This window comes from Schistocerca piceifrons, chromosome 6, assembly GCF_021461385.2.
Source record: "Schistocerca piceifrons isolate TAMUIC-IGC-003096 chromosome 6, iqSchPice1.1, whole genome shotgun sequence".
Lineage (NCBI taxonomy): Eukaryota > Metazoa > Arthropoda > Insecta > Orthoptera > Acrididae > Schistocerca > Schistocerca piceifrons.
In genome coordinates this window covers 6,432,703-6,504,791 of record NC_060143.1, presented here as the reverse complement: position 1 = coordinate 6,504,791, position 72,089 = coordinate 6,432,703, and positions in this window count along the sequence as shown.

Genomic DNA, 72,089 nt, shown 5'->3' with positions numbered 1-72,089 from the left:
ATCATACGATGTGTATAGTATATTCTTGTTAATGCTTGTTAATTCTGATCCATTTACTCTTCATGACATGGTATTGCATTTTCTTTCGTTCATTCCGAAGGTGAAATTCCCATTTCATAGTAATCCACTCAGGTTTGTTTAAGTTATTTCTTTTACACGTTATTGCTTTCTGAAAATGATGAATAAGGATTAATATGTTGCATTTAAATCATATACTCATTAAATAAAAACTTGTTTCTAGCGATATAATTAAGCATACAGCATAGCATGACAGAAAACGTATTATGTCAAAAACATAGACAGTTTTCAAGTGCAAAAAATCTACACACAGTATCATAATGTAGTAGCAAAAAGTGTAGAATAGTCAAGATATTGAGATATCATAAGAAAAAATGTCAAAGTCAACTGTTGTTTGTTACATCTTAAAGATTTCATAGTGCATACAGACAAAACAGGAAAACAATCATACATACACGAAAAATGGAAAATGTGCACAGTCTGATATATAACGACAAGAAAAGCGACCTGCTAACCTTACCTTGCCGGGCACTTGCCAAGAAAAAATATGATAAACATCAGTAAGTGTTCATATAAATATAATTGCATAAGTGGTCATATAAAAACCAGGAAATGGCATTACAGTGTGATAAATCATAAAGTATGTTCATTCAATAAAGGATTTAATATTGGAGACGTGGTGATTGCCCTTGCTTTTTCTGGTTCTCAAAGTTTCGACGTGTACAACATTGGGGTGAGAAATTCTACGAATTCGATATGGACCTGCGTATAGAAGCTCAAATTTACTGCATCTACTCTTTCCTCTGTTGGATAAGTAGTGTGTACGTACTAATATCTTCTGTCCTATGTGAAAGTCACGGCGTGTACAAACCTGTTTTTGCTCTCTTCTCCGGTGCTCTGCGGCACTTTTGATGTTGTTGAGTGCAATGTCAATTATTTCATGGTGGCGTAGTCGACGCGATGTAGGAAAGGATACTAATTCTTTAATATTGTTAGGTGGTTCAACATTTTTCAATATAATAGTCGGAGATAGCGTAGTAGATTCATTTGGTATCGAGTTAATTACACCCTGTAATGACAGTATGTGTGTATCCCAATCAATATGTTTTTTATGGCAGTATATTCTACATAGTTTACTAATTTCTTTCATTAGACGTTCACAAGGGTTCGAAGAAGCGTGGTACTTGGATATATAAATCGGAGAAATGTTTCTTGTTTGTAACATACATGCCCATATAACAGATCGAAATTGTGGTCCATTGTCGGAAATTACTTTCAATACGCCCTACATGAAATAGAAAATCTTTTGCAAATGCTTTCGAAACAGATTTAGCAGTAGCTTTGCGTAACGGAGTGAAGGTAACAAATTTTGAAGTGAGTTCAACAGCGACAAAGATGTAGCAAAAACCTCTATTAGTTCTGGGAATCGGACCAAAAATGTCTACAGCCGCCATGTGTCTCAATTTAACAGGTACAGTGGGATGTAACGGAGGAATATGTGAAGTCGTGTCTGACTTAGCTTTCGGGCGGATTTTACATGACGCTAAAACTCGTCGAATACGTTTCTCCATGTTGGTAAAATAACAGTTCTGTATCAGTACAAGAAAAAATTTTCTGGCTCCGTAATGTGCGTAACTTAAGTGAGTGTACCAAATTAATTTGTTAACAAGTTCGTCAGGAATGCATAGTAACCAGTTGTTGCTGTCAGGGTGAGAGCGGCGAAACAGAATGTTGTTGCATACAGTGTAATGGTTTCTGATGGTAACATTATTCCTATCTTGCCAAAGGTGTTTAATTTCTTTCCGTACGTTGTCTTTGCTCTACTCCTGTGCTATGTCTCGTAATGATGCCGAAATAAAATTTTCGAATGCAACTTGTTGAATATACGAGGGTTATTCCAAAAGTAAGGTCCGATCGGTCGCGAAATGGAAACGACTATGAAAATCCGATAAAGCGTTGCACAGATGTGTTGGGTAGTGTCTCTAGTATAACCCCAGTTAGCATCACGTCGCTCTTCTCATTTCTGAGCTCGCAGTGAGTGCGTAAAGATGTCTAGAAAATAGTGTCTGCCGCCAAGTACGAGGGCCTGGTGAGAAATTTCGCCTGAAGCTATGCAGCCAACATTACATAACTGTCGTGCTGTTTCGTCTTCACGACAATTCTCAGCCGCATTCTGCAGGGGCAATGAAGATGCTCCTGCATCGTTTTCAAATGGAAATGTTGGATTACCCACAATACAGTCCGCAATTGTCTCCCCCTGAGTTTCATCTCTGGTCACATGAACCGCTGTCTTTGAAGACAACATTTTGACACAGACAACGAGGTGTAGGCCAGCGTGGAGAATTGGCGGAAAGCACTGGCGGCTGCCTTCTATGATGAGGCTATTGAAAAGTTGGTACAACGCTATGACAAAAGTCTAAGTCAGAACGGCGACTACGTAGAGAAGTAGCTGAAAGGTGTAGCTAATTGTTACAAGTAAAACATTTCTGATGTTCACTGTGGTTTCAATTTGGCAATCAATCGGACCTTACTTTTGGAATAACCCTCGTACATGACGCTAGGGTTTGCTTGGCAGAAGTTGGTTGCGATGTCTTGCTGATTGTAGCTGAGAGAACGGGATAGTGCGTCTGCTACAATATTTTGCGTACCGGGAATATGAAAATTAAATTCCTGTAAATAAAGTTTCCATCTGCTTAATCTGTCGTGTGTAAATTTAGCGGAAAGTAAAAACTGGATAGCTCTATGATCTGTGTAAACGGTCGTATGTCTTCCATAAAGAAAATGCCGAAATCTCGTAAATGCCCATACAACACGTAATGTTTCAAGTTCTGTAACAGAATAATTGCGTTCAGCAGGTGACAGAATGCGACTCGCAAACGCGATGTTTTTAATTACTGTAGAACCATCTTCTTCAATTTCCTGAAAAATGTGTACGCCTAAAGCGGTGTTAGAACTGTCGGTGGCAATAGAAAAATTTCTAGTAAGATCTGGGTGTGATAAGAGAGGTGCATTCAACAAAGCTTGTTTCAGATTGACAAATTCAAAATGTGCTTGGCTATCCCAGGACCAAATAGTGTTTTTACCCGTCAATTGACATAATCTAGGGGTGTCTAAAGCAGAGTAATGAATAAATTTACGAAAAAGTTAATTAAACCCAAAAAGCTGCGTAGTTGTTTCTTCGTCGTAGGAACAGTAATGTCACGTAAAGCCTGAAGTTTTTCCGGTTAAGGCGCAATGCGTTCTGCTGAAATTACATGTCCAAGAAATTTTATGGAAGTTTTGCCAAAGTGCGATTTGCTAAGATTAACTGTGAGTCCTTGTGCACGAAAGGTTTGTAACAGTTGTTCAAGAATCAAATTGTGTTCAGACCAGTTAGTTTCTGCAATAAGAATGTCGTCTACATACGTTGTGATTCTGTCTTTAAGTTCTGTCGGAAGTATAGTATTCAAACCACGAATAAACGCTGCTGAAGAAATAGTTAAACCGAACGGTAATTAAAATTTGGATGCTCCAATCTTTACTTCAATGATAGGGTGGGAAATGGTTTTTTGAATAACTGGTTTTTCCTGCAAAAGAGTGTCTCGGATGTCATCAAAAGTAATAACATTTTCGTGAACAAAATTCTCTGTGTCAAAAGTATTGCTTGCGTTGCTGGAAGATGCAACCTGTACTGTATCTAGTCAAATTCTATCCGACGTGCTATTATTTGCGGGAGGATGCTGTGGCATTTCAGCTATTTGTACAGTTCTGTTATTTCTTCCTGACGTATTACGTTCGGGATGATACCGATTGTCTGGTTCATTCATAATAATCTGTTGTTGTGGATAATTTTGCTGCTGGTAAGACCGACTGTTACGCTTAAAACTGTGCTTATTACTTTTACGTCTGTCATGAAAATCATTACTATACGGCGCGTTGCGATAGGAATTGAAATTATGTGTTTTCTGTACATAGTGATTTCCTTGTTGTTGTGCGTTACTATTTGGTGGAGCCGACGCTGTACGTGTAGGCAGCGAAAGATTAAAGCTTGGTTGACCTTGCAGACTATATTGTCGGTTAGGTATGCTAACCAGCTGGTTTTGTTGCTGTTGTGGGGAAAAACCTCTATTGTTACCAAAAACGCGTCTGCGATAGCTGAAAATTTTGTACGTACTGATGATTAAAATTTTGTTTGTTATTAAAATTACGCTGATAGTTCTTGTCATTTCAGGAGTGTCTAATGAAAACTGTCACCTTCGGTAAAACTTGTCATATCAGGTTTTCTTTATTCGTTTCTAATCCTAGATAGATCGATAGTTGAAGAGTTGTTTTGATACATATAAAGGATAGTAAAAGAGAAGGCAGCAGTGCGGAAAACTAAAGATAACATAGTACTGCTACAGCTCGGGGCCCTGTGCACGCTACGGCACATATTCATCGAAGTGTAATGAGTCCCCTGAGGTCCCTTACGCGCTGCAAATAAATTTTAGTTTCTGCATTACAGGCAATGCCGGTGAAAATTCAAAAGCAAATTGTCGTATCCAGCCCAAAGCGTGACTCTGTGTTCTGTCATTATTAAGTATCTTAAATTTTCTCATGGATAGAAAGTGCTTGTAATCAAAATTATCGTCTCTGAATGTCTGAACAAGTTCAGGATTGTATGCTAATCTGTTTGTCTGTGACTGTTCGGAATCTAAGTCACGTACTCTCTGTAAATTACCTAAATTACACTGGCTGTGTGAGTCTGACAAATGTTCGGAGAGTGGCGTATGCTGTGATGTGTTAAAGGCTGAAATATTTTTCATCTCCGTCACTTCTTGCTGTAAAGATGACAATTTTCTACGTAATGTATTATTGGACGAACCTATCTCACTGATCGTCCGCTGTAAATTTTGGAATTCGGGTGTTTGAGTAAACGAAACTGGTGACGTATCATCTGATTTGGTGTCATTATTATTTTCGATAACATCAATACGACTGGCCAATTCATCATATTTTTCAGTCAATGCTTTTACCTGATCATCGTTTTTAGTATCACAAGCATTAATTTGTTTTTGTATTTTACGTGTGGTTTTGTCCAAATTCTTAACGTCTGCTTTAATGGCATCGGGATCCTGCATTAATTCCAACATTTCAAGTCTGTTGGTCATTGTCTGAAAGTCTAATGTGTGTGTGTCTGTTTTTGTTTTAAGATCGGAGATTTCATCATGGAATTCGGTGTTCAACTGTTTTATTTCGTCCAATACTGTAGCAATATTGTTGTCTACGTGTGTTTTTGCTTTCGTAAACAATTTACGCTTATCTTCCTGTCTCTGTGCAATAATTGTTTCCATGACTTGTTGCTTTACTTTATTCTGTTCCTGTATAAATTTACGGTAACGCGTTTCACTGTTTTGTAGGTGGTGATTAAAACGTTCGTCAATTCGGCTGTTCTGTTGGTCAAATTTCGTGTCTACTTTCGCATCCAGTGTACGTGAAAGTTCTACTGACATTAATTTAAACTCGTCGCGTAACTGTGTAGCGTTTTCAAAACATTGTTTAGCGACTACACTAATTTCATCTCTAAGTAATTTAGTTGTGGCTGCATGTGTATTACTTAATTCTTGAGGCACAGATCTAATTTCTTCACTACTGCTCCTAGCACAAACCTTAATTTCCTCACGTAATTGTTCTTTAGTATCATGACATGGCGTGGCAACGGCTGTAATCTGTTCACTAAGTTGTTTGTTCTGTTCATTTAGGTTGTCGTGTTTTTCATTCAACTGTTTAGGATTTTCATTAAGTTGTTTGAAGTTGTTGTCTTGTTTTTCATTCGACTGTTTGAGATTTTCATTAAGTTGTTGTTTGAGATTTTCATTAAGTTGTTTGTTCGATTCCTTGAGTCGTTTGTAATTGTCGTCTTGTTCTTTCTTCGACTGTTTGGAATTGTTGTCTATTTTTTCCTTAGGTTGTAGCAATACTGCCATAACTTGGTCCATGCTAAAAGTAGTGACTCTATTTTCTATGCTGTGTGTTGGTGTATCTGCATTTGACACGTTTTGAATGACCATTTGGTCCTTGTCTGTTTCTTGAAAAGGTTCGCCAATTGGATGTGCGCTGTTAGTCACTACCTCGGAATCAAATAAATCTGACGTATTTTGACTACATTGTTCATCTTCGCTACGTAAATTTTGCAAATTAGGTGTGTCACACTGGGCAGCGTTCATTGTAACGGAACGTGCCGCGTCATCATTTGCCGTTAAATTAAGTGTTGACATAAATGAATTTGTTTGCTCATCATCTGGAATAAAATCATTACTAGTGATCGGCACGCACTGATTATCTGTAATCAGGCGATTATCACTATTACACTTAGTGTCGCAAGTATTATCGGTCAAATTATTCGAGTCGGCTATTTCACTCATTGCACATCGCGATGTACTGTTAAAAGTTTTTCGCGGCATTTTTCACAAAACACAATTAAGCACGAAATGAATCAAAGACGAAGCAAAAATGGAACAAACACAATTACAACAAAGAGCAATAAATTGCCGATGATCTGTGAAAGAAAGAGTGACAAATTAGTAAATGAGTTGCGCCAGATCCAACCTACATTTAAGAAATTCACAAAGAAATACGATCCTGCCCGTTGTCGTGAAGTGTAACCTCCCCACAAAATATCATTCACATTTAATCACCGCACAAAATTCATTCATATTTAGTGTAACCTCAAAACAGAAAAATTGCTAAACCTCTCAATTAAATTATCGCTCACTTATAACTTTTCAATAATTGACTGTGAATTTAACCTGGTAAATTTTTGACGTCAGCAGTGCTGCGTCATGGCCCTGAAAGATCATTCTGAATAAAAAAGAGAAAAATTCTTACCTCAATGAAGTCGCCGGATAACGCATATATATCTTCTCTTACAATAAATTTTTCTGGCACAGCCCTGTGCAATGTTGGCCGATAGATTTGTCATTTATGAAAGGGAAACAACTGATTTTTCTTTTGCAATAATCGGGATGATCATGGATTGGAGAAATTAGTAAATCCTTTAAATTGAAATGAATGGTTGTTAAAAATTACTTTATATGAGAAAGATTATTATTAGGACATTTTTTAAAACATTTACATGGGACTTGAGATAACATTACTACATATGCGCGAGGCTGCTTTTTACCTTATACAATAATGCTCAGGCTCCAGCATGCTGCACCGCGACCGGCCCAGCCAACACGATACACCAGACCAGACCAGAGCAGACTGCAGACCAGCAAGAACTTACTGCTACAGCTACACAGTTCCTACTGCAGTCAACACTGCTCTCTGGTCAGAGACCTTCCATATCGCAGGCAGCGCATGAGCAATACATCGAAATTACATCTGCTAGGACCTCTTACAATGTAGGTTATAGAAATTCATATACAGTGGTTGTTCACGTATGAGGGTAAAGGAGTCATGAATGTTTCTATGAACCTCACCTTTGTAAATGCACACAGATAACGAATGTTAATTGCGTATGAGACCGCGTGTCTATCTGAATCCGCATTCGCTATACACGGAACGTTTTCCTCTAGTTTACTGCTTTGGGTACGTTTTTTTCCTTATGCGGCGATATTTGCCGTTTGTTCTTATGAGATTTTCTGCTGTTAGGTGAACCGAACATGGACATCTGTCCCATAATCTGGTAATAATTGTAACAAAAATATGAACGAATGAGTATAAATAAAATAGATGTCGTCAAATACGGATATGTACTGGTATCTACACAGTTCAGTGATGATCCTATGGTCAGAACAATGTAGAGGAATCTGACGGTCATCTTATATCTTCTTTGATAGTATATGATCTCTGTTATCATGTTATTAGAATATGGAACAATGTTCACATGAACAAAAATTCATTATTTTGGAAAGGGTCAATAGTATAAAAGATTGTCTGTTGTTTAGTTTATGAAACACTAGCAGCAATCAGGACAGTAAAGTGTGTCTCTCAAGAACTATGAAAGTCTAGTGGACGCGTGAAAAACTGTTTTCTTCTAAGAAAAGTGATGAACAGTGAGTATAATTGTGATTACTGAACATAGAACGTTCATATAGTGTTAATGTTAGCAGCAACGACATGGACGATGAAAAACTGTTGTCAGTATTAAAACTGATATAAAGTTGTAGACCTCAAATAAAGGCGCATGCCAAATGTTATGAGACAGAGTGTACAGCCAGTCGCGCGGCAACAATAGAATGCAAAGCTAGCTACGCACTGCCTCGTGGAAATGTTTTCTTACCGCAGGAGATAACAGAGCACACGATGGACACTAGAATGAGAAACGGTGCAGTGCCGTATATGTGTATAGCTAACTAAAGTTGACAATGAATCACTACATTCAAATGAACTGTGTCAAGATGCTGGACATCATCCGAAAACAAACTGTATACATCCTGGGGAATGAAAGTGAATTTGAAACTAACACTTTTCCCACAGGATAAATATAATAATTACCTTGTTACCGATATCCCTTTTCGACATTTCACGTACCCACCTTGTACGAGAGGGACGTGGAAGGAGCGAAGCAGGACCTGCTGCAGTGATACATCCAGACGGCGACAGATGCCGACCAGAGTCAGTCGACGGCAGCCGACGCTCCATCCACGCAGTAGCCTGCGACGTCGTCGGGGAATCGTTATATAAGCTTTATTATTTCGAACTCCATGAACTTTTAATTTTCATGTTAAACTTCCGTTAAAGACTCTCTCTACCTCTGGTGCAACTAAACACAAATAAATACGAATGTTCAAAATATTATCTGTTATAATCATGTCAAGCCTGAACACAAGAGTAGGTAACAGTATTTTCTTGAAGCCCCTTGGACGCATTTGTTCCCGTTTTTCCGAATCCTGTGAACCCAGATGGGAGGTGGTGGGGGGGGAGGGGGGATAAGTTAATCCGGGAAGTCTCCGCCGCATTTTCCAAGATTTTACAGTTACTGAAGTCATTAACACAATCACATCAATACTGATGAATGTGTCATGATTTACTCAATATATACGATGGTCCAGTGATCGTGATCCAGCCAAAAATCTCAGGAAATAAGCTTCAAACGAAAAAACTACAAAGGGCGAAACTTGTCAAGCTTGAAGAGGGAAACCAGATGGCGCTACGGTTGGCCCGCTAGATGGCGCTCCCATAGGCGAAACGGAAATCAACTGCGGTTTTTTTTTAAAAAAAATAGGAACCCCCATTTTTATTACATATTCGTGTAGTACGTAAAGAAATTTGGGTGTTTTAGTTGGACCACTTTTTTCGCTTTGTGATAGATGCCGCTGTAATAGTCACAATTTTAGATGAACAGTTGGTAACAGGTCGGTTTTTCAAATTAAAATACAGAAGTTAGATACGGTTTGTAATGCCGGAAATGCATATCCTCCTATTTCCATCTATTGTATTATTATTTTTTCCTTATTTTGTTACCTGAAGATATGACATTTCTGTGTCTTTATATATTGTAATTGTTTTATTATATATATATATATATATATATATATATATATATATATATATATATATATACGCATTTATGTCGATGTGTAATTGGTTTGTTTTGTAAATATTATTTGTATTTTTACGCTGGCTCTGCCCTAGGGAAAACTATGCTATCGAACGATTACATCGATAGATCGTGTGGGGAACCAAAGTGTTTAGGATCTTTGGTAGTGTTAACTCTGCCGCATGGAGCGCGGGCAGGGAGAGTGTGGCTGGAGTAGGGCGGTGGAGCAAGTGTGTTGTGTGACGCTCCCGCGAGTTGCCGCGCTTTCGGGGTTTGGCAGCATGTAATTGCGCTCGACTTGCTATGATAGTTTGTCCGTGTTCCTGGGTTCGATTCCCGGCGGGGTCAGGGATTTTCTCTGCCTCGTGATGACTGGGTGTTGTGTGATGTCCCTAGGTTAGTTAGGTTTAAGTAGTTCTAAGTTCTAGGGGACTGATGACCATAGATGTTAAGTCCTATAGTGCTCAGAGCCATAATGTTCGCACATGCATTGACAATGCGCTGACGCAGGTTGTCAGGCGTTGTCGGTGGATCACGATAGCAAATATCCATCAACTTTCCCCACAGAAAGAAATTCGGGGACGTCAGATCCGGTGAACGTGCGGGCTACGGTATGGTGCTTCGACGACCAGTCCACCTGTCATGAAATATGCTAATCAGTACCACTTCAACCGCACGAGAGCTATGTGCCGGATATCCATCATGTTGGAAGTACATCGCCATTCTGTCATGCAGTGAAACATCTTGTAGTAACATCGGTAGAACATTACGTAGGAAATCAGCATACACTGCACCATTTAGACTACCATCGATAAAATGGGGGCCAATTATCATAACTCCCATAATGCTGCACCATACGTTAACCCGCCAAGGTCGCTGATGTTCCACCTGTCACAGCCATCGTGTATTTTCCGTTGCCCAATGGTGCATATTATGCCGGTTTACTTTACCGCTGTTGGTGAATGACACTTCGTCGCTAAATAGAGCACGTGCAGAAAATCTGTCATCGTTCGGTAATTTCTCTTGTGCCCAGTGGCAGAACTGTACACGACGTTCAAAGTCGTAGCCATGCAATTCCTGGTACATCGTTTTCGAGATTCCCGATTCTCGCGCAATTTGTCTGCTCCTGATGTGCGGATTAGCCGTGACAGCAGCTAAAACACCTACAAGGGCAGCATCATTTGTTGAACGTCGTGGTTGACGTTTCACATGTGGCTGAACACTTCCTGTTTCCTTAAATAACGCAAATATCCGGCGGACGGTCCGGACACGTGGATGAGCAGCATACATAGCACACGCACGTTGGGCATTATGATCACAATAGCCATACATCAACACGATATCGACCTTTTCCGCAATTGGTAAACGGTCCATTTTAACACGGGTAATGTATCACGAAACAAATACCGTCCGCACTGGCGGAATGCTACGTCATACAATGTACTTATACGTTTGTGACTATTACAGCGCCATCTATCACAAAGCGAAAAATGTGGTCCAACTAAAACATTCATATTTCTTTACGTACTACACGAATATGTAATAAAAATTGGGGTTCTTATTTTAAAAAAACGCAGTTGATATCCGTTTGACCTATGATAGCGCTGTCTAGCGGGCCAACCATAGCGCCATCTGGTTTCCCCCTTCAAGTAGACGAATTTCGTTCTTTGTAGTTTTTTGGTTTGATGCTTATTTCGTGAGATATTTGGTCCGGTCGCTATCGATGGACCACCCTATATATATAGATACAAAATCAAATTTTTTTCTTAGCCCAAGGGCCAATGCTATATCCACGAATATATTATTCAGAAAAATATTTACGAGATCATTGTGTGTGGAACCTGAATGATTATCCGCGGGGCATTAATAAAACTGACTTCATCGTTACTAAAATAATAAATTATTATTGTCTATGACATAATTTAATATTCTGCAAAAACCTGTATCTCATTCAATAACCATGGAAAAAGATAATGAAAATCTCCAAATTTTGCTACCTATGATTCTTCTAGAATAATCCTTCTTCTTGTTCGAACTGTTGTATTGATCGGATGAGATTGATGTCTCGTAGCACAGAGATCGGTAAAAAAAATTGTATTGTGTTGTCAAGAACTATTTGAAAAATAGTGTGTCTGTGTCACTGAAACCAACACTTCTGTCTGAACTTTTGTTTCAATATGATTCTCGTTCTATTTAAATGTTAAGTTTTCTGATCAGTTACAATGGAGCGCAGCCATTAGCGCTATTGATCTACAGCGCGGTTTATTCGAAAACGGTGAATAATAAGTGATAAACATTGAGAAATACTTTTAAATGTTAATGCATATAGTAAAGGTACAGAAAATATTTAAAATATATTATTTGTTAGGAGTAAAACAATGCCTGACTGAGAATCGATAAGTGATTGTCTTATGTTAGCCGCTATCTTATCTGCACTGGTAGATCTAAATTAATTTTTTAAACAGACATAAATCTTGATGGTCAATTATTGCGATAATAATTGTGTATTGGTGGCCCAGAACACATTCAGTGGTAATAAATTCCACTTAGATTCTGAATAATCTTTAAATATAGTGCAGGCAGCATCTTACGTGATAAAAATTGTTCCCTGCTGATGTATGAAGCCTGGTTATTTCGTAACAGCTTTCATGAAATATTTTTGACAGGAAACAATACATTAGTGTTGTGCGCGTGTGGTATTGTGTGTCAAAACCGTTCATTTTGCTTGAAGAAAAGAGTTTACACCTCGAAAAACAGTAGCGGTAAATTTCATAGACGATCTGCAACTAGTAATGAGACTATAATGCGACAGAACTGAAGATTGCTAAAAATCATTATTCATGTGTAGTCGAGATTATTTAACATGCATTTAGCTTGTTTGCTGGTTGTATAAGATCACTTTTGTGCATGAACTTAGTGCCATCTACACTCCTTGAAAGACGACATTGCTACACGTTCCCAGGTAGAGATTTCTTTAACAAAATAACGATCATTAGCCGGGACAAGCAGTGATTAAATAAAGACTCATGTTGCGCTAATAATAAGTAACTGCCGGCCGGAGTGGCCGAGCGGTTCTAGGCGCTACAGCCTGGAACCGCGCAACCGCTACGGTCGCAGGTTCGAATCCTGCCCCGGGCATGAATGTGTGTGATGTCCTTAGGTTAGTTAGGTTTAAGTAGTTCTAAGTTCTAGGGGACTGATGACCTCAGCAGTTAAGTCCCATAGTGCTCAGAGCCATTTGATTGGAATATAACTGGTATTGTTGTCGTCCTGCTCAGAATTGTACAACACCGAGACCACAACCTACCTGCACGCCACAGTGGTCTTTCAGAACAGAACATCAGGCTGTAAGTGTCGTTAGTTACAAGAGAGTGTCGGTATGTTCCACAGAACTTCCATGTGACATGAAGTCTTGTAAACAAAGTGGTATCTACGCACTGGCATAAACCACTTAGTCAAAACGCAGATTCAAATAGCCCTGCACCTGGAAACGAGCATATTAGAAACAGCTAAGCTGGTCCGCTGTTCATGTGTTACTGTCGTGAATAACTATGAGAAGCGGGTGAAGGACGGTGAAACCACGTGTGAAGGACAAGATGTTGCAAGTTCGCGTCGCATCAGGTAATACGGAAGTCGAAGGTGTGCGTGCTCTGCGTCGTAGGATAGGCGGCGATATGTGTCAAATCTGACTGCAGAGTCAACGAATTGAAGACGTGTGAAATGCTGTGGCTACTGAGGAGCAGGCAGAGGTAAGGTTTCAGGTTCCAGAAAATAATTTTGGTAAACATTTTTGGAATACAGTGATCAATTGTTATATTTAGATTAAAGTTCAGTCTTGATCACGTTATATCTGTTTTAATGAGTAACCGGTTTCGGTTTTTTTTCTTTTTTCTATAAAACCATCATCAGACCTGTGAATAAATTTAAGAAATACCGGTTACTCATTAAAACAGATATAACGTGATCAAGACTGAACTTTAATCTAAATAATCCAGAAAATAACATTTGAACCTGAGAAGTCAATTTATTTATAAAATAAGGTACTGCAAGTCTTTACGTGTTTCTTAGGACATCTCAAGTGAATCTAAGATACAGCAATAACTGCCAACGAATTCTATTCAGAATTAGAAACTGAACAATTTAACCTGCGAGAGCCAACTGTTGAGCTTAACGTCTTTAGTTGTCTGTTTCAACATAGAATAAAAGATCACGTATGGATTAAAACAGAGAGAAAAACATTTGCAATAGCAAATATTACATACCAATAAAACTAATATAAATGGACGTTTAGTTATCACCTCAGAACAAACAATCAACCACTATTAAAAAAACTGTAAAACAAATGGGTAATGATAAACGATCTTTAAATAAAATTTTAAACTAAATGCGCAGTTAGCTTTAACAACAAGTAACATACTTAACCACGCGTGGCCACACTAGCGTAAATAATACTCTTAATTTGCAAACTGGGGTGACACCCAATGAACATAAACATTTGTAACATGAGGAGACAGTGACCATTACCAATGGAAATGTTATGATTCCAAATTCCATCAACAGCTATATAAATAAAATTAGAACCAAAACGTCCACGTGGCTTCAGCTAAGACAGGAAAAAGGAAATTGCCTTTGTGGTGAGTACACATACAGGAACCACGCGTATTATTCACAAATTATCAAGAGAGGGCAAAGGTCAAATCTGGTGACTACGAACTGCACAGCTTACGAAATCAAGACGAAAATTAATAAATTATGTAACTACCAGTGTACGATGCTGCACAGAGTCAAGTGTTTCTAAGCGCAGCATTCACCCCACACTGTTGAAGATAGGGCTCCGCAGTAGAGAACCTCTACATGCTTCCATGTTACACCAACGGCGTTAAAAGGGTGGCGCTATACCTGCAGATTATGTTCTGCTTATGACGTGTACAATACGATCACTATCATGTCTACCAACTTCAACAAGACTCTTTGCTGTGAATTACTCATTACATGCCACAGTTATCACCATGCGCAGTTCCATCACTGTACTTCGATGTGCGTGGCAAATCTTTTCCGTAAGAAATCCCAAAGAAAAAAAACATCACACAGATTCAAATCAAGACTGTTCGGGGGCAAGACTTTTCCACACGCCAAACGATAAAGAGATCTGCTTGAAACGACATTTGCCACAAAAGTTTCATGTATTAAGTGTAAGACACTAGCTGTGTGTGGTTGAGTTCCATCCTGCATGAACCACTGGTTTTATATTTGAATCCCTGTTGCAAAAACTGAAGAGCAAAATTGTTAAGCAGCATGTTTAGATAACATACATTGCTCACCTTGTTTAAAAATGAATGGCTCTTTTACCCCTTGACTTGACATAGAGGCCCATGCAGTAATTCTGGGACTGTGTTGCACCTTTTCATGAAGCACGCTTGGATTCTCAGAAATCCCAACAAACAAAGCCATCATGTTGTACAACAATACGCCAGGATTCATAGCCCATTCAGCTGATGTCATTCTTCGGTGTTAATTGTCTGTAATTTATTTAGTCAACGCTATTATTTTGTGCAGATACAAACGAAAATGAGTTTTTAAAATTCAGATCATGTAGAAATGCAAAGCTGTGCTGCTCTTTTGCTTGTTGATTTTCCTGTGCTTTTAGCAGCGCTGCTCTCACGGCTTTAACACTTATTGGAGAACGGATATTTGCACTTCCTCTCAAGTACTGAACCATCACTATTAAATGTTTCGTAAAGTTTTTAAGTGAGAGCGACCACCAGGTTGGTTCGTGGGATTAAAGGGACCAGACTGCCATGGTCACCGGTCCCTTTTTCCAAAAAACTAAAACCACCCAAAGAGAATAAAAAACGAACAACAGGAAAGACGGCAGACGACACAGGACAAGAAATACTCCGACAGAGAACAGACAAAACAAATTAAAATCACACCGAGTGTGACGGTGGTTGGCCGACCATAGAGAAAAAAAGGGAAAGCCAACCACCGAGAACACATTAAAAACCCAGTTTATAATCGGAGGCCAAAAGCCAGAATCAACATTAAAAACAAACACTCAGATTAAATGATAAAACCCCCCTGCTCGAATAAAACGTAAAACTAAGGTAGACGTAGCATTGTCGTCAGTGTAAAGGGCAGGGAGCGTATCAGGCAGCCCAAACGTCTGCCTGAGCACGGTTAAAAGTGGGCAGTCCAACAAAATGTGGACCACCGTCAAAGCCGACCCGCAGCGACATAGAAGCGGGTCCTCATGCCGCAATAGAAAGCTGTGTGTCAAGCGGGTGTGGCCAATGCGGAGCCAGCAAAGGACTACTGAGTCCCTGCGGGTGGCTCGCGGGGATGACAGCCACACAGTCTTTGCCTCCTTGACGACACAGAGTTTGTTGGGGGTGGTCATACCGCGCCATTCAGCGTCCCATAATGCAAAAACTTTTCGGCGGAGGACTGCTCGCAATTCTGTCTCCAGGAGGCCAACGTCCAGAGATGGCTTACTGGTCGCCTCTTTCGCCAGGCGGTCAACATGTTCATTGCCGGGTATCCCAAACATGGCCGGGGGTCCACACAAAGACCACAGAGTGGCCGCTATGGGCAAGAGTATGCAGGGACTCCTGGATAGCCATCACCAGACGAGAATGGGGGAAACACTGGTCGAGAGCTCGTAAACCGCTCAGGGAATCGCTACAGATAACGAAGGACTCACCTGAGCAGGAGTGGATATACTCCAGGGCTCGAAAGATGGCGACCAGCTCAGCAGTGTAAACGCTGCAGCCAGCCGGCAAGGAACGTTGTTCGGAATGGTCCCCTAGAGTTAGCGCATAACCGACACGACCAGCAACCATCGAACCGTCAGTGTAAACAATGCCAGAGCCCTGATACATTGCGAGGATGGAAAGAAAGCGGCGGCGGATAGCCTCCGGAGGGAGTGAGTCCTTTGGGCCCTGTGCCAATTCCAGCTGAAGGCGAGGGCGAGGCACATACCACGGGGGTGTACGCAGAGGTGCCCGGAAAGGAGGCGGAAGAGGTAAAGCCCCAAGCCCAGAGAGAAGCTCTCGGACGCGGACCGCCATCGTACATCCAGCCCTGGGCCGGCGTTCTGGAAGATGGACGTGCGACTGTGGGAATAGTAGCCGATAGGTAGGATGCCCGGGCAAGCTGAAAACATGGGCAGCATAAGAAGCCAGCAAATGTTGGCGGCGTAACCTTAGTGGAGGGACACCCGCCTCCACAAGTATGCTGTCCACTGGGCTGGTCCGGAAAGTACGAGTGGCAAGGTGTATCCCGCTGTGGAGGATTGGGTCCAGCACTCGCAACCGCAGATGGGGATGCTGAGCCATAAGCCAGGCTCCCATAACCCAGACGGGACTGGATTAACGCCTGGTAGAGCCGTAACAGGTTAGATCGGTCGGCGCCCCAGTGGGTGTGGCTCAAGCATCGCAGAGCATTTAGATGCCGCCAACACGCCTGTTTAAGCTGCCGAATATGAGGCAGCCAAGTCAATCGTGCATCAAAAACCACCCCCAAAAACCTGTGTGATTCCACCACTGCAAGAAGTTCGCCGCCAAGATAAAGCCGCGGCTCCGGGTGGACAGTGCGGCGCCGGCAGAAATGCATAACGCAGGTCTTCGCTGCCGAAAACTGGAACCCATGAGCTACAGCCCAAGACTGCGCCTTGCGGACAGCGGGCTGTAGCTGACGTTCAGCAACTGCAATGCCAATAGAGCTGTAGTAAAGGCAGAAGTCGTCAGCATACAAGGACGCTGAGACAGACGTTCCCACCGCAACAGCGAGCCCGTTAATGGCTATTAAAACAGGCAGACACTTAAAACGGAACCCTGTGGCACACCGTTCTCCTAGACTCGGGAGGAACTATACGAGGCCGCGACTTGCACACGGAAGGTACGATACGACAGAAAATTTCGGATAAAGATCGGCAGAGGGCCCCGAAGACCCTATCCATGAAGTGTAGAAAGGATGTGATGAAGCCATGTCGTATCGTACGCCAACCGCATGTCAAAAAAGACAGCGACCAGGTGCTGACGGCGGGCAAAGGCAGTACGGATGGCCGACTCCAGGCTCACCAGATTGTCGGCGGCGGAGCGGCCTTTACGGAACCCACCCTGAGACAGAGCCAGAAGGCTCCAATACTCCAGTACCCAATTCAAGCGCCAGCTCACCATCCGTTCAAGCAACTTACAAAGAACGTTGGTGAGGCTAATGGGACGGTAGCTGTCCACCTCCAAAGGGTTCTTGTTTGGTTTCAGAATGGGGATAACAATACTTTCCCGCCATTGCGACGGAAACTCACCCTCGACCCAGAGACAGTTGTAAAGGTCGAGGAGCCGTCGCTGGCAGTCCACTGAAAGGCGTTTCAGCATCTGACAGTGGATGCCATCTGGCCCAGGAGCGGTATCAGGGCAAGCGGCTAAGGCACTGTGAAATTCCCACTCACTGAATGGAACATTGTAGGATTCAGAATGGTGGGTGCGAAAAGAAAGGCTCCGACGTTCCATCCGCTCTTTAATGGCGCGGAAGGCCAGGGGGTAGTTCGCAGAAGTGGAACTCATAGCAAAATGCTCTGCCAAGCGGTTTGCAATGACGTCGGAGTCAGTACAAACTGTTCCATTCAGTGAGAGCGCAGGGACGCTGACAGAGGTCTGATAGCCGTCGACGCGTCTAATCTTGGCCCAGGCCTGCGATGGAGAGACATGGAGGCCAATGGTGGACACATACCGCTCCCAGCACTCCTGCTTGCTTTGGCGGATAAGGCGGCGGGCTCGCGCACGCAGCTGTTTGAAGGCGATAAGATTTTCGATGGAGGGATGCCGCTTGTCACGCTGGAGCGCCCGCCGGCGATCCTTAATCGCTTCACCGATCTCAGGCGACCACCAAGGCAGTCCGCCGCCGAGGGGACCCAGAAGAGCGGGGAATGGCAGATTCTGTGGCAGTAAAGATGCCGGTGGTGACCGAGTGAACCACCGCATCAATGTCTTCATTGGAAAGAGGCTCAATAGTGACAATGGAGGGAAACAAGTCCCAGTCAGCCTTATTCTGGCCCACCTGCAAGGCCACCCAGAAGACTGACGCTGTGGCAGCGACAGAAAGATCGGAAAGTGGTCACTACCACAAAGGTCGTCATGCACACTCCAGCCGACAGACGGTAAGAGTCTAGGGCTGCAGATCGAAAGGTCGATGGCGTAGTACATGCCATGCGCCATGCTGAAGTGTGTGAAGGAACCATCATTGAAAAGTGAAAGATCGAGCTGTGCCAATAAATGCTCAATGGTGGCGCCTCGACCTGTCGCCACCGACCTACCCCACAGAGAGTTATGGGCGTTGAAGTCGCCCAGTAACAGGAAAGGTGGCGGCAATTGGGCTATCAGCGCAGCCAGGACATGCTGCGCGACATCACCATCCGGTGGAAGGCAAAGACTGCAGACGGTAACAGCCTGTGGCGTCCACACCCGAACAGTGATAGCCTCTAAATGTGTTTGTGGAGGGGCAGACTCGCTGTGAAGAGAGTTAAGGACATATATGCAGATGCCACCAGACACCCTTTCATAAGCTGCCCGGTTCTTATAATAACCCCGATAGCCATGGAGGGCGGGGGTTCGCATTGCTGGAAACCAAGTTTCCTGAATAGCAATGCAGAAAAAAGGGTGAAGGCTGATAAGTTGTCGGAGCTCAGCTAGATGGTGGAAGAAACCGCCGCAGTTCCACTGGTGGATGGTATTGGCCATGTCTGAGAAAGCCGTGACGGGACTTGGAAGGCAGATTACGCCGCTGGGTCACCTGCTGCCTCCAATTGAGCACCGGTGCTAGCGCTATCCATGGCGTCTGAGGGACCGGCGATCGAGGTCCTCAGCAGATGCCAGAATCTCCACCTTGTCCTCAGACGCAGAGCTTGTAGGAAGCGGTGGGACGGGTGCCACCGCAATGTCGTTGGTCTTGGGGACTTTCTTCTTTTTCGGCTTCTCCCGCTGTGCCTTCGGTGGTTCAGGCTTGGAGGGCTTCACTGGATCAGTCTCAGGGACGGACGACGACCGTGAGGCCCTATGACCAGGGACTGGTGGTTGTTACAGCCACTTGCGGGTGTCCGCTTTTCCACCGGTCGGAACTTGCGAAGGGAGGTCCCCAAGGGACCCCTTCCTGGTAAGAGTCGCCAAAGAAGTCTTACGCTTCTCCGGCTGAGAAGGGGGAGCTGATGTCCCCGATGGTCGGGGGGTCTTGCTCCTGAAGAAGATGGAGCAGGAGCAACAGGGTGTGAAGTGCCCCCCCACAATCAAGGGGGCTGTTGGATTCTGACCAATCATAGAACCAACCGTACGGGATGGCACAGGAGGTGGAAGAACCGTCGTTGCAGCAGCGGCGTATGTTGACGTCATTGGCACAGTATGGAGCCTCTCATATTTCTGCCTAGCCTCAGAGTAGGTCAGGAGGTCCAGGGTTTTATATTCCATTATCTTCCGTTCTTTCTGGAAGATCCTACAGTCCAGCGAGCAGGGGGAATGGTGTTCCCCGCAGTTAACACAGATGGGAGGCGGAGCACATGGAGTATTGGGATGTGAAGGACGTCCACAATCTCGACATGTGATGCCGGAAGTACAGCGGGATGACATATGCCCAAACTTCCAGCATTTAAAACACCACATTGGAGGAGGGATATATGGCTTCACATCACAGCGGTAAACCATCACCTTGACCTTTTCGGGTAAAACATCACCTTCGAAGGCCAAGATGAAGGCACCGGTGGGTACATGATTATCCCTCGGACCCCAATGGACGCGCCGGACGAAGTGAACACCTCGTCGTTCTAGATTGGCGCGTAGTTCATTGTCGAACTGCAGTAGAAGATCCCTGTGAAATATAATACCCTGGACCAGGTTTAAACTTTTATGGGGAGTGATGGTGCCGGAAACATCTCCCAACTTGTCACAAGTGAGCAACCTCCGTGACTGGGTAGATGATGCTGTTTTGATGAGAACCGACCCAGAGCGCATTTTGGACAAGCCCTCCACCTCCCCGAACTTGTCCTCTAAATGCTCCACAAAAAACTGTGGGCTTGGTCGACATAAATGTTTCCCCATCAACTTGCATACACACGAGGTACCGGGGTGAATAATCTCCACTGCCTTCTTTAGCCATATGTTCCTCCCATGGAGTGGCCAGGGAGGGAAATGATCTCTGATCAAATTTCTTTCCATTGAGGTTAGACCTCGATCGCTTAGAGACTGCTGGTGGAGGCCCACCAGCGAGAGATGATGTACCTCGTTTCATTGCGGGTCATCCGCCCTGATGCCACTCACTCTGACAAGGGACCCTCCCCACGGGCGCCACCCAGCCACAGCAAAGACCACCTGGCAGGACGGCCGTTGCCGGGAGTCCCGATGCCCCAGAGGGATAGGCATCTACTCCTCGGCATACGTTGGGAGGTAGCAGCTCAGGCATCAGCAGTGCGATCCCTGTGTAGTCAGGGGGCTACCACCAAGAGGGTACATGACGACACCACCACAATGGACTGGCTACCGTGCTGGATGTCGGGTGTCGAAATATCCATGTACATCACGAGGGCAAAGATGGAAGTGCACAACGGAGGGAATGTATGCTATCCGGAACACACTGCAGCGGACGTGGCCGGAAGCTCAGTGTAAATCCAACTCCATTACAATATCAGGTGTGCCAGATCTTAGGGCAAGACGGATTTAAGATGCACCACGCAAGGCGTCCTCCCCCAAATGGTACGCACTAACGGAAAATTTGGAAAGGTAGTGGTCAAACCCCTTAGGGGGCCATCATATTAAAGGTCGAAACAGTTGAGACTCCTTTTAGTCGCCTCTTACGACAGGCAGGAATACCACGGGCCTATTCTTACCCCCGAACCCGCAGGGGGCAGCGACCACCAATTTTTAAAATGTGCTCGAAACCGTCTCTATGAAAGCACCACACTGTTCGTTTCATGAAAGAATAGCATAGTTTTAAAACGTAGTTCAGCACTGTCTTCCTTTGTTAATCGCCTTGGAACGATACACAAACAGTTCCTTGTAAATAATAGAAACAAATCTCCTTGTGTTGCTTTCATTTTTGCCAACATCACATTGAATAACAACTGATAATCTTGAATATTATTGCCAAAAAAAACAAATGTCGGATCACTTCGCCAGCCTGTTATGAGAGCAGTGGGCACAGGATCATAGATATTCGTGTTCAGATACTCGGAACGTGAAACGCAACATAGATGCATGCGGGTGTGGCAGTCTTATGCTATGTGAGTAATTCATCTGGGCTTCTTTGGAACCGCAGGAGGAACGCTTGGTATCTTCCTCGATAGCGACGGTATCTTCCAGCAGGATGACTGTCCGTGCCAGAAGACCAGAATCTTGCTACAGCGATGTGAGGAGCTTGGACAGTTGAAACTGATGGTAACATCAGGCAGCAATTATGAGTCTGCAAATCACAGGTCCTTAATTTACGGAAATTGCGTGACCAGTACGTCAACATTTAGTGCCACACAGTCTGGAAACCTACCGTAAACTAGTCGAACCGACGTCACATAGAATCGCAGCTGTATTGTTTTCCAAATTTGGAGAAAACCGCAATTAAACAGATGGTCGTAAAGTTTTGATTCATAAGTGTACATTGATCATCCAGAACATCATGACCATCTACCTAACTGCCGGTACGTCCACCGAGGGCACGGAGAACAGCGGTGACATATGGTCGCATGGAAGAAGTGAGGCCTCGATTAGTCACTGGAGGGAGTTGGCGCCACATTTACACACAAAAATCACCTGATCCCCTAAATGCCGGGGAGGGGTGCGACGATCTCTGACGACACGTTCAATCACATTCCAGATGTGGCGAGTTGGGAGGGGGCAACACATCAATTGGAACTCGCCACTGTGTTCCTCGAACCACTGCATCACAGTCCTCGCATTGTGACATGCAGCATTTTTTTTTTTTTTTTGTCATCTGTCTACTGACTGGTTTGATGCGGCACGCCACGAATTCCTTTCCTGTGCTAACCTCTTCATCTCAGAGTAGCACTTGCAACCTACATCCTCAATTATTTGCTTGACGTATTCCAATCTCTGCCTTCCTCTAGAGTTTTTGCCCTCTACAGCTCCCTCTAGTACCATGGAAGTCATTCCCTCATGTATTAGCAGATGTCCTATCATCCTGCCCCTTCTCCTTATCAGTGTTTTCCACATATTCCTTTCCTCTCCGATTCTGCGTAGAAACTCCTCATTCCTTACCTTATCAGTCCACCTAATTTTCAACATTCGTCTATAGCACCACATCTCAAATGCTTCGATTCTCTTCTGTTCCGGTTTTCCCACAGTCCATGTTTCACTACCATACAATGCTGTACTCCAGACGTACATCCTCAGAAATTTCTTCCTCAAATTAAGGCCGGTATTTGATATTAGTAGACTTCTCTTGGCCAGAAACGCCTTCTTTGCCATAGCGAGTCTGCTTTTGATGTCCTCCTTGCTCCGTCCGTCATTGGTTATTTTACTGCCTAGGAAGCAGAATTCCTTAACTTCATTGACTTCGTGACCATCAATCCTGATGTTAAGTTTCTTGCTGTTCTCATTACCTTCGTCTTTCTCCGATTTACTCTCAAACCATACTGTGTACTCATTAGACTGTTCATTCCGTTTAGCAGATCATTTAATTCTTCTTCACTTTCACTCAGGATAGAAATGTCATCAGCGAATCGTATCATGGATATCCTTTCACCTTGTATTTTAATTCCACTCCTGAACCTTTCTTTTATTTCCATCATTGCTTCCTCGATGTACAGATTGAAGAGTAGGGGCGAAAGGCTACAGCCTTGTCTTACACCCTTCTTAATACGAGCACTTCGTTCTTGATCGTCCACTCTTATTATTCCCTCTTGGTTGTTGTACATATTGTATATGACCCGTCTCTCCCTATAGCTTACCCCTACTTTTTTTCAGAATCTCCAACAGCTTGCACCATTTTATATTGTCGAACGCTTTTTCCAGGTCGACAAATCCTATGAAAGTGTCTTGATTTTTCTTTAGCCTTGCTTTCATTATTAGCCGTAACGTCAGAATTGCCTCTCTCGTCCCTTTACTTTTCCTAAAGCGAAACTGATCGTCACCTAGCGCATTCTCAATTTTTTTTTCCATTCTTCTGTATATTATTCTTGTAAGCAGCTTCGATGCATGAGCTGTTAAGCTGATTGTGGGATAATTCTCGCACTTGTCAGCTCTTGCCGTCTTCGGAATTGTGTGGATGATGCTTTTCCGAAAGTCAGATGGTATATCGCCAGACTCATATATTCTACACACCAACGTGAATAGTCGTTTTGTTGCCACTTCCCCCAATGATTTTAGAAATTCTGATGGAATGTTGTCTATCCCTTCTGCTTTATTTGACCGTAAGTCCTGCAAAGCTCTTTTAAATTCCGATTCTAAAACTGGATCCCCTATCTCTTCTAAATCGACTGCTGTTTCTTCTTCTATCACATCGGACAAATCTTCACCCTCATAGAGGCTTTCAATGTATTCTTTCCACCTGTCTGCATTATCTTGTTGAAAAATTCCACTGTCGTCGACAAAAATGATCGTCAAGAAGGGCTGTACGGTACTCCTGGGCCACCATGGTGCCCTGCACGAGCTCCACTGGGCCGATGAATGGCCATGTGAATGTTCCCTGGAGGATATTGGAGCCGCCGCAGTAAAGGTGTCAAGGAGTGTTCCCCTGGAACGACAGTTCCGCGGCGTTCCGCCGGCATGTTGTAGAAGGCATCGGGTTTCATCAGACCACTGCTCCAACGTCCAGTACCGATGGTCACGTGCCCTTTACAGCTGTAATTTCCGAAGTCGTGGTGTTAACTTTGGCACATGCATGTGTCGTTGGCTGCAGAGGCGCATCATTAGGAGTGTTCGGTGCACTGTGTCTTCAGTGACCGTTGTACTCTGTCCATGTTAGTCCGATGTTAGTTCCGCCTTAGTTGGCCGCCTGTGCTCTTGAACCAGTCCGCCCAGCCTACGTCGTCCGACATCGGTAACGAGGGGTGACTGCCCAACCCCACAACGCCTGGACGTGGTTTCAGTGTGATATCAACACATGATGAACACACTCACCACAGCACTCTTCGAAGATCCGACAAATAGTGCAGTTTCTGAAATGCTCGCGTCGAGTCTTCGGAGTATCACAATCTGCCCTCGGTCAAACTCAGACCGCGGGACTTCCCCACTCTACAGCACGCTCACTGATAGTACATGCACAGTGCGTGTGTCTGACAAGCAGTATTCTTCGGCAGTTGATTGTGCTGTCGCCTGGGCGGGTTTATATCGGTAGTAGGTCGGTCGTCAGAATTTCCTGGCTGATCAGTGCAAATGGTCCGTGTTTCACACAATCCTTTGATTCGCGTGTTTTATAAATACTGAGGCTATTTTCCAGTCACTCTAGATTACTCTTTATGCAAGAAATTCTCGATAAATACGAACCAGGGTAGAGGCGAATTCTGCATTGTATCAAATAGAAAATGAAATTGCAATTCATGCATTGTCTTGTCCACTTTGCGCTGCCTAAATGGGTTTTCAGTACTGCGGATGTCCACGTCAGTATCTCTGGCTTGTCAATCATTGCAACAAGAAATTCGAAACAGCATGTCAGAACTTTCAGTACTAAGCGTTTGTAAGTAGGCTGTTTAGGTTCTTTTATTGGTAACGCCACCTCTGTATGAAAATCACTGGCTGTGCTGTGTGCAGTCTGTGGCTGCTTTGCATTGTTGTAATGCTCGCCATTGTAGTGTTAGGCAGCTGGCTGTGAACAGCGCGTAGCGTTGCGCAGTTGGAGGTGAGCCGCCAGCAGTGGTGGATGTGGGGAGAGAGATGGCGGAGTTTTGAAATTTGTCATGAACTGCTATATTTATATATGATGATATCAAGGTAAATACATTGTTTGTTCTCTATTAATATCTTTCATTTGCTAACTATCCTTATCAGTAGTTAGTGCCTTCAGTAGTTTGAATCTTTTATTTAGCTGGCAGTAGTGGCGCTCGCTGTATTGCAGTAGCTTGAGTAGCGAAGATTTTTGTGAGGTAAGTGATTTGTGAAAGGTATAGTTTACTGTTAGTCAGGGCCCATTCTTTCGTAGGGATTTTTTGAAAGTCAGATTGCGTTGCGCTAAAAATATTGTGTGTTAGGTTAAACACAGTCCTGTATAAGTGTTCAAAGGGGACGTTTCATATGTCGACCCTTAGCCGAGGATACCTCACTGGAATCTTCTGATTTTTTCTTGTAGTTTGTGTCATTAGTGTACATTTTGTTTATTGCTAGCGCGTAATTATAGAGAGAATTTCCTTTGTAGTTGTAGTTTTTCATTGTTGTACAGTAAAACAGGTGTGGCACGCATGTAGATTTGCACCAAGTATTTCGCAGCTGCAATTAACTAGATATTATTTTCAGTGTTATGCTAATGTGTTCTCTTATTTTTGCTCTTAAAATTGTGTTTTTCTGTGTTGTCGTGTGAAATATTGTGACAATAATGGCGTGTGAAAAACGTAATACTAGGCTCCAAAGTAAACTGAGAAATGACAGTGAAGAAAGCAGTGTGTTAGCGCCACCGAGTAATGAATTAACTGATGTTCAAAGTAGTAATTTGGTAATTGTACATAGGGAAATGGAGCGGGCTGCAAACAATGGTGTAGACAGTGAAACAATTAGTGAACAGGGAAGCATTATCGATCGATCGGTCGCAACAGCTCGCCTCAGGAATCCGAAATGACAGGACACAATCTTGCAAATACTGTAGATTCAAGTTTTGCGTCCTCACCCTTTTCTCAAATAAGTCAAGACACATTTTCTGCTATTCAAACTACGAATATTGCCGGTTCAAATGTGTTGCCGAATAGCACTGAGGAACATGTTTCAGACACCAGTGCACTGTTATTACAGTTAATGCAACAAATGGGACAAAGGCTACAAAAGTTAGACACAATAGAACAGAATCTTCTAAAGTTAGACACAATGGAACAAAATCAGAGACAAACACAGCAAAAGCTTCAAAAGTTAGACACAATGGAACAAAATCAGACAAAAACACAGCAAACACTTCAAAAGTTAGACACAATGGAACAACACCAGAGACAAACACAGCAACAGTTAGACGCAATGGAACAAAATCTTCACACCACGCTTGAACAAACACGTGAAGATTTAACTACTGAGTTACATAACATTGAATCGAAATGTCAAAAAGTCTGTAATGACGTAAAAACACAAATTTGTGAGCATTTTCAACCTATTTTTTCGCGGCATGAAAATGCATTACAGAATCACGAAGCAGCCATAAAAGAACTGCAAACCATTGTTCATGAAAATCATGAGACCTTGTGGGCTAAAATTGACTCAGTTGCATCTACCGATTCGGTTATGCAACTTGCAAAAACTCAGGAAAACTTAAAGGACACAGTAGATTCGATTTCAACACAAATGGACGCTCTGAAACTTGGTTCAGAAAAACACACTGAGGAAATGTGTTCACTATCGGAGAAAGTAGCCGAACTTTCGGATCAGGTCACTAACTTATCTACAAAGGTAGATGATGATCTGAATGGCACAAGACCTGTAGCCTTCACTGACACAGAAGAGTATGAACAAATTAGAAAATTAAATCAGAAACAAACTCAAATCAATACACAGTACAAAAGAGAAATCCGGGAAGTACAAGATCAGCTGACACAGGTAATACAAGAATTACGTATTTCAGAGGATACTCGCGCCCCAATACAGGAAGAGGGACACAGAAATACGGAACAGCCACAAAATAATAACACAGGGCATTTCGGAAGTTATGAAAGAAATTGGCAATGTGCAGCGAATTTTGAGATGGAACGGCCGACACGACCTAACAATGACCGATATGCGACTCGCCGACATGATGATTTTGACTATAAGCTGTTCATGACTACACGTAAATTCAAAACATTTAAAAATTCTGGCAACGACATTCATCCACAAGCGTGGCTCCATCAATTCTCTCATTGTTTTCCTCCCAACTGGTCATTGAAGCACAGGTTAGAATTTATGTGTGGCTACTTGGAGAATGAACCAGCTGTAAGAATGCGATCGGTCATTCACGATTGTCACAGTGAAGGAGAATTTTACCATGCCTTCCTCTCAGCATATTGGTCTCAAGCTACACAAGACCGAGTAAAACATGGCATCATAATGATGAAACATTTCGAACAATCAGAATTTTCCAGTCTTGTCAAATATTTTGAAGACATGTTGCACAAGAATCAGTACCTGTCAAACCCATACAGCCCCTCAGAACTCATCCGCATTTGCTTACTCAAATTGCCTGAACATTTACGACATATTATTTTAGCGGGACGTTGCAAAGAAGACATTGAGGCTTTTCAGGGACTGTTACAAGAACTGGAAATTGACACAGACAGTCGCGGGATGCAAAAACAGGAAAATAATCACTACAGGTCACATACGTCACAATTCCGTGACGACAGAAACAATAACTGGACACGACAAGGCTATTCTTACAACGCAAATCGTGACCAAAACAGACACCACCCATATGACAACCACAGTTACAGGGAAAGATCACCTCTCTGCGGTAGTGACTATCACAGAGACAATCAGAGAAACAGACAATTTGGGAACCAAAGTAATTATTATCAAGGGAGACAGAATAACTTTAGACGCAACGGTCCAGCGCGCAGTTACGATTCAGGGAGAAATTCTCCACCACTTAACCGACAAGAAAGAAACTACAGGAACTACCGACATGACGACAGACGATATGATCGTAACGACAGACCTGAATTGCATCAGAACTGGCGTGATTCAAACAGAGCAGGGCCTTCTCGGCAAGGCGAATTTGTGGAAGTTAGACCTCCTAATCCCAGTAACGACGCGTGGCAACAAAGCGACAGACAATGACTCGCACCGCAGGCATACATGTGCGCCGGCTGGCTCCGAGAAAAATAACATTATATCTGGTACTGCTAATGAGATTTTAATGCAACATTTTGGTTCACTTGAAAATACATTCTGGATTTAAAGTACTTTCTGTGAAATACCAGATGAGACAGTGGTTAGTTTATGTGACAGCTACACGATTTTATCACGACGCTACTAATGAGTGACAATTTACAATGTTGCTTTTGCGGTGTATCTGCTTTATATCTGCACAGTTTTTCTGAATTCTTCTGGAAAGCAAAACATGTTTTATTAGTAACTTTTGTGGTATAGCTACAAGGAGACAGCCTTTTCCATAGCACAACAATACGTTACAGCACAGTACTTTCATCATCACAACAATAAGCGTAATAACTAAGATATCTCTACGCAAAGCATTTCACTTTTGTTTATCATGAGGTAAGTACATTGACTTCTGTAGAACTTAGCTTTCGGAGGAAAGTAACTACGACACTTCCACAGAGATTATCTTACAACAAGATGCACATTTAGCGCTACAGGACACGCATTTCAGTGATTAATTTTGTACTTACAACATTTATTTTTAAAGATATTTGAAGTACAATGATACGAAGTTTTTCCGTGATACATTTTCCGTGATACATCTGTAACACCTGAGGGTATAATTACATTAATCCTCAGGGGGGTACACGCTTACTTTGTGTACCATGTGTGTGGCAACCACAAGGAACCCTAGCTAATATGGTATTTGCTTACACAACTTTACACATCGGTACCATATTTCTCTAACACATAAATTACACAGCTATCTGATCATGTAATTGAGAGATAAACTTTTTTTATTACATCAGTGACAGATGTTTACGCAATTACACAGTTGGATAACTTCACACTTATGAAATTGTATTTTGTCTGTACTTTGTGAAATGCTCATATTTTTTCGGAACCATTGTGATACTATGAGAGCTTTGAATGATGTATTTGGTATGAGATCATGATTTTTAAAGTACATTTGAGGTAGATAACACTTTTGAAATGAGCAGAGAATTTTTTGTAGGTTTAAAATATTCAGAAAGCTACGACGATTTTGAGATGTGATTGATCTGTTATGATGTTATTATTATGATGACGATGGGTATTATGCTGTTGAGGTATGTTTATGATCAATAAGCTGATGCTATATGAGTTATTTGAGTATGCTATGTATCTGTTATCATGAAATATTGAAGAAGTGTCGACGAATAAGGTAAGGAATAATGAGTAGTGGTGACTCTGATTTGTGGAAATGGTTGTTGGAAACCAAGAATCGTACTTTAAGAGTTATGAAATGTGTGTATATGCGTGAATGTATCACAATGCTGGCGAAAATTTTTTGAACGCTGTTATATTTACAGGATTTTGTTTCTATACATTTGTAACGCAAATTTTCGACCTGTGAAATTTTTATACGAGACTGTCACAGTAGCGGAAACTGCTGTCGTAAATATTTCCATAAGGAAGTTAAGTGACCACCTGCACGTAATGCGTTGTGGGCACGCAGCTGTGTCAGACGCTGGGAGAACAAGTCATTAGTGAGTGCCTCATCAGAAGCACAGGTAGAAAAATAGAAAGGGGAGGCCATTGTCCTCGCTATTGACATTTCCTTGTTGAAAGCATACTGTGGAGCTCGTAATTTATGACATTTACTAAAACGCCTAATGAAATGATTAGAAACATTTTACATCTATTGTCTTTGTAGTTAAAAGATTGCTCATTTTGTTTAATATCTGGTTTCCAGCTGTGTTGCCGCATTGGTTTTATAAAATAAACTTAAATGCATCTGCTAATGTGAACACTTTCTGTCAACAGATTTATTAAATAAGTATTTTCTGATCCACATTCTTCGAAAAAGGAGCTCTTGGAATGGAGAGAACAATAAGAAGGGACTAATAACAGTAACTGCATCTATAATTTTCTTTTCAAGTACTTGGTAATTTCTTTTGTAGAATAATTTGTGGTGCACCACTTTAATTACATAGATATTAAGATGTGATTATACATTTCCCTTATCTGCATTGTTATCTTTAGTGTACTATTTTTTCTGCTTGAGCTATGTCATGTTTAGATATAAGCTGCTGTTTGTCAGGCATAGTGCTACTGAATTTTAATTTGTGTTACTCTGCTAAGCCAAATTTATTTTTCTTGTTGCTGCACATTGGCTCATATTAGTTGTAATGTTGCATTGCTTGGTAATTTAGATTTACTGTAGCTTGCTTTGCAATTTTCCATTTTTTTGGTCATTGCTGTTTGTGTTACTTATTTTGTGCTGCTGCATTGCCTCGTCCCTTAGTTTAGCATCTGAGCTCAGTAGATTTAAGTTAGCTTAAGAGGGGGTAGCCTCTAAGAGAATGAGTTGCGATGAATTGGAAGAAATGCATTGAGAAGTTATACGAAAAAAATACAGAAAACAGGTTTAGGTAGGATTTTCGTGGAAATAAATGTTGAGGTAAGAAATGTGTGAACATATAAATACAGAAAGCATGCTTAGATAGAATTTTTTTGGTGGAAACAAAGGATGAAATAAGAGGAAAGATATATGAAGTTTTGGATTGGACTGCAGTACCAAATGTTACACTGAAAACGAACCCTGTCCTTTCCTATTGGTGTAATCCCACTATGTGTTTGTGTACCCTTGTGTATTTGTTTTCTTCCTGTCTCTGTGTAGTTTCATAGAATTTTCTTTTCTTTTAATATTAAGCTACATTCACTATGATGAGGAATACTGTTACCCTCGAATATAATTGGCATTAATAATATGTTATTTACTTTGTAAAGATGTTAGACATTATTAATTCCGTTCTGTTTAATGCTCATGTGTGAAGTTGATGTTTCAAAAGTTATTGTGATCTTTTATGTATGTACTCATGTCATAATTCCTGTAACACTGATGTATATGTTTATTTCTATTCTTTTGTAAAGCCCCTATTACTACAAATGTTATCTGTATTATTATGTTTTTAATGATGTATTTTGTACCTTTGTAATTGAATTCTTATGTTATAAAATTGTAATTAACGCCAGGTCATCAAATTAAGTAACTTGTCAGTTCCATTTCACTGCACACGTTTCTGTTGGTAATAGTATATGGACAATATGTGAGAAGTAAGGACTGTTAGTGTTTGCACGTGTGTTGATAATTCAGCAAGTGACTGGATAAACAGCATTGCTCGTTCTAAGGACAATTCCAAAAAACTTTGTGCGTGCACAAGTGGTGGTTATGGACTTGCTATATTAACTGCAAGACTCTTCACTGGTGATTGTGCACCTGCACAATCACAACAGATGGCTGCTGGTCATCTCTACCAGGACTACAGTGGGCCTGTCCACACTTTCTACAAAAACTGCAGTGGGTCTGCACCTCTGGTGGCCCACCAATACCATACTCTCTACCAAGACTACAGTGGGTCTGCTCTGTGATGACCTACCTACCAATATTCTTCCAAACTACGACTGACTCTGCTGTGGGTTTGCTCTGTTGTGGCCCATTATCTGTCAGCATGTCAAGAGTCAGCACTGTCTTTCCGTTGGAAGGACAACGCTACTTCTTCAAGACTGCATGGAAATCCACTACTTCCGTGTGCATTTTCTTTTATTGCTCAGACTTTGAGAGAAACACTGCTATTCTACTGTTATGTACGATTAGGACTGTCTTTATGGACTGTGAGAAAATTTTAGCTTTTGACCAACATTGTATCAATAAATGTGTGCATTTGATTTCTTTGTTATTGTAATTATGAATAATTTTTTTCAAATCTGTATTGGCCACTGCCCAATCCAATTTGTAAAATTTTTTGTGGGGAGCATGGGGGCTATGTAAGTAGGCTGTTTAGGTTCTTTTATTGGTAACGCCACCTCTGTATGAAAATCACTGGCTGTGCTGTGTGCAGTCTGTGGCTGCTTTGCATTGTTGTAATACTCGCCATTGTAGTGTTAGGCAGCTGGCTGTGAACAGCGCGTAGCGTTGCGCAGTTGGAGGTGAGCCGCCAGCAGTGGTGGATGTGGGGAGAGAGATGGCGGAGTTTTGAAATTTGTCATGAACTGCTATATTTATATATGATGATATCAAGGTAAATACATTGTTTGTTCTCTATTAATATCTTTCATTTGCTAACTATCCTTATCAGTAGTTAGTGCCTTCAGTAGTTTGAATCTTTTATTTAGCTGGCAGTAGTGGCGCTCGCTGTATTGCAGTAGCTTGAGTAGCGAAGATTTTTGTGAGGTAAGTGATTTGTGAAAGGTATAGTTTACTGTTAGTCAGGGCCCATTCTTTCGTAGGGATTTTTTGAAAGTCAGATTGCGTTGCGCTAAAAATATTGTGTGTTAGGTTAAGCACAGTCATTTGTAATTGTTCAAAGGGGACGTTTCACGTTTAATTAGAAATTATTGTAAACATGTTGTAAATGAAGAGTAATCTGAACGAAACTGTCTAACGTATCGGCCACGTGTCAGGACTGCATTGTTTACTATATAATTATTTTGTATTTCATAAAGCAAGGACAAATGTAACGCTAAGAGTAATTACAGTATCAACACTTGTTTCATTATAAATTCAACCACTGACCCCAAAAGTTAATAATTTCGATGAGCGTTGACCATCTTTACACCTAAAAGTAGGCATAGCTTGACATAGCATACTTCCAAAATTATATAAAATACAGATTCAAATTTTTTTTATTTTCGTAAGTAAAACTGTCTTGGTTACAAAATTATGAATATCTAATATGGCGTTTTACTATTTTGGACCACCATCAGGTTATGTACCAATCTGCAAACAACTATTTGTCAATGCGTACGAGATGGGGCGTGGGCACACCAGCATCCACAGGTCCAAGCCCTATTTCACACGTGTTGACGACTGCTTGTTTACGACATGATCTGATGATGCCCCAAAATTAAATGATTATTAAATAATCATTATTTTGCACCCAACACTGTTTTCTTTTTGAAATAATTCGTGACGGTTTCTGTACCAGCTAGCCAGTGGAGTGAAAAAGATTTTATCTGAAATTGAAATTACTGTAAGGAGCTATGATATTTTCATACCTGAGTAAATACAGTATACTACACAATTCGTATCACTGCGTATTTTGTTGGCACAGTGGCATTAGTTAGCTACAAAAAGGTCGCCAAAAAAATTACAGATTTTGAGTACCATGGCCTTCCTTACGCCGTACATGTTGGCGCTTTAAGAAAACGAAGAAACTGCCGTGCAGCGACGAGTGGAGTGTCTGCATTCTGGCACGCTAGAGGAAACTGCTGCCCAGCAGTTCACATAATTTCAACTGCATAACATTAAAAAAAGTATAAAATCCGTGGAGTTTAGCTCAAACAGATCACAGACGACTGTGCCTATATATTATGCAAAGTAGAATAACAACGAGCGAGGCTTTATTGGAAATAATACCAGCTATATTACGAAATTGTACGGCATCATAGTACAATGCAATCGACTGTTGAAACAAAATCCGCAGCTCGCTAATGAAGCAGAACAAAAAACCTCTTTCGTGCTTTCATGCACACAAAGAGCGCCCACGCCAACGCCTACGCTCTCGATTCGGCGGTGTGGATCGTGCGGGCGTAACTTGTCGCTTAAAAACCTTTTCCGATTTATTGGTGAGCTGAAAACCTGTTGATTACTGCTGGCATGATACATCTTTTGTAACGCAGTGTTACATGCGATCCTGTCACATTAATGTTACCAACGCCTATATTTGACGTCAATCTGCAATAACCACTCACAGAGAGAAGGTGGCAGCATGAACAGTGGAGGGTATATGAAGTGTGTCGGGGGACGCGTACAACAGTTGAAACGTCTCCTTAGAAAAATTATTGAATTACTGTGCTGGTAAACCCCTTACGTTATTTGATTGTCAAACAGCTGAGCAGAACTGAACGTACTCAGACATTTCGCTCTTTACTTATTCTCATTAACACTAAACTGACACAAATATTTTTAGCGTTACCCAATCTGACTTTCAAAAATCCCTACAAAAGAATGGCCCTGACTAACAATAACCTATGCCTTTCATGAATCACTTACCTCACAAAAATCTTCATTACTCGAACTACTGCAATACAGCAAGCGCCACTACTGCCAGCAAAATAAAATATTGTAACTACTGAAGGGACTAGCTCAAGGGCGTACCCAGGATCTGAACTCGGGGGGGGGGGGGGGGGGGGCAGCTGCTCTGATGGACACACGTCCAGATCATGCGCTCTGAAAACTCTGCCATCTCTCTCCCCATATCCACCACTGCTGGCGGCTCATCTCCAACTGCGCAACGCTACGCGCTGTTAACAGCCAACTGCCCAACACTACAATGGCGAATATTACTCCAACAATGCAAACCAGCCACAGACTGCACACAGCACAGACAGTGATTTTCATATAGAGCGCTACATGGCGTTACCAACATAAAAACCTAAACAGCCTACTTACACAGTGCAGTCGTTGTCGTAATGCGGACGGATTTATCTGACGTCCAATAGGGCGTGATCATTGGCTTTCTAACAAAGGGGGGAAGCATTTTTGAAACGACTTACAAACTATTGGCGTGGCGCCATGATGGCATGATATCATGCGTGGCAAAACGGCGCTATCCATAACTGATGCCAAGGGAACTATAGTACAACACGGGCCGTAGAGGGCAGCGGTGAACGACGGCTGGAGATCTGTGTGGGCGAATGGACGTGAGCAATTGGCCACTTGGACGTTGCGTGTGGGCCTCTGTAGTAGGCGACTTGCTCATGCACTCATGCTGTCTGCCGTTCCTCGGTGACGAAAGTTAAAATTCGCTCGCCAGTAGCGCAACTGGACGACTGCTGCGTGGCAGCAAATAATTTGAATTCTCTCTTAATAAGTCCCTCCGCCATCAGTGTAGCTTATGTTAATTTTTTTAAAGGATTCTTTTAAAAATTATTTTTGTATTTTCAACGTGCAGTTATCTTGCTCATTTGTAATTCAGGCCTTTAGCCACTAATTCTTCTGAAGTATTGCTTGTGGCCTTCAGCCGACAAATAATTTTGATTCCTTCTCAAGAAGGTCTTCAGCTGTCAGTGTAGCTTGTGTTACAGTCATTGTTTTAAACGATTGTGCTTAAAAAATTATTTCCTTGAATAAAGTGTATGTGTTTACTGAGCAACCACCAGTAACAGAGTAAGGGCCTGTCCACACCTTTTCCTGCCTTCCCTAAGTCGCACGTCTCAGTGGTAGCAGAGCGTCGTTACTATTGTAATATTGCCATTAGAGTTACCGTTGGTTCAAATTGTAACTCTGTCAGTGTTACACGATATTTGTCTTTGCTCTTTCGTTGTTTCAGATGAGCAATTCTAATGGCGGCCAGGCAGTGCCCCGCGATCACCCTTGTTGAGGAAGGACCACCTCATTTATGAGCTGGCGATAAGGCGGCAGCCTACTGGCGGTAGTGTCCCGGACTTAGCCGCCCGTTTGCGTGCTACCGTTCTTCAGCCGGTTGACGTCACGCCGGACGTTGTGGGTGAGACAGAAGCAGCCACTGAGTTTTTGTGTAAGGCTACCAGGGGCCTTGAGGACACCATTAGCTTTTTGGAAGGCACTCGACCTAGAGGCAGTGAGTTGCACAGGGTGCGGGCACAGTTAAGACATTTAACCAACCAGACAGCGGGTTTAAGGACATTAAAATTAGAGGATCGTTATAAGGAATCAACCGCTGAATTGGGATCCTCCGGCCGGAGTGGCCGAGCGATGCTAGGCGCTACAGTCTGGAACTGCGCGACCGCTACGGTCGCAGGTTCGAATCCTGCCTCGGGCATGGATGTGAGTGATGTCTTTAGGTTAGTTAGGTTTAAGTAGTTCTAAGTTCTAGGGGAGTGATGACCTCAGAAGTTAAGTCCCATAGTGCTCAGACCCATTTGAACCATTTTTTTGAATTGTGGTCCTTGATTAATGAATTGCACTTTAAGATGTCATGTTCAGAGCTTGATGGGAAGAGAACTGGGGAGCAGTACTTGCTGTGTTTAGGGGGGTGCGCAAGCCAGCCCGGGAATGATGCACTTATTTCTCCCGAGAGATTAGACAATCATAGAATTAGTGATAGACCGACTCGAGCAAACTGAAAGGTTATTATGGTTGTTGGTTTGCCTTGAGCAACACGCCTTTCGCGTTTCGCAGCAAGTAGTTTTGGCGCTATTCTATCCGTTAGCTATAGAGGAATTGAGGACCCTCGTATCCAGAGCCATGGCAGAATGGTTTACCTTGCGGCGGTTAAGGGAGCTTGTAATTAGCGAAAGACTGACCATGGGGGTTCGCAAACAGCTCGAGTGTCGCTATATTTGGCAGATGCAGCAAGATAAGGAGTAGTTACATCAATATGTGGACTGAGTCAAGGCTGCCTCCTTGGCCTTGTTAGTCGACTTTCCAGAATAGGAGTTAGTTTCTATTGTCCTGAGGGGAATGTGAGCGGCGGATAAGTCGCACTTTGTTTTTCGTGGTCGTCCCTCCAACTGGGAAGAACTTCGTGCCGCCATTGTAGCGATATCTGCGTTACCGCTGGCGGACGATCCATGCCGTGAAGTTAAGGTTCAGCCCGCAGGCGTTATCAAGGACAACTCCGGGTTATCTACATCGACTGAGTTTGCTAAAAGGGAACCGCGCCGTTGCTTCAGGTGCGGTCGGACAGGGCATTTAGTTCGTTCTTGCATTGAGCTTCACTCACCCAGAGACAACAAATGACGCCGGGCTGGGCAGCGACCGCGGGGTCGAGCCTTTAAACCTAGGTGTAGCCGTGTCGTTGCTCGACCATCACTCCCCTGCCTTATATTTTTTTCTCGAGTGGGTGGCGAACCTGTTTGTGCCCTTTCGGTCTCTGGTAGCTCCTTTTCATTTGTAACCTCCCCCTCACTTATCGACCTTAATGACAGTGAAAAATTAAACCGCGTGTACCTAATGGAAATTTGGGAAAAGCAATCGTCACCGAAGTCAATCTGTCGGTAAGGAGGGAGGAAAGGGTTACATTAAAATGAAAGGAAAAATGCAAGTGAAACAGGTGGAAATTAATTTTGAAAAGGGGTACAGTTAATAAAGAAAGCAAATGTGCGGTTGTTACGTAACAGTTAACTGGCGTTAATTAGATATTTGAGATTTGGGGAAAATTACGGTCGCCAGTCCTATGGACAACTACTATAATAACTGAAAAAGAAAGGTTATTGCTCATATAATTAGCACTAAAAGCGTGGCAACTGAAGGTTGACACATGTTGTGTGAAAACTGAATGTTTGTCAGAAGTAATAAATTTCGCTACACTCTCACTTAATTTAGCAGAAGAATTAATAAAACCGGAAAATTGAAAGTTAATTTAGTGACTGAAATTAATAGTGAACTTTGTTTCTGAAGCACTACGAAATTCAATAAAATAAGGTCAGTCTTGGGCTACCTCAACAATCATTTCAAATGCTACTTGAATCTACGCAATTTAGAAAAAGAGATTTAACTTTGAACTTGAATTAAATGATTCTGAACAATTAATAATAGAAAAAATTAGCACGTACCAAGCTGGGCTGCAGTCACAGGTAAGCTAAAATATGGTAACAAAATTCGCACTCTTAATTTGTGCTTGTGTAATCTAAATATTGTAGCCAGCTATGAATACTTTAACTCAATTTCGAAATTAAAGTATCGAAATGGAATGATATTACTTTAATGCTGGCGTTTGAATTTCAATGACACTCGGGTTCATTCCGGAAAAGGAAGGGACCCTGCTTGGTAATGCAATTGGGACAATGAGCAACAATGGTTTATGCTACGTTGCTGTAATCTAGTGAGACAAATTTAACAGTTTTAAAAGCTGAGGTCTGCCATACAGTTCTAAAACTTTACGTGCTTCCAGTCTTCCTTGTTGGTTGATTGAAGGTTTGAAGTCGTCGGTTGAGGAGGTGGCGACAGTCACTCATTGTTGGCCGTCGCTGTTGCAGAAGCTGGATGTTGGCGCGCCTTCTTCTCGACACGGTCACCAGGCGAAACGGGCTCTTGATGTGCGCCAGCTAATGCGTCCCGTCCGCGACACTGTGTCAGAAACTATCATAGCAAGTCGAGCGCAATTACATGCTGCCCAACCCCGAAAGCGCGGCAACTCGCGGGAGCGTCACACAACATACCAGCTCCACCGCCCTACTCCAGCCAGACTCTCCCTACCTGCGCTCCATCTGGCAGAGTTAACACTACCAAAGATCCTAAACACTTTGGTTCCCCACACGACCTATAGATGTAATCGTTCGATAGTTTTCCCTAGGCAAGACCCAACGTAAAAATACAAATAATATTTACAAAACAAACCAATTATTCTTCGACATAAATGCATATATATATATATATACAAATTGTAAAACAATTACAATATAAAGACACAGAAATGTCATACTTTCATGTAACAAAATAAGGAAAAAATTTATAGTACAATAGATGGAAATAGGAGGATATGCATTTCTGGCGTTTCACGTTGTTGAGCTTGGAATGGTTTCTTGAGTTTGATCATTTTATGAGAGTTAAGTCGGTTCCTTCTTCTGTGCAGAGATGTCGGGTTGCCAATGGTCAGGTGTTGCCTCTGCATGGTTGGGTCCGGGGTAGTATCTTGGTTGGGGATTTCTCCTGGCCCTGGCCTTTGGCCTTGGTTAAGAAGCTCTCGGTCGATTTGATTTTGGGATTTGATTTTATCAGTAAAACTGGTCTTGTCTTGGATTATTCCGGGTACACTTTCTTCTTTAAGTTCGCTTCTGCTCAGACGTTTGGGTTCTGTGAATGTGCTAAGTGTAAGGTGTATCAAAATACCGGCACCCTGGCTGTTGATGCTAAGGTTAATGAGTTTGATCTTACTTATCTGTCCTCACAGCAGGGATTTGAACTAGGGGATTTGTTGCAGAGGTTCGCCGAGCTTTTGTGTGATAGACTGGAAGTTACTAATGTTCCTGAATACCATATTCGTATATCTTACCATATTACCGTCAGTCAGTCTCCATATGGTCTCTTATCGCCTAAGATGAAGACACTAAGAGGAAAGATCTCTAAAATGCTCGAGCAAGGTGTTATTAGGCCTTCTACATCTGCTTATGCTTCCCTCATATTCCTTGTTCCTAAGGATCAGGGCCGAGATTTTTTTGCTTGTTGTTGACTACCGGCGCCTGAACACCAAGGTTGTCTTCGAATCAGTTCCTTCATCTGATATTCGTAACTCTTTTACTTGGTTTTCCGGGGCTAATTGGTTCATTGTGCTCGATCTGAATCAAGCTTATTATCAGATTCCCTTAGCCGAATAATGTAAACACGTTACAGCATTTTGTACTGATTTGAATCTGTTTGAATTTAACAGGCTTCCATTTGGTTTGGCTACTGGCGCAGCCTTTCTCACTCGTTTGCTGGATAATATTCTTGGAGATTTGAAATTAGTCTGTTTTATAATTACTTGGACGACTTGGTGATTTATAGCCGTTCATTTCAGAAGCATTTGGAACATATCCAGCAAGTCTTTGCTAGGTAGCAAGGGGCCGGTTTGACTGTTAAGCCCAGTAAGGTGACATTTGCCAGGCAGCAGCTGTCCTTCTTAGGTCACTTAGTATAAGGTGAGAGCGTTCACATTTACCAGGAGCTGACTATGGCTCTCCCGCCGCCTGCTGATAAACGCGGGTTTGCTAGGTTCATAGGCATGGCGAATTATCTTAGACGTTTTGTCCCTAATTTTGCTCAGTTGACGGCTCCTTTAAATGAACTGCGTCGAAAAGGGGTGCGTTTTGAATGGGGGCCAGTCCAAGAGGCCTCGTTTGAGCACATCAAGCCAGCTATAGATAACCCTCCCGTTCTCGGAGTGCCTGATTTTAATAAAAATAATTATTGTACAACCCGACGCAATTCCGTCCTCCTACAGGAGTCCGAGGGTCAAAGGCATCCTATAGCGTACGCGTCTCGTCGGTTAGCCAATGCCGAACTTAAATATTCCTTTTACAAATGTGAGGCATTGGCCGTCTTCTTCGCGCTGTAGTAGTATCGCTTTTATCTCGAGCATCAAGTATTTCAACTAGAAACCGACAATCAAGCAAGCATTGAGCTGTGTGTTAGCCAGGCCGTGTAAAACTGACCGTGTCGCGGACGTCCTTAGCCGTATGTTTACTGAACAGCCATCTAGAGAGGACGCCCAAGAAGCTGCGGGACGCAATCTCGGTTGCGTCGTGTTAGGCGATATGCCTCTTTTGTTTAGTGACATTGCCGACCGTCAGGATCAGGACTCCGCTTGGGGGCCGGTTAAGAAACGGCTTTCGGCGGTTGAGCATTTTGATGAATATATTGTCAGGAAGGGCATTTTGTGTAAAAGGGCGGGACGTACCAAGGAGGTTAACATCTGTCTACCAAGCACCCTAATACACCCAGGTTTCCATTATTTTCACAACTCGTTGATTGGCGGGCATTTAGGAACCTATAGGACCTTGCAGAAGATAAAGAAGCATCTGACTTGGTCGTCTATTGACCGAGACGTTAGAGAAATGGTGTCTCGCTGTCAGTTGTGTCGTGTGGCCCAACCGAATAACGCTCTTCAGCAGGGATTCCTTAGTTCTGAGCGTGAGTCTTGCCCCATGGACAAACACTATATTGATTCTGTGGGTCCTTTACCTCGCACCAAACGTGGCCATCGGTACGTATTGGTTGTTATTGATGCGATTTCGAGGTTTACTTGGCTTATTCTGAGTCGTAACGTGACTGCTGCTACTACCATCCACATTTAACTAACGCATATAGTGTTTTGGACCCCCAAAGAAAATCGTTTGTGATAATTCTTTGGGATTGGAATTATTATATTCTTCTTGAAGTCTGAGGGTATTTCGCCTGTTTCATACATCTTGCTCACCAGATGGTAGAGTTTTGTCAGGACTGGCTCTCCCACGGCCGTCAGTAGTTCCAATGGAATATTGTCTACTCCGGGGGCCTTGTTTCGACTCAGGTCTTTCAGTGCTCTGTCAAACTCTTCACGCAGTATCGTATCTCCCATGGACAAACACTATATTGATTCTGTGGGTCCTTTACCTCGCACCAAACGTGGCCATCGGTACGTATTGGTTGTTATTGATGCGATTTCGAGGTTTACTTGGCTTATTCTGAGTCGTAACGTGACTGCTGCTACTACCATCCACATTTAACTAACGCATATAGTGTTTTGGACCCCCAAAGAAAATCGTTTGTGATAATTCTTTGGGATTGGAATTATTATATTCTTCTTGAAGTCTGAGGGTATTTCGCCTGTTTCATACATCTTGCTCACCAGATGGTAGAGTTTTGTCAGGACTGGCTCTCCCACGGCCGTCAGTAGTTCCAATGGAATATTGTCTACTCCGGGGGCCTTGTTTCGACTCAGGTCTTTCAGTGCTCTGTCAAACTCTTCACGCAGTATCGTATCTCCCATTTCATCTTCATCTACATCCTCTTCCATTTCCATAATATTGTCCTCAAGTACATCGCCCTTGTATAGACCCTCTATATACTCCTTCCACCTTTCTGCTTTCCCTTCTTTGCTTAGAACTGGGTTTCCATCTGAGCTCTTGATATTCATACAAGTCGTTCTCTTATCTCCAAAGGTCTCTTTAATTTTCCTGTAGGCGGTATCTATCTTACCCCTAGTGAGATAGGCCTCTACATCCTTACATTTGTCCTCTAGCCATCCCTGCTTAGCCATTTTGCACTTCCTGTCGATCTCATTTTTGAGACGTTTGTATTCCTTTTTGCCTGTTTCACTTACTGCATTTTTATATTTTCTCCTTTCATCAATTAAATTCAATATTTCTTCTGTTACCCACGGATTTCTACTAGCTCTCGTCTTTTTACCTACTTGATCCTCTGCTGCCTTCACTACTTCATCCCTCAAAGCTACCCATTCTTCTTCTACTGTAAATACGCATAATAACACAGGGACCCAGGAAATGGCGAGTGAACTTACCAAGGTTTTCAACACGAACCTACCTCCTGGGAAAATTACGGACATAAGATCTTTCCTCTAAAGACTGTGCAGTGAGATTATTATTCTCGGTGCGCCTAGTTTCCTGACCACCTCATCTCCAGGTTTACCCCTAAAGATCCGTCTATTACGGTTGCAACGGTCAGCTTGTTTGTTGTGGACCCTGAGAATATTGCGCCTGGCACGATTCCATTTTTCTTTGACGATCTGAGTGGTATTATCCGCTGGGATTAGATCTTGAAATCCCCATAAGTTCGAAAGTGGGGAATTAACAGGATAGGCATAGATCAAGGAAACCGGAGTAGCCACCAAAGCCTCATGGCTGGCGGTATTGAAGGCAAAACTTAACCAAGGGAGACTAGAATCCCACTTACTTGGGGTCTTCTGACGGAAGATAATGCTTGCGGATTTGAGATTATGATTGATCCTCTCCGCGAAAGAACTCTGCGGGTAATACAGAGTGGTTGTCACGTGTTTCACACTGCGTTGAAAACAGAAAGCCTTGAAGTCTGCCGAAAGAAAGGCCGGCGCATTATCACAAACGATTTTCTTTGGGGGTCCAAAACACTATATGCGTTAGTTAAATGTGGATGGTAGTAGCAGCAGTCACGTTACGACTCAGAATAAGCCAAGTAAACCTCGAAATCGCATCAATAACAACCAATACGTACCGATGGCCACGTTTGGTGCGAGGTAAAGGACCCACAGAATCAATATAGTGTTTGTCCATGGGGCAAGACTCACGCTCAGAACTAAGGAATCCCTGCTGAAGAGCGTTATTCGGTTGGGCCACACGACACAACTGACAGCGAGACACCATTTCTCTAACGTCTCGGTCAATAGACGACCAAGTCAGATGCTTCTTTATCTTCTGCAAGGTCCTATAGGTTCCTAAATGCCCGCCAATCAACGAGTTGTGAAAATAATGGAAACCTGGGTGTATTAGGGTGCTTGGTAGACAGATGTTAACCTCCTTGGTACGTCCCGCCCTTTTACACAAAATGCCCTTCCTGACAATATATTCATCAAAATTCTGGCCTTGTAACAATAACCAAAACGGCCTTGCTGTGCTGGTACTGCGAACGGCTGAAAGCAAGGGGAAACTACAGCCGTAATTTTTCCCGAGGGCATGCAGCTTTACTGTATGATTACATGATGATGGCGTCCTCTTGGGTAAAATTTTAGGAACCTATAGGACCTGTTGTTGTTGTTGTGGTCTTCAGTCCTGAGACTGGTTTGATGCAGCTCTCCATGCTACTCTATCCTGTGCAAGCTTTTTCATCTCCCAGTACCTGCTGCAACCTACATCCTTCTGAATCTGCTTAGTGTATTCATCTCTTGGTCTCCCTCTACGATTTTTACCCCCCACGCTGCCCTCCAATACTAAATTTGTGATCCCTTGATGCCTCAGAACATGTCCTACCAACCGATCCCTTCTTCTGGTCAAGTTGTGCCACAAACTTCTCTTCTCCCCAATCCTATTCAATACTTCCTCATTAGTTATGTGATCTACCCATCTAATCTTCAGCATTCTTCTGTAGCACCACATTTCGAAAGCTTCTATTCTCTTCTTGTCTAAACTATTTATCGTCCATGTTTCACTTCCATACATGGCTACACTCCATACGAATACTTTCAGAAATGACTTCCTGACACTTAAATCAATACTGGATGTTAACAAATTTCTCTTCTTCAGAAACGCTTTCCTTGCCCTTGCCAGCCTACATTTTATATCCTCTCTACTTCGACCATCATCAGTTATTTTGCTCCCCAAGTAGCAAAACTCCTTTACTACTTTAAGTGCCTCATTTCCTAATCTAATTCCCTCAGCATCACCCGACTTAATTAGACTACATTCCATTATCCTTGTTTTGCTTTTGTTGATGTTCATCTTATATCCTCCTTTCAAGACACTGTCCATTCCATTCAACTGTTCTTCCAAGTCCTTTGCTGTCTCTGACAGAATTACAATGTCATCGGCGAACCTCAAAGTTTTTATTTCTTCTCCATGAATTTTAATACCTACTCCGAATTTTTCTTTTGTTTCCTTTACTGCTTGCTCAATATACAGATTGAACAACATCGGGGACAGGCTACAACCCTGTCTTACTCCCTTCCCAACCACTGCTTCCCTTTCATGTCCCTCGACTCTTATAACTGCCATCTGGTTCCTGTACAAATTGTAAATAGCCTTTCGCTCCCTGTATTTTACCCCTGACACCTTTAGAATTTGAAAGAGAGTATTCCAGTCAACATTGTCAAAAGCTTTCTCTAAGTCTACAAATGCTAGAAACGTAGGTTTGCCTTTCCTTAATCTTTCTTCTAAGATAAGTCGTAAGGTCAGTATTGCCTCACGTGTTCCAGTGTTTCTACGGAATCCAAACTGATCTTCCCCGAGGTTGGCTTCTACTAGTTTTTCCATTCGTCTGTAAAGAATTCGTGTTAGTATTTTGCAGCTGTGACTTATTAAGCTGATAGTTCGGTAATTTTCACATCTGTCAACACCTGCTTTCTTTGGGATTGGAATTATTATATTCTTCTTGAAGTCTGAGGGTATTTCGCCTGTTTCATACATCTTGCTCACCAGATGGTAGAGTTTTGTCAGGACTGGCTCTCCCACGGCCGTCAGTAGTTCCAATGGAATATTGTCTACTCCGGGGGCCTTGTTTCGACTCAGGTCTTTCAGTGCTCTGTCAAACTCTTCACGCAGTATCGTATCTCCCATTTCATCTTCATCTACATCCTCTTCCATTTCCATAATATTGTCCTCAAGTACATCGCCCTTGTATAGACCCTCTATATACTCCTTCCACCTTTCTGCTTTCCCTTCTTTGCTTAGAACTGGGTTTCCATCTGAGCTCTTGATATTCATACAAGTCGTTCTCTTATCTCCAAAGGTCTCTTTAATTTTCCTGTAGGCGGTATCTATCTTACCCCTAGTGAGATAGGCCTCTACATCCTTACATTTGTCCTCTAGCCATCCCTGCTTAGCCATTTTGCACTTCCTGTCGATCTCATTTTTGAGACGTTTGTATTCCTTTTTGCCTGTTTCACTTACTGCATTTTTATATTTTCTCCTTTCATCAATTAAATTCAATATTTCTTCTGTTACCCACGGATTTCTACTAGCTCTCGTCTTTTTACCTACTTGATCCTCTGCTGCCTTCACTACTTCATCCCTCAAAGCTACCCATTCTTCTTCTACTGTATTTATTTCCCCCATTCCTGTCAATTGCTCCCTTATGCTCTCCCTGAAACTCTCTACAACCTCTGGTTCTTTTAGTTTATCCAGGTCCCATCTCCTTAAATTCCCACCTTTTTGCAGTTTCTTCAGTTTTAATCTACAGGTCATAACCAATAGATTGTGGTCAGAGTCCACATCTGTCCCTGGAAATGTCTTACAATTTAAAACCTGGTTCCTAAATCTCTGTCTTACCATTATATAATCTATCTGATACCTTTTAGTATCTCCAGGGTTCTTCCATGTATACAACCTTCTTTCATGATTCTTAAACCAAGTGTTAGTTATGATTATGTTGTGCTCTGTGCAAAATTCTACCAGACGGCTTCCTCTTTCATTTCTGTCCCCCAGTCCATATTCACCTACTATGTTTCCTTCTCTCCCTTTTCCTACACTCGAATTCCAGTCACCCATGACTATTAAATTTTCGTCTCCCTTCACAATCTGAATAATTTCTTTTATTTCATCATACATTTCTTCAATTTCTTCGTCATCTGCAGAGCTAGTTGGCATATAAACTTGTACTACTGTAGTAGGTGTGGGCTTCGTATCTATCTTGGCCACAATAATGCGTTCACTATGCTGTTTGTAGTAGCTTACCCGCATTCCTATTTTCCTATTCATTATTAAACCTACTCCTGCATTACCCCTATTTGATTTTGTGTTTATAACCCTGTAGTCACCTGACCAGAAGTCTTGTTCCTCCTGCCACCGAACTTCACTAATTCCCACTATATCTAACTTCAACCTATCCATTTCCCTTTTTAAATTTTCTAACCTACCTGCCCGATTAAGGGATCTGACATTCCACGCTCCGATCCGTAGAATGCCAGTTTTCTTTCTCCTGATAACGACATCCTCTTGAGTAGTCCCCGCCCGGAGATCCGAATGGGGGACTATTTTACCTCCGGAATATTTTACCCAAGAGGACGCCATCATCATGTAATCATACAGTAAAGCTGCATGCCCTCGGGAAAAATTACGGCTGTAGTTTCCCCTTGCTTTCAGCCGTTCGCAGTACCAGCACAGCAAGGCCGTTTTGGTTATTGTTACAAGGCCAGAATTTTGATGAATATATTGTCAGGAAGGGCATTTTGTGTAAAAGGGCGGGACGTACCAAGGAGGTTAACATCTGTCTACCAAGCACCCTAATACACCCAGGTTTCCATTATTTTCACAACTCGTTGATTGGCGGGCATTTAGGAACCTATAGGACCTTGCAGAAGATAAAGAAGCATCTGACTTGGTCGTCTATTGACCGAGACGTTAGAGAAATGGTGTCTCGCTGTCAGTTGTGTCGTGTGGCCCAACCGAATAACGCTCTTCAGCAGGGATTCCTTAGTTCTGAGCGTGAGTCTTGCCCCATGGACAAACACTATATTGATTCTGTGGGTCCTTTACCTCGCACCAAACGTGGCCATCGGTACGTATTGGTTGTTATTGATGCGATTTCGAGGTTTACTTGGCTTATTCTGAGTCGTAACGTGACTGCTGCTACTACCATCCACATTTAACTAACGCATATAGTGTTTTGGACCCCCAAAGAAAATCGTTTGTGATAATGCGCCGGCCTTTCTTTCGGCAGACTTCAAGGCTTTCTGTTTTCAACGCAGTGTGAAACACGTGACAACCACTCTGTATTACCCGCAGAGTTCTTTCGCGGAGAGGATCAATCATAATCTCAAATCCGCAAGCATTATCTTCCGTCAGAAGACCCCAAGTAAGTGGGATTCTAGTCTCCCTTGGTTAAGTTTTGCCTTCAATACCGCCAGCCATGAGGCTTTGGTGGCTACTCCGGTTTCCTTGATCTATGCCTATCCTGTTAATTCCCCACTTTCGAACTTATGGGGATTTCAAGATCTAATCCCAGCGGATAATACCACTCAGATCGTCAAAGAAAAATGGAATCGTGCCAGGCGCAATATTCTCAGGGTCCACAACAAACAAGCTGACCGTTGCAACCGTAATAGACGGATCTTTAGGGGTAAACCTGGAGATGAGGTGGTCAGGAAACTAGGCGCACCGAGAATAATAATCTCACTGCACAGTCTTTAGAGGAAAGATCTTATGTCCGTAATTTTCCCAGGAGGTAGGTTCGTGTTGAAAACCTTGGTAAGTTCACTCGCCATTTCCTGGGTCCCTGTGTTATTATGCGTATTTTAGGCCCAGTTAATCTTCTGGTTAAGGACAACCGCGCCGGTAAGCAATACGGGGCCCATCTGAATAAAATTAAGTTGTTTATTTGGTTAGTTCACTTGTTGTGTTACCGCAGGGTTAGTGCATGAAGGGGGGTGGGGTGGGGGGGAGGAGGTTGAGCTGTGTGCGGCCCGCACTGGTGCCGTTGGTAGACTGGCATCGTGTAATAGGAATAGTGGTGTCTCGTTTTCTTCATCTGTTTACTGCTGCCATTACGTTTGCTGGCGTTGTCTGTCCGTGAGTGGCAGCAGCTGTGTTTATCGGTATCTAGTACCCGTAATATCTTTCGAAGGACGTGAAGTGTTTTCCCGGTCGGGTGTGTGGGTATTTCGGTTGGGACAGAGCAGTAGAAAAGTCCGGGAGAGCGGAGACATGCCGGGACAGCTGGCAGATCACAGGCATTGCCGGATCGAGAGGGTGTAGTTGCAAGGGCTACAATCTGATTGTCCACCCGAACATTAATCCAGTAGGGAAACCACCATTTTGTGATCACGCCGATTGTTCGTGCGTTGCTACTCGAGGGTCGACGTGAGATGGACAGCAGCAAGTGGATCGTGTCGAGTTAGTGGAATCCACTAGCCATCTTCTACCGCCTGTTACAAGTTTTTGAATATTTGGTTATTATTTGGTGAAGTGCAACCAGCGGTATTTTACTGTCTAGTGGCCGCTAACGCCCCAGCTACCTGCCCTGGAGGTTAGCGTATTTTTTCGGCAGTGTACTTTTCTTCGTCTTGCCGATGCTGTCTGGCATGACGTGTAGTTCGACAGCCTCCTTGATTGCGGTGTGGATTGTGGTTTCTCTTGTCTACCTTGGTTGTAGTGGTTCCTTCTGCTTTTCGATGTCTGTCACTTCACCCTCACTTGAATTATTCCGTCGTTGTACTGGTTATCACACGTTAGGTGGATTGGGTAAGAGGACTGATCGGCGTTTAAACTGTCCCTAGTTTGAGTTGCCATTCTGTTAGGTGAGCGTAACTCTTGGCTCACCACTTAAGCAGCTGTAGGGCCTTTTCTCAGGTCGATCCTTGGAGCACTGTCTGTGGATCAATCCCTTTTTTTTTTTTGATCTGATTGTGTCAGTTGTTTAAAAATATTATTCCTATTGCTTGTGGCCTTCAGCTTACAAGTAATTTTGAATTTTTTCTTAATAAGGTCGTCAACTGTCAGTGTAGCTTGTCTTAAAGGCAATTTTTTAAAAAAAAGATAGTTTGAAAAATAATTTTGGTATTTTTAATGTGTAATGGTCTTCCTCATTTGTGATTCAGGCCTTCAGCCATTAATTGTTGCCACGTGTGATTAGCCGAGCGGTCTAAGGCGCTACAGTCATGGACTGTGCGGCTGGTCCCGGCGGAGGTTCGAGTCCTCCTTCGGGCATGGGTGTATGTATTTGTCCTTAGGATAATTTAAGTTAAGTAGTGTGTAAGCTTAGGGACTGATGACCTTAGCAGTTAAGTCCCATAAGATTTCACACACATTTGAACATTTGAACATTAATTGTTCGGAAGTATTCCTCGTGGCCTTCAGCCGACAAATAATTTGAATTCTTCCTTAATAAGGCCTTCAGCCGTCAGTGTAGCTTGTATTACAGTCAATTTTTCTTTAATGATTGTTTTAAAAATTATTTTGGTATTTTCAACGTGTAGTTATCTTCCTCACTTGTAATTAAGGCCTTCAGCCGTTAATTGTTTTGAAGTAATGCTTGTGTCCTTCAGCCGTGAAATAATTTTGAATACCTTCTTAATGGGGTCTTCAGCCGTCAGTGTAGCTTGTGTTACAGTCAATTTTTTTAAAGTGACCGTTTTTAAGAAATTATTTCGTTAATTAATGTGCACATGTTTTCTGTGCAACCAACGGTAACTGATTAGGCCCCATCCACACCTTTTCCTGCTTTCCCTAAGTTCTATGTTTCACTTGGGGACCATGTTCAGCCCTAAATACAGTTTGTTTTTCTTCGACACGATGCCATCTACCTGCAGGTTCAAACGGTTCAAATGGCTCCAGGCACTATGGGACTTAAGATCTGAGATCATCAGTCCCCTAGACTTAGAACTACTTAAACCTAATTAACCTAAGGACATCACACACATCCATGCCCGAGGCAGGATTCGAACCTGCGACCGTAGCAGCAGCGCGGTTCCGGACTGAAGCGCCTAGAACCGCTCGGCCACAACGGCGCCGCTGGGCCACAACGGCCGGCTTCTACCAGCAGGACAATGCTACGTGTCGCACAGCTCGCAGTGTACGTGCGTGGTTCGATGGGCACCAGCATGACTTTACCGTACTCCCTGGCAACCGAACTCCCCGGATTTAAACTCAATTGAGAATCTGTGAAACCACCTCGACTGCACTGTTCGCAGCATGGACCCTCATCCGGAAATCCTGGGACAGTTGGAGTCAGAATGGCTTCACGTCCCTGTCGATTTGATACATTCCTGATCCTCTCTGAGTCTCTCCCTGCACGTTTCGCAGCAGCCTGGGCTGCAAAAGGTGGCTACTTAGGCTTTTGACATCTAATCAAACTAATGTGGCTATGCAATGTATGCTTCAGTAAATTGCAATTTCTTTGAACTGCAGCTCATGAATAAATGAAGGGGGACAAATAGAACTGATTATGACAAATGACATTTGTTTATCTCTTTGTGTGTGGTACTGAGTTGATTTGTCGGAACACGTTTGGTGGATGGATTTCGTGGGCGCAGTGTGTGGGCTTGAAAGAAGTCTCTTTGTACTGCTTTATTAGCGAGGTGCAGATTTTGTGTTACTTATAGACTACATTGTACAATACTGCTGTATACATTTGTAACATAGAGCTATTTTTAATGGAACCTCCATCCTTGTTACGTTTTGTTATACAATATTTACGCACAATCGCCTGTGTTTTGAGATTTGTTTGAATTAAATTTTGTATGAGATATTTTGAAGGTTTTACTAAAAAGAATATTTCTATTGAGGTTATGTGACAAGACACAAAGGAATTAATAACATTTAGCTGCTAGTGGACACTGATTTTCATCAATGGAGAGAGCTGAAGACTTGTGCCTGACCGGTATTCGAAAGCGGGTTTCCTGCCACTAGGCAGATTCCCTCACCGAGCCTTCCGAACACAGTGGCCATCGCGACTACACGGTCTACCCTCGCACACCTCCCCTCAGACCCAACTTTCCAACTTACCCACACACTGCTGACGTAGTGCCCCTGCCCATTATGCTCATTAGTAGCAGTGTTCGAACGTGTTGTGGATCTGCACTGAAGGGCTCCTTGGCCTGCCTCACCTTAAGTATGCACTACTGCCCATTGAAACTGCTACACCAAGAACAGATGCAGATGACAAACGGGTATTCATTGGACAAATATATTATACTAGAACTGACATGTGATTACATTTTCACGCAATTTGGGTGCATAGATCCTGAGAAATCAGTACCCAGAACAACCACCTCCGGCCGTCATAACGGCCTTGATACGCCTGGACATTGAGTCAAACAGAGCTTGAATGGCAGCCCATGCAGCTTCAACACGATACCACGGTTCATCACGAGTAATCACTGGCGTATTGTGACGAGCCAGTTGCTCAGCCACCATTGACCAGACGTTTTCAACTGGTCAGACATCTGGAGAATGTGCTGGCCAGGGCAGCAGTCGAACATTTTCTGTATCCAGAAAGGTCAGTACAGGACCTGCAACATGCGGTCGTCCATTATCTTGCTGAAACGTAGGGTTTCGGAGGGATCGAATGAAGGGTAGAGCAGCGGGTCGTAACATATCTGAAATGTAACGTCCACTGTTCAAAGTGACGTCAATGCGAACGAGAGGTGACCGATGGCAACCCCTACCATCACGCCGGGTGATACGCGATGACGAATACACGCTTCCAATGTGCGTTCACCGCGATGTCGCCAAACACGAATGCGACCATCATGATGCTGTAAACATAACCTGGATTCATCCGAAAAAATGACGTTTTGCCATTCGTTCACCCAGGTTCGTTGTTGAGTGTACCATCGGAGGCGCTCCTGTCTGTGATGCAGCGTCAAGGGTAACCGCAGCCATGTTCTCCGAGCTGACAGTCGATGCTGCTGCAAACGTCATCGAACTGTTAATGCAAATGGCTGTTGTTTTGCAGAGGAACCCATGTGTTGACTCATGCGGGTAAGATGCCTGTCATGTCGACTGCTAGTGATACGAGGCCGTTGGGATCCAGCACGGCGTTCCGTATTACCCTCCTGAACTCACCGATTCCATATTCTGCTAACAGTCATTGGATCTCGACCAACACGAGCAGCAAGGTCGCGATACGATAAACCGCAATCACGATAGGCTACAATCCGACCTTTATCAAAGTCGGAAACGTGATGGTACGCATTTCTCCTCCTTGTACGAGGCATCACAACAACGTTCCAACAGGCAACGCCGGTCAACTGCTGTTTGTGTATGAGAAATTGGTTGGAAACTGTCCTCATGTCAGCACGTTGTAGGTGTCGCCACCGGCGCCAACCTTGTGTGAATGCTCTGGAAAGCTAATCATTTGTATATTACAGCATCTTCTTCCTGTCGGTTAAATTTCGCGTCTGTAGCACGTAATATTCGTGGTGTAGCAATTTTAATGTCCAATAGTGTATATTCGGGGTCTGCTCTTTCGGACTTTTCCGAAAAAAACATAAACTACTTATAGAAGTTACATCTAGCGTGCAAGATTTCAGGCACGTTACTCGTAGCTGCGTGGGAGTAGGGTTCGTTTCCTTAAGGCGTCAACATGTGTGGCATAATGATGTACATGGTACTCAAAATTTGTAATTTTTTGACGAAGCTTATATATGTTTAATATACGTAATGACACGAAATATGTGGTATGCTGCAATGATGTAGGTATGTAAATGTAGTCATATTTGCTCATAGGGAAGTCTGATATTGTATTTTGTGTCATTTGGAAGCGTTATACGTAGGCCTATTTTCAGCTCTGAAGATGGTCACCGTTGACCGAAATTAATAGAATAGAAAACATTTGAGCTTCGCGACTGGATATCTGGTAGTTGTATTGTATCTCACCAAATCTGTCTAAGCATGTCACAGAGGTTTTGTTAAGAAACAGTGGTAAAATTCAATGGAAAAGATAAGTAATAATGTTTGATGCTGTCAAGATGAACAGCAATAGGTGCAGTGATGATGGTTCTATCACAATTAGAAATAGTGTAGTACAATTTTTAGAACTAGACATATGTTATGATGATCGAGAACCTGCTGCTTGGCGGAAAATGCAAACTAAACTGTATAGCTGAAGAGTCAAATTCCTGAATCAGTTTCCACATCGCACAGAAGATGCTGGTGATTTTGTGAGATCGTTTAAACGCAAGTGCGCCTCGAGGAAGCCCCATCATAGGACGTTAGGTTACAAGTCGATGTGTGCTGCCGGCAGTCGGAAGGGGGTAGCACGCCGCAGCTGGCTGTGCGCGGATCGTGTGCCCCCATTGACGCTGAAACCGGACCGGTGGACGCTCCGGTGCTAACCGCGGACGGCCGATAGTGCGGGGAAGTGGCTCCCATCGTGCGTGCCTCGTGCGCCATCAGATGTGATGGAGCGACACGTGGCCGTTAATCACGATGCGTATCGGGAACTGCGTAGGCGATTGTATCGGGAACAGAGGCAGGCGGAGCGGCACTCCGAATGGCATACCGGCAGCCACGGTGCGTGCGTTGTCATAGCTGTATGCAGTAGCCGCGCCGTCGGCCTGCCATTAGCTTGTAGCACGAATATACGTCATACAATTCGATTTGATAGAAGCATCTCATATATACGTACAGACCCCGAAAAGAGAGTTTCACAGTTATGGGTATAAAGAAGAGGGAGCTGGAGTCTTACGGCGAACTTCGCCCAAACAACAAACCTTTTGCTACACACTAAATGTAAACAGTCTATTACGAGGAGGAAAGTTGCATGGACTAGAGGAAACCCTGAATGAACAGAAGTACGAATTCTGGCACCAAAAGAAACAAGCGTATCTGAAGAAAACGCAATGCATTTCGGGAACTACAGTCTTTGCAAAAGTAAAAAGGATAAAAGGATACTGAAGAAACACCATCCTTTTAGAGGTTGCTTTTGCAGTCAAGAGAGACATGTTCAAGTTAATAACAAACAAATTAACGGCAATTGCCATGGAAAGTGCAAACGAAACATACTAATCAAATCACAAATTCAGTCAATGCCAAAAAAAAAAAAAAAAATGCCGAGAGGTAGATAAATCGGGGACACCCTAGAGGAAATTGTACCTAAAACTCCGCCGGTCTGTGTGGTCGAACGGTTCTAGGCGCTTCAGTCTGGAACCGCGCGACCGCTACGGACGCAGGTTCGAATCCTGCCTCGGGCATGGGTGTGTGTGGTGTCCTTAGGCTAGTTAGGTTTAAGCAGTTCTAAGTTCAAGGGGACTGATGACCTCAGATGTTAAGTCCCATAGTGCTCAGAGCCATTTGAACCATTTGAACCTAAAACTCCACAAAACCATAAAAATTTCTACAAGACGACCTCAGCGCACAGCTAGGCAAAGAAAGAAAGTACAGGAAAACCATTAGAAAAATACACCAAACAGAACCGACGAAGATTTATTTAAATATAACATATGTTCAGCCTTAAAATCATTCTAATGTCCTTTAAAAAGGAACCAGCAATACAGATGAGATAAAGATCATCATATTAGATCATTGGTGAATTTCAAACAGATCATGTAGCGATCACTTGTTCCAATCACAAGAAAATTAAGGGCGCCCAGGTCAGAAAGATTGCAAATATAGACTCAGACTATTACCTTACAAGGATAAGACTACGTTTAAAATTTCGGAGATTTACAAACAAGGAGACGCAAGTCCCCAAACTTGACTCCGGGAGAATTCATCCGTTACCCACGGAAGAAGTAGAGAAAAAGCACTCAGACAGCTGGCTACAACTCGAAAGGAAACTGATCGAAAAAGCACAAATACAAATTCCCCTGCAGAAAAGGAAAAAAGCAGCATTGGTGGCATGAGGTATGTGAATATGCAATTCGATCACGACACTATGAACTCAACAACTGGAACAGCAGTAAGACAGAAGACAACTACAAAACATTCCTGACTGTGAAGAAAGAGATAGCGAAACTAATCAGGAAGATCAAAAGGAAGTACGAAAAGGATAAACTATTCGGAATTGAGAAAGAAACAGCACACGAAATCCCTATAAGAACTTCAAAACTAAGTTTCTTGAACATCAACGACAAAGTTTATCCCTCAAGAAAGAATAATTGTAGTTCATAAGCAGAACTAAAAGTTCCCCACTGAACAGGGATTTTCAAAAATATTCGCCCGATTTAAGAACTGTGATAATTTTAACTTACGCTCTGAATGCAAAAGTCTACCTTGGTACAAGTTGTGGGTCATCGATTGACGTCGTTGCCAGTCATTCGTAACCCAACGGGCGCCACGTCCAGATAGCGGAAGCACAGCAACACGATGATTTCACCGTTCTCCGTTCCAGCTGATGCTCTCCAGTTACAGCTGTGTGGCGTGGCTTTCTCCGTGAATATGGTACTGGACCTGCTATAATTCAAAATGGAATCAGCTGCTTCAAAATATTCTTAGTTTACGTAAAGGGAAACCCTTAGACCGCTCGCCGTGCTGGTAGCCGAGCGATCTGAAGCGTCTTCTCACGGTCCACGCAGCTTCCCCCGTCGAAGGTTCGAGCCCTCCCTCGGGCATGGGTGTGTGTGTCGTCCTTGGCGTAAGTTAGTTTCAATTAGATTAATTAGTGTGTAAGCTTAGGGACCGATGACCTCACCAGTTTGGTACCATATCACCTTACCGTATATTTCCAGTTTTCCTTTGACCGCTCCCAGCTGCTCGTTCAAGATGTAGAATCCCATTCAGCAGAGTTTTTCTCGTAATTGGAACAAATCGGTTCGTTATGCGAGCTGAGAGCCATTACTCGTGTGTTTTTGGCGTGTTTTACGACGATGCTTGTGTTTCAAACCATACAGGATCCAGTTGCAACGAGCCACCGGCGATAGTGATAAACACCCATGTGTAGAGATCTTTGAACTCATTTTGGGAATGGAAGGACAAAATAACAATGCTCTTTCACGTTCCGTGTTCAGACATGAGGCTGTGCCGAATTTACGTAGAAAAGTCGATTGCAACAACGTACGAATACGAAGAAATCAGCAGCCGCGTACTCTAGTCAGACACGAGACTGCACCATGGCACAGCACCTGCATGTAAAAGCATGACTACAAATTTAGCTACTTAAACGATGGTTCACCGTAAGCCGCTTACAGATCTCGTATTGCACCATTGGCCTTCAAGTTCGCACTGATACGCACGGCATGGTTTTTTTTGTTGTGAATGTTTATAAAAGCCGTTCTCTATGCGCACCCTCCTCTACAAACAACGTCGTAACTGCGGCGGCGCGTCGCAACACCAATCAATGCAATAGGTCCAGGCATTGTATAAATGTTTGTCGCATGTCCGGTGGAGGGCATATTGACTATCTGTCAAAAGCAAATAAAAACTTGAATCCTGAGTGTAAACATATAAAAAATCTCAGAGTTATATGTCTATGGAATGAATGTAAAATATGGAAAATCGGATGGTGCATTGGAAAATTAAAACTTTGTATTGTGATGCATAATTTAAAGACCACTGCAGTTTTTTTGCGTTCATTCATGTAGATCCGAGATTATTATCCTTGAGTAGAATCAGATATTAGCTAGTACCCTCTCCGCCCTCTGTCTCTCACCGACATTAGCGCCTAACGAAACCTTAGAATAAAAATACTTTCCTTTGAACATTTTTACCATTAAAGTGATGAAAGATAAATGATATTTAGTTTTGCATTTGTTTTATTAAACATCGAAATAATGAGATAATTAGTAGTGCTTGCTTCTAACAATTTTGATACAGTGATCAGGCACTTCTGAACGCATCGCGAGCGCTACCTACGACACTTTCTCAGAAAATAAAGCTAACTATCGACATTGGGGACAGACACCTGTTACAAAACGTGCTTCACCTCCACCAATCCCCACCGTAGTGGATCCTGCTTCATCCACCCGCTGTATCCTCATGTAAAAACAACCAATTTACAAAAAGTGAACACGATATTTATTTTCAGTCTATCCGTTATGGATGACGAACTGAAACTGTGATTTAAATTGGCCACTAATGTGGATATAAATATGTAGTCAGCCGCTTTTTCGGATTTAAGATGTGATTTATTGCACCATTCACTAGTTTTCTAGCTACTGCAGGTTCATCATCGGATGGAGGTGTTACAGGAACATTATATCGCTCACAAAGTGTAGCTAGAAGCTATGGCGATGGGCTGCCGAAAATGACGGAATTTCCAAAACATCTTAGCACCAAAACACCAAAGAAGACAATATTAAAAGATATTCATCCTGCTACATAAACCATATCCGCTCAGTCTTGTAACAACTATGGCATTCGTTAACTGATTCGCTCTATAATTACATAGTAAATATCGCATTGCATTTGTTTATCTGTTGTGTACCTTTTTAATTCGTGTTACTCGTATATTGTCAATATCGGAACACACCTGCAGCTAGGAAAATGCACTTAAATATGTTATCTCTACTTCTAAATATTTAATTGGTACTTCAGTGCATTTGAGGCCAAAGACCATGATTCAGTATATCTACTGGATCAATTTTCTTTGGGTTTACATCCAGTATTTACGCTCTGTGAATAAATGTGAAACCAAGCGTAGCAAAATACTGTTTGTATTTGTGTGTACAACAGATCATGTACATTATGTAAATGGATTTGCTATGGACACCAAGATGAGGTGCACTGTAATTACCAAAAACATAACAACAGTTCCGTTTCATAAAAGATTCGTTACCAGTTAATAAATTTCAGTCGTTTTAGCCTGCTCCACATGACAGCATCTAGCTACACTTGGTCAGCGATATAATGTTCTTGTAACTCCTTCACCCGATGATGAGCCTTCAAAAATGGCTCTGAGCACTATGGGACTCAACTGCTGTGGTCATAAGTCCCCTAGAACTTAGAACTAGTTAAACCTAACTAACCTAAGGACATCACACACATCCATGCCCGAGGCAGGATTCGAACCTGCGACCGTAGCGGCCACGCGGTTCCAGACTGAAGCATCTAGAACCGCACGGCCACACATGCTGGCCCCAATAAAACGACTGCTTGTATATTTATATTCAGACATGCTTGGCGACCACTGCTTCGCTCCCATAGTGTGTATGTTCTGCATATATTATTTTTGTTCTTCTATAATTAAAATTTTATGTTGTTCACAAATTGCAACACACAAACCTTTCACGCTATTTAAGTCCATAGAAGCGTGATGTTTTCCGAATATGCTTCTGACGAAAAATCGATTCTAGTAGTTGGAGTCAAAGTTTTTGTTAATCATGCTTTTTGTGGTCATGTTGTGATATTACCGTAGGAATTTTCGCATTTCTTTATATGTAGCTGCAAAATGAAATACCAACTTTCATAGATACAGCTTTGAAATTCTTTTAATCTAATGGAATAATTTCTGAAAAAATGGACTCTATTTCCAAAAACAGAGAAACACGTATTTGATAATTTTTAACAGAGGACCCAAATGAAAATTTTCATAGATGTAGCTTTGAAAATATGTTCATAATGAAATATTTTCATAAAACTTCTGATCCCCGATTTCACTCTTGTAGGGATGTGAAACTGATTTCTTTTCTAGCCGAGAATTGAAACAATAATTTCGACAAATGTAGCTTTAAAAATGCTTTAGCAGTTCTTTAACAATGATTTATTTCCAAAAAAAGCTTTCACACACCATTATACCACATTCATGGATTACTTTCCAAATATGCTAACAATTCAAAATTGACTTAATAGCGACATGTTTTTCAAAAAGCCTTTCATCCCCTGTTTCACACCCTGTAGAGTGGAAATTCGAAAAATCACGTCTTAAACGGTACCTGTTGTATGAGATCCACGCCTCGTCCGCACTCCAAATTTCCATCCTTGGCGATTTCGTCTGGACGAGTCAGTGTAGCCCTGTTTCACTTCCTTAGGGACTGAATTTCCAAAACCTGCTAAACACGTATTTCTTTCGGTTCTAACCGAGAAACAACATTCCAGTTTCATATATTCGGCTTTAAAATGCTTTCCCAAAGAAATATTTTCATTAAACATTACATCCTCTATTTCACCCCATTAGGGGTTGCATTTCAAAAAACTGTGACATGCGTTCTTTTTGATTTCGAACAACAAAGCCAAATACAAATTTTCGTAGATTTCGGTTCAAAAATGCTTGCGTGCTGAAATATTTTCACAAGGATTTTTCCCCTATTTCACCCCATAGCGGTTGGAATTCCGAAAACAGTGATACACGTATTTTTTATTTCTAACTGAGAAGCCAAATGGAAATTTTCATAGATTTAGCTCTGAAAAAGCGCTCATAATGCCTCTTAGGGATTGAATTTCCAAAAACACTGAAATACATATTTCATTTATTTGGAACTGAGAAGTCGCTTTAATGATACTTTAGTAGTTCCTTAATAATTATTTATTTAAAAAAAAGCTTTGACCCACTATTTTAGCTCCATAGGAGTTAACTTTTCAAAAATTGCTGAAACGCGTGTTTGCGTATTTCTGACCTGCAAACAAAATACCAATTTTCGTGGGTTTGGCTTTCCCCGTTTTTAAAAAATATTTCATCCCCTACTTAGCACTCCAGGTGTGAAATTTCGAAAAAATCCCATTCTAAAAGACGCCTGCAGTATAAGATCAACACCACCCCCAAATTTCAAATTTTTATCCTTAGCGGTTTGGGCTGGGCGATGCGAAGTCAGTGAATGAGTCAGTCCGTTGGGACGTTTTATTTTACATAGGACTAATCGCGAACTGCATTTATTGTTTGCAAATTGTTTGATTGCTGAACTCCATCCATCTGAACTGACCGAAAATGCCATTACCACTAATAGCCATAGCAATACTTTGCGTGCCATACAACGGTCTAGTGGCCATTATTTGGTTACTGTTGTATTGTGCTGTCAACGTTTTGGTTTATTGTTGTGAAGTTTACAATGAAGCGATTTATGGTCTGTTGCGGGAACTATCTACAACTCGGAGAAAGCCTTATCATGAGATATTGAAGCATATGTGATATATATTTTTCAGTTTTGCTGTCTTAGATGCACGGTACATAGAAAAAGGCATATATTTAGAGGGTGGACTATATGATGAGGTTTCCCATACATTCATGTCACGAGCTGTAAATCCCATCACATTATGTAACTGGTATTTGAAAATAAATGTAATTATTCGTAACTCATGCAGTCTACGAAATAGCGATAACACTAAAGATTTTTCAAAGTAATTTAATTTTGTGATTGAAACACATTCAGCCTTATTGCCTTTTACCTCTCAGAAAATTCCCTTTTACCCTTCAGGGAGTAATTACCCCCAGATTGGGAACCACTGATGTAGAAGATTTAGATAGTTTTGTGAAATTGGAAGATTCTTTTTAAACAAATGCAGATAATTTAAATGCTCGCTACAAAACCGCATTATTGTCAACAAGAAAAGCCGTGTACAACTCAAGACATGAAAAACAGTAGACATAAACAGGTTGAGGCAGCTAGGACAGACCGCCCCAAATATATCCAGAACGAATAAATATAGCGAGGTGCGGTTTTCGCCAAACTATAGCGGACAATATGATAAATTTCCTGGCGTTCGCAAGTAATTTTTATCGTTTATAGTCGCCGAACTACGACACCGAATTCTCATTTTCATTTTTTTTTATGGAACTGTATACTTTCTTCGTGGAGTTTGAAAGAAGCTTCTAAGAGAACTTCAACGACATAGCATAATCAAAGAATATCAAGGTAACAGCACCTTAAACCACTGTCACGCCGTCGGGAGAAGGGATTCTACAAACGCCTGCCGTGTTAGTCAGAATGTAAGCAAACACGTAACTGAAGCAAGGCTCTTGTGTTTACCTGCATCCTTAAGCTTGTCAGTCTGTGTTCTGCCGTTTTAGCAGTTGGATAACTTGTCGGATAACTTGCTAGTAAAGCTGTTAAGACATTCATATACGGATCTAGTTACGCAAGTGGGAGCCAGCTACCACTATTCAGATTTCTGGTTCTGTGTTGCAAACTGTGATAGTATATGTGTAATATGTGACATAAAATAGAACCAAATCCATTCAGTAGCGTGCTGCCCTCTAGAGAGATCTGAACCAACTACCAGTTGCTACATTCATGTGACAGCGATTTGCAGTACGTTACCAAATCCATGCAAGAATTTCAAATGTTTTGCTTGTTTACCTATTGTAGTTGAAACATAGATAATAAATTAATAATTACGAGAAGTGTGTTGTCCTCTATATTATTGTTTAAAACGACACACTATGGTCACAGAGATGTTACCCACAGGAAAATCTTTGATGTCTTTGTGTTCGACAGAAAGTACTGAAAGTAATCGTTTCGAAGTTGTTATGGCCATGTTCCCCCACCCCCCCATGAACCATGGACCTTGCCGTTGGTGGGGAAGCTTGAGTGCCTCAGCGATACAGATGGCCGTACCGTATGTGCAACCACATCGGAGGGGTATCTGATGAGAGGCCAGACAAACGTATGGTTCCTGAAGAGGGGCAGCAGTCTTTTCAGTAGTTGCAGGGGCAACAGTCTGGATGATTGACTGGTCTGGCCTTGTAACACTAACCAAAACGGCCTTGCTGTGCTGGTACTGCGAACGACTGAAAGCAAGGGGAAACTACAGCCGTAATTTTTCCCGAGGGCATGCAGCTTTACTGTCCTCTTGGGTAAAATATTCCGGAGGTAAATTAGTCCCCCATTCGGATCTCCAGGCGGGGACTACTCAAGAGGACGTCATTATCAGGAGAAAGAAAATTGGCGTTCTACGGATCGGAGCGTGGAATGTCACATCCCTTAATCTGGTAGGTAGGTTAGAAAATTTAAAAAGGGAAATGCATAGGTTAAAGTTAGATATAGTGGGAATTAGTGACGTTCGGTGGCAGGAAGAACAAGACTTCAGGTCAGGTGAATACAGGGTTAGAAATACAAAATCAAACAGGGGTAATGCAGGAGTAGGTTTAATAATGGATAAAAAAATTGGCGTGCGGGTAAGCTACTACAAACAGCATAGTGAACGCATTATTGTGACCAAGATAGGCACAAAGCCCACGCCTACTACAGTAGTATAAGTTTATATGCCAACTAGCTATGCAGATGATGAAGAAATTGATGAAATGTATGAAGAGATAAAAGAAATTATTCAGATAGTGAAGGGAGACGAAAATTTAATAGTGATGGGTGACTGGCATTCGAGTGTAGGAAAAGGGAGAGAAGGAAACATAGTAGGTGAATATGGATTGGGGCTAAGAAATGAAAGAGGCAGCCGTCTGGTAGAATTTTGCACAGACCGTAACTTAATCATAGCTAACACTTGGTTCAAGAATCATAAAAGAAGGTTGTATACATGGAAAAATCCCGGAGGTACTAAAAGGTATTAGATAGATTATATAATGGTAAGACAGAGATTTAGGAACCAGGTTTTAAATTGTAGGACATTTCCAGGGGCAGATGTGACCTCTGACCACAATCTATTGGCTATGAACTGTAGATTAAAACTGAGGAAATTGCAAAAAGGTGGGAATTTAAGGAAATGGGACCTGGATAAACTGACTAAACCAGAGGTTGTACAGAGTTTCAGGGACAGCATAAGGGAACAATTGACAGGACTGGGGAAAAGAAATACAGTAGAAGACGAATGGTTAGCTCTGATGGATGAGGCAGTGAAGGCAGCAGAGGATCAAGTAGGTAAAAAAGACGAGGGCTGGTAGAAATCCTTGGGTAACAGAAGAAATATTGAATTTAATTGATGAAAGGAGAAAATATAAGAATTCAGTAAATGAAGCAGGCATAAAGAAATACGAACGTCTCAAAAATGAGATCGACAGGAAGTGCAAAATGGCTCAGCAGGCATGGCTAGAGAACAAATGTAAGGATGTAGAGGCTTATCTCACTAGGGGTAAGATAGATACTGCCTACAGGAAAATTAAAAAGACCTTTGGAGAAGAGAGAGCCACATGTATGAATATCAAATGCTCAGATGGAAACCCAGTTCTAAGCAAAGATGGGAAAACAGAAAGGTAGAAGGAGTATATAGAGGGTCTATTCAAGGGCGATGTACTTGAGGACAATATTATGGAAGTGGAAGAGGATGTAGATGAAGATGAAATGGGAGATATGATACTGTATGAAGAGTTTCACAGAGTACTGAAAGACCTGAGTCAAAACAAGGCTCCGGGAGTAGGCAACGTTCCATTAGAACTACTGACGGACTTGGGAGAGCCAGACCTGACAAAACTCTACCATCTGGTGAGCAAGATGTACGAGACAGGTGATATACCCTCAGACTTCAAAATGAAACTAATAATTCCGATCCCAAAAAAAGCAGGTGTTGACAGATGTGAAAATTGCCGAACTATCAGTTTAATAAGTCACAGCTGCAAAATACTAACGCGAATTATTTACAGACGAATGGAAAAACTGGTAGAAGCCGACCTCGGGGAAGATCAGTTTGGATTCCGTAGAAATGTTGGACCACGTGAAGCAATACAGACCTTACGACTTATCATAGAAGAAAGATTAAGGAAAGGTAAACCTACGCTTCTAGCATTTGTAGACTTACAGAAAGCTTTTGACAATGTTGGCTGGAATCCTCTCTTTCAAATTCTAAAGATGGCGGGGGTAAAATATATGGAGCGAAGGGCTATTTACAATTTGTACAGAAACCTGATGGCAGTTATAAGAGTCGAGGGGCATGAAAGGGAAGCAGTGGTTGGTAAGGGAGTGAGACAAGGTTGTAGCCTCTCCCCGATGTTATTCAATCTGTATATTGAGCAAGCAGTAGAGGAAACAAAAGAAAAATTTGGAATAGGTATTAAAATCCAGGGAGAAACTTTGAGGTTCGCCGATGACATTGTAATTCTGTCAGAGACAGCAAAGGTCTTGGAAGAGCAGTTGAACGGAATGGACAGTGTCTTGAAAGGAGGATATAAGATGAACATCAACAAAAGCAAAACGAGGATAATGGAATGTAGTCGAATTAAGTCGTGTGATGCTGAGGGAATTACATTAGGAAATGAGACACTTAAAGTAGTAAAGGAGTTTTGCTATTTGGGGAGCAAAGTAACTGATGATGGTCGAAGTAGAGAGGATATAAAATGTAGACTGGCAATGGCAAGGAAAGCGTTTCTGAAGAAGAGAAACTTGTTAACATCGAGTATAGATTTAAGTGTCAGGAAGTCGTTTCTGAATGTATTTGCATGGAGTGTAGCCATGTATGGAAGTGAAACATGGACAGTAAATAGTTTGGACAAGAAGAGAATAGAAGCTTTCGAAATGTGGTGCTACAGAAGAATGTTGAAGATTAGGTGGGTAGATCACGTAACTAATGAGGAGGTATTGAATAGGATTGGGGAGAAGAGGAGTTTGTGGCACAACTTGACTAGAAGAAGGGACCGGTTGGTAGGACATGTTCTGAGGCATCAAGGAACCACAAATTTAGCATTCAAGGGCAGCGTGGAGGGTAAAAGCCGTAGAGGGAGACCAAGAGATGAATACACTAAGCAGATTCAGAAGGATGTAAGTTGCAATAGGTACTGGGAGATGAAGAAACTTGCACAGGATAGGGTAGCATCAAACCAGTCTCAGGAGTGAAGACCACAACAACTACTACTCCCGGAGACTTGTTTCGACTCAGGTCTTTCAGTGCTCTGTCAAACTCTTCAGACAGTATCATAACTCCCATTTCATCTTCATCTACATCCTCTTCCACTTCCATAATATTCTCCTCAAGTACATCGCCCTTGTATAGACCCTCTATATACTCCTTCTACCTTTCTGCTTTCCCATCTTTGCTTAGAACTGGGTTTCCATCTGAGCATTTGATATTCATACAAGTGGCTCTCTCTTCTCCAAAGGTCTCTTTAATTTTCCTGTAGGCAGTATCTATCTTACCCCTAGTGAGATAAGCCTCTACATCCTTACATTTGTTCTCTAGCCATGCCTGCTGAGCCATTTTGCACTTCCTGTCGATCTCATTTTTGAGACGTTCGTATTCCTTTATACCTGCTTCATTTACTGAATTTTTATATTCTCTCCTTTCATCAATTAAATACAATATTTCTTCTGTTACCCAAGGATTTCTACTAGCCCTCGTCTTTTTACCTACCTGATCCTCTGCTGCCTTCACTGCCTCATCCATCAGAGCTAACCATTCGTCTTCTACTGTATTTCTTTTCCCCAGTCCTGTCAATTGTTCCCTTATGCTGTCCCTGAAACTCTGTACAACCTCTGGTTTAGTCAGTTTATCCAGGTCCCATTTCCTTAAATTCCCACCTTTTTGCAATTTCTTCAGTTTTAATCTACAGTTCATAGCCAATAGATTGTGGTCAGAGGTCACATCTGCCCCTGGAAATGTCCTACAATTTAAAACCTGGTTCCTAAATCTCTGTCTTACCATTATATAATCTATCTAATACCTTTTAGTACCTCCGGGATTTTTCCATGTATACAACCTTCTTTTATGATTCTTGAACCAAGTGTTAGCTATGATTAAGTTATGGTCTGTGCAAAATTCTACCAGACGGCTTCCTGTTTCATTTCTTAGCCCCAATCCATATTCACCCACTATGTTTCCTTCTCTCCCTTTTCCTACACTCGAATGCCAGTCACCCATCACTATTAAATTTTCGTCTCCCTTCACTATCTGAATAATTTCCTTTATCGCATCATACATTTCTTCAATTTCTTCGTCATCTGCAGAGCTAGTTGGCATATAAACTTGTACTACTGTAGTAGGCATGGGCTTCGTGTCTATCTTGGCCACTATAATACGATCACTATGCTGTTTGTAGTATCTTATCCTCAGTCCGATTTTTTTATTCATTATTAAAACTACTCCTGCATTACCCCTGTTTGATTTTGTATTTCTAACCCTGTATTCACCTGACCTGAAGTGTTATTCCTCCTGCCAGCGAACTTCACTAATTCCCTCTATATCTAACTTTAACCTACCAATTTCCCTATTTAAATTTTCTAACCTACCTGTTCGATTAAGGGACCTGACATTCCACGCTCCGATCTGTAGAATGCCAGTTTTCTTTCCCCTGATAACGACGTCCTCTTGAGTAGTCCCCGCCTGGAGATCCGAATGGGGGACTCTTTTACCTCCAGAATATCTTACCCAAGAGGACGCCATCATAATTTAACCATACAGTAAAGCTGCATACCCTCGGGAAAAATTACGGCTGTAGTTTCCCCTTGTTTTCAGCCTTTCGCAGTACCACAATAGCAAGGCTGTTTTGGTTAGTGATACAGGGCCAGATCAGTCAAACATTCAGACTGTTGCCACTGCAACTACAGAAGAGGCTGCTGCCCCTCTTCAGGAACCACACGTTTGTTTGGCATTTCAACAGATACCCCTCCGTTGTGGTTGCACCTACGGTACGGCTATCTGTATCGCTGAGGCACGCAAGCCACCCCACCAATGGCAGGGTCCATGGTTCATGAGGGATGGACTTTGTCATTATAAGTGTTTTATTTTTCAGTTGATTACTAACATGACATTACCATGCACTTCTGAGCAAGCTGTGGAAATGAAACTGTACATACAAATACAAATTATGTGAATAATGTGTTTGTTAAAACTTTATCTCACTCGTATGAAATCTTATTAACACATTGACCTCAAATGATAAATAATTAAACTAAAAATTGACTTTATATTCTTACGAAATTTCATTTCAGATACCTTCTGAGGACGAGATTTCAACTTCAGTTTCAATAACTTCTTACTTCAAGAATGGTGACATAAAGAGTGAGGAATGTCTCAGTGTGACAAAGGTGCTTTTTCAACTACTGAGCACATTACGGACAATGAAAGTGAAAATATTGTTAATGACCATGGAGAGAAAAAGAGACTCAAGAAAGGAAGAACAAGGAAGTTCAGAGGATTACCAAGACAAGAAGGAGAAAAAGTAAAGAAATACTAACAAGGGATATTTTGATGTGTGGAAGCAAGTCTTAGAACCACTGCGTTCCGAGACTATTTGCGTGGAAAAAATTCAATGAGAAAATGAGCAGTGATCAAAGAAAGGACTTTTAATAAATTTTGGATCACCGCTGATCGTAACATCGAAACATCACCGTTATTCAATATAGTTCAACAACGGGCAGTCAGCCGACACAGAGGTTATGACAAAGGTGGGGCTGCAGCAGAATATAAAAATTCAGTAAAGTGGAAGTTTGTAGAGGATTCTTCTGTCTAACATTACGAATTTCAACGTGGAGACTGAGTACTGCGTTGTTGAAGTACCGTTCAGGACTGTCATTATTTGACCAAAGGAAACATAATGGTGGACACAATAAAATAACAGATCGACAGACTCAGGATGTAATGGAACAGACAGAAAAGTTCCCAACAATGGGTTAGATGTATACAAAGGACAGTGAAAAAATCGTTTCTTCCTCACAAATATAAAGATATTTTTTCTCAGAAATTCCAGTCTCAGAACGAAAAGAATAACGAAAGACACTTGCAGTGCTTGTGACAGACTTAATGTAGATATTCACTCCAGCTCAAGGCGGATCGTAGGAGACATTTAGATAAAGCAGAGAAAGAAACGTTATTTAGGGTGGATATGATAACATCAGTAACAGATGAAGAAATGGAAACCATTACATTTGACTTGGAAAAAACTTTAATCTTACCCCAGATTCCAATTAATACAGTTGTTTATAACGGACAACTCTGTTTGTATAACCTCGGAAACAACACAGGAAAAGATGAGGAAGCTCACTTTAGCGTGTGAATTGAAAAAAGTTGCTGGTCATAGAGCTTAATAAGTATTCTTGTCTGCGGAGATACATTCTTAGCAATGTTAAAGAATTAGTTAAGTTATTAATTTTGATGTCTGATTCTTGTGAAGGGCAGAACAGAGATATAAACATGATTTCGAACTTGATGACTATTCTAGAGGAACATGCCATCCTTAAAATTACCACTCTAAAGTTTCTTATCTCTGGTCATTCATTCTTACCGAAAGACAGCGACTTTGATGATATAGAAAGTTCACTAAAATTGCAACAAATGCTGTGTGCCACAGATGATTACATCACGATCATGCAAGAAACCAGAAAAAATACATCCTCCTGAAATCCACAGCATGGCAAAGGAAAACTTTTGGAACACTTCTCCGTTAGAAAAAAATCATAGTCAACAGAAAGAATGACATACACAACAAAGTTAATGGACTGCAACTTCTCAAATGAGAACGACGAAGGAGAAACCTTATTTATTATTCAACAACAGAAACTTTAATGAGAATTTCGTTGAAGTAAATATTCAGAGACGTACTGCAGGCCACCCAAGGACTTCGCGAGACCTAACAGCGTTCTTGTTACCTTTATGACCAAATGGTAAACGAGAAACACTGCCCAAAGTGTAGGACGTAAAATCAGTAACGTGTCTCATTCCAGGGGATGCCAGACAATTTTATGAAAAATTAACTTCAGATCCTGACATTGTGTATTATGTTGATGGCATTGATGTACGCTTGATTTCACATTGGAGTAGTTTTCAATCATGTCACCGTGTTAAAGAATGTTATGGGCATATCGATTTATATAATTACATAAGAAACAGTAGCAATTACTTAAGTGTTGAAGTACCTAATTTCATAAAATTGCATAAAATCAATAAAATAGTAGCAAGTTTAATGGAATGTTTCAACAATTTGTATTTCCTTCCTCAGTTTGCTGCTCTTACATTGACACTCTGAATAAAACGTAGTTCAGACATGAATTCTTAAGTGTAGTTATTTCTGTTATGTAAGTGTTGCCTCGTTCTCTTTGTTTTCAACTGCAAATCCATTCCTGGTTTAAAATTTCGGCCCCCTATGCTCGGTGCATCAATGAATGCTGAGGCCTATAGTATTAATCTGATGGAGCATTAAAAATGTTTATAATGTGACGATTGCTTTTGGGATAATGTCGAACTTGAATTTTATTTCTTAAATTGTGCTGAAACAGCTGTAGCTCAAAATGAAGGTTTTGGAGTTGGTTCCATATTGTATAACCACGTCCTTTCACAACGGTCGAAAAAGTGAATATCGTTCTGGCGAATGTCGCCAAACTAATAGAGCAGCGTTGGATTGTATGCTGAACAGCATCCAGACAGTGCCAAGCAATCACAATCTGTCTTTGCAAGAACTATAAAAAAAATCCTGGTACTTGAAGTGTGGAGGATAAAATACGCCAAGGAAAAAACCTGAGTAACTGATGGAAGAAAAGAAACGAACATTTTAGCAGCAGTAGCACAGTCAACTGTCAGTAAGAATCAGTGTCGGCTGATCAGAGGCGCCAGGGGAGGCCAGATCTCCTGACTTTCCTGTGATGAAAATGGTTTTAATAGTAGCAATAGTTATTTATATAATAAACCTTTATGCCCTTTCGTCAGAGAGCGCGAAGGACGTTTAACTTCTGTCATTTCTTCTATACCGCGAGCACTAGAGAGAAAGTCAGAATGTGAAAACTACACCTAATCCAAGGCAGACAGGGGCGCGAAGCATATGGCATGGTGATGAGGTACATGCCAAGCCGCCTATCAACGCTGGGTTGCCTTGGCAACCATGACGTCACTGCTAGGAACACAAGAGGGGCTACAGGCGTATGGGCTATTGCCGTGCGCTTCCGCGCCGTAGTACACCAGTAGCGGTCGTACACCTCTCTAGGTTTCTCTTATGTTAGTTCTCTCGTATCCAGTAGTCGTCCTGTGCGTGGTGAATGTAGATGGAGCCCTAGCTTCTACAAGTGCCGATGTAACGCTTTGGAGTGAGGACATCGTAACCCCCTTGCCGGAGCAGTCGTTTCCAAGGAGGTGTGGAACTGAACAACACGGAATTCTGGAGGAAGGAGGTCCGACATTGGCGCTACATGTTCTTCAGAAAAATGAGTTCGAAACAGGTGCATTCCATAGTTCGTGGTACGAGCAGCACAAAAGGAAAATTGTTCTGCTGGTCATGTTTTCTCTTAAGCACAAGAAAAACTGTATGGTCCGCTGAGAGTTTCATCGATCTAAACAATCTGTCTAGAGGTTCAGCACACGGCATGCTTCTTCTAAATGTCATCTAAGTAGTTTTATTTCGCATAAAGAACCATCCAAACAAGTGTTTAGTATCTCAGAGCTACGCAATGAACATCACAAACTGATGAAAATCATAACAATGAAATGAAGGCTAACAGAGACGCCATGAAATCTCTAACTGACGTCACAAGTCTTTTGTGTAAGCAGGAACTGTCTCTCAGAGGTCATGTGAGGCAGAACCTTCCCTGAATCCAGAGAATTTGACAGCCTTTTTTGAACCTGTGCAAAACAGAAACGAAGATCTGAAAACCTACTCAAATAAAATATTCTACTTCCGGGGATTTTCAAAAACTACAAAGAATGAACTGACTGAATGTATGGATGAGGAGTTTTCTGAATATATACGTTCAGGTTTGAGTAGAACCTTATTTTACGTCTGCGCTGTGGACGCAGGAACAGTTGTTTCAGAAAAGTCACAATTCTCTGCTTTTATGAACTAGCGGACAATCAAGAACATTGTGTTATTTTTCATGAAGTTGGCGAAGCTGTAACTGCAGCTAATGTATTCACTGCGTTGAGTGACGTGTTTCAGAATTATGGTGTGAAGAACAGACTAGTAACTGACCTGCAAGCTAAAGTCCGTGAAACTGCCCCCCCTCCCCCCAAGCTCTTTTTGCTTACTGTTCTGCACATCTTTTAAATTTAGATTTTCAGCAGAGTTGATCTCGTACAAAAGCAATAAGAAATTTTTTTTCGCCCTTCAGTGTATTGCTGCTTTGTTCCATCCGTCTTCCAACCGCACATCAATCCTCCACAATATTGCCGTTAAAAGCATTCCCTTGTATTGTGAACCGAGACGGAACTTATATTAAAGAATAATATCTGCCATTCACGAAAATCGTCTGGGGCTAATTGGGGTTGTAAATGAAGTAATTCACAGTCCACATTCTAATACAACGTCTACAATAGAAGTCAGCGGTTCCAAAATTAATCTGCTAGACTTTGACTCTATTTTTCTTCTCTCTGTTTTTCAAAACATATAAAGACTGAAATGCTTTTCAATATTCTTCAAAAAACCCAGTGATGCACAGAGCTAAAATGATGTATGATTAAATTAGCAATCCGCTGATGTCAAAATGTAAACAGGTGTACTTAGAGGAATTGGATAATGTTGTAACAGAATTGGAAACGAAAGTTTCACATTGTGATCAACTACTCTGTCTTTAATTGGTGATACTAATTAATCACCAATTACTCTCAGCACTTCTCTGTAGACGACGTGGATTCATCAGTACAAAAATATGGTGCGTCCTTCCCAGCATAAAGAAACAGTTCATTCCATCAGTTTGGAAGACGTTATCGAAAGAATGATTGAGAATGAAACGGACCAGAAGCTTACAGACTATTTTGTGTAATTGTTGCCATTCCTAAAACAAGAGCTTCAGTTTTCTTGTTTAACTCACATAAAACAGTATTTGAGGAAAAGAATGGTCCAGAATCACTTATCAGCTCTTGCCTGCATCTCAGCTGAAAAACCAGCACTGCGGATACTTGAAAGCCGAGACACATGATACGAAGATGTCATAGAAAGATTCAGGAAGAAGAAGACTCGTCGAGTTAAGTTGTTTTACAAGTAAGAATGGTGAAACGCCGTCTCTAACAGTTCGTTTGTAAACAAAAGTGGGCACCATTATTATTATTATTATTGTTATTTCTTTCCTTTCTCAGACGTTATGTCTGGTTAAAAATGGAAAGTGATGCGACCTTGATCAAGCGTGACTTCCTTTTATCTGTATGGTATATGTTACATTGCATTTAGGAACTTTCGGGTAACTGAACATGCATCAATAATTACAGATTTCTGTATTTGTATATATACGTTTGGATGTAGCTGTATTGCGTTGATGTACTGGTGGATATTGTATGGTATGACTCCTGTAGTTGATAGTAAAATTGGTATAATGACAACTTTATCCTGATGACACATGTCCTTGACTTCCACA